At 35.9% G+C, this 72089-nt stretch overlaps 1 protein-coding gene across 1 annotated transcript; it reads right to left on the bottom strand.

The window, feature by feature from the left end:
• Positions 1–35538: 35538 nt before the first annotated feature.
• On the bottom strand, positions 35539–55859 carry LOC131035718 (uncharacterized). Its single transcript, XM_057967455.2, has 3 exons — positions 55489–55859; positions 35764–35967; positions 35539–35565 (listed from the first exon to the last, which is right to left on the bottom strand). The coding sequence occupies exons 1-3, from the start codon at positions 55621–55623 to the stop codon at positions 35539–35541; spliced, it is 366 nt and encodes a 121-aa protein (XP_057823438.2). The 5' UTR covers positions 55624–55859.
• Between the last annotated feature and the right edge of the window lie 16230 nt (positions 55860–72089).

Genomic DNA, 72089 nt, shown 5'->3' with positions numbered 1-72089 from the left:
CTAGTATGATAACCCAAACAAAAACATATGTATACTTCTATTTGTTGGAAGTTCATAAATAGTTTTACACTTAATGAAAGTAATTAGATGGTCATCACAAGAAAATGCAAAAAAAGTCATCATAAACAAGAATCCACGTGAATGGTGTTGTTATATCCACCAAGTTAGGTAATCACCATTGAAAAAATGTCATGACAGTGGAGCAACTAAACAAAACATTTGTGTACATCTAGTATGATAACCCGAACAAAAAACATATGTATACTTCTATTTGTTGGAAGTTCATAAATAATTTTACACTTAATGAAAGTAATTAGATGGTCATTATAGAAATCTAACAATTTAGAACCATACCTTGATTACCAGTGTAATTACAATCCCAAATCATGGGCAGTAGTTTGTGCATCACAAAAACAAGTAAAGCAAGTTGTATTACACTTACTAATGCTCTAAGGGAGAAAAACTTCAAGATCACCACCATTTCACATGTACATAGCCAACACCATGTATAGGATGGGCTTTCTTGAGTATCGAGGTGGTTTTTCAACTCAAGTATCATGGGCGTAACAAATAAAAAAATATCAAATGCTAAGAAACTAAAAAATTATATATCTTTGAGATTTTTGAGACATCAACAATGTCATTTTCATGAAGAGTCCATAGAGCAGTAGATTCAGGATGCCCTTGTATGATTTGGGCAACAAACTTGGCCTCGACCATGGATAAAATACTACAAAGTCGTGTCAAAGTAAAGTTTCCCGCTATATTCATTATGTTATATTCTACAAAATTAAAAATACCATGAAAGTGAAGTAGCTAAACAAAACACCTATGTACATCTAGTAGGATAGCTCTATCTAAACACATCTATATATTCTTCAATTTGTATAAAGTTTACAAATAACTTCACACACAATGAAAGTAATTTGTTAAAAGTTTACAAATAAATTCACACACAATGAAAATAATTAGAAGGTAATTGTAGAAATCTAACAATTTACAACCATACCTTGATTAACAAGCAATTACAATCCCAAATCATGTGCAATAGTTTGTGCAAACCTATAGAACAATAGTTTGGCAATCATGTTTCAACAAGTGAAGCAACTGCTAATTATAACCTTCATTAATCTCTAATATTTCTTCAATTTAAATTTCCCTTCAAATCTCCTAACTTTTCGTCATCTAACAAGAGTCTCCCCTCTTCAATTCCCACACATGAATGAGCATGCACGAGTAGTAGATTATTTTTTTAATTATGAAAATGAATGATAACTAATTTAATTAATCATGAGAATATGAAAGATAAATTGTGGAATGTAATTAGTTAATTCTACAATGGATGATTGATTTTGGGTTATCTACTCTAAACAACCATTGGGAAATGGTGGTTAGGAAACTATTTTGTGGAGCTAGATAGATGAACAAAGGTTTGTTAAGCATAACCAAAATTAGGTAGTAATTTTTCAAATAGATTAGTCTCTATTGAAATCTTGGATTATAGAATTCACAAATGTTCATAAACAAGCTTTAATTCCATTTACAAATATGATTGAGTTTCCCCTTATGTGTACAACTACCTAAGTTGGCTACTCATTGTGGGTATCTAAACTAAGTTTACATTACTCACTTATTGGTCATTATGGGTAGCTAACCTAGGTTTGTATTACCCACTTTTAGGAATAAGGGGGTCATTCTGATGTAGAGGGTCTAAGAGGTCTCACAACAATCAGGAATTAGATTTCAAATCCCACCTCAATTTGAACATTGATTGCTCAACCAAGACTCTACCCTTGACAACGCTTCACCAAGGCCTAATGAGACAACATAGAAAAAAGCACAAGTAGGATTTGGGGCAGGAGTACCAACATTTCCTCTGACCTATTTGGACTTGAAAAAACCAATCTCACTCTTGGGATCAAGCCCTACTAGGTCATCCAACACCAATTGCATCCTATGGGCCTAGACTCTAGTAGCCCTGTTCTGAGACAAATTTCATCATAACTTTTGATTCACTGACACAAGGGATGAAATGGGACCATTTTGAGATACCCTTTTGGAATTTTTAAAACATACGTGAAAACCAAGGTGGGAGTGTTCAAAATCAAACTGTTATAGTCCTACAAGAGCCCAATTAGACCTCCAACTACACTATAGCCACCTCTTAGACTCTCCATTTCCCTGCAAAACCAATTTGGAAGGTAAGAGAATGACAAAATTAAATTGATTTCACAATTTTTGTGGTCTCCTTGTCTATTTTGGTACCAAAACCATCAATGTGTCTTCCAACCTTGTCAAACTGGCCTAATACATGGAGACATTAGGCCCTCAATTGCTCAAAACCCCTCTTGAAATCCTATTCTATAAAAATGGTTCGAAAACCATCTAGATCACCCATATACCCATCATTCCACCAAGTCTTGAGCCAAGCCGTTAGTGGAATGAGTGGATATGCATTATTCTTGTTAAAACCCTTCAAACCTAGGGTTTCAGACTAGTTTGGACAAAACCACCTGTAGAATGCACAAAACCCAATGAAATCAATCCAAAATGGTTCCAAATGAAAGGTAACTCAAAATAATTTCCAAAAATTTCATCCTTGTGTTCTAAGTCATCCAAAATAGTGAGTTATGAATCAAAGTGCAGTGTTTTTCATAAAATTACTGAGAAAATGTTCATGTATGGCCTTCAAACTTTGAAATCTCCATACAACCTCGTCAACCAAACCCTTCCCAAAATATTAAGGGTATATAAATACTCCAAACTCAACAGATATAACCACCATTTGAATTGGTTAGCCGTACAACTACCATTTGTGTGTTAAGTGGCTTGACAACGTTGAAAAGTGTCAAGCAACTTTTACAAAAATTGCACATTTTTCATATTTGACACCAATGACCCCTAGGAAACTTGAAAACATGTCAAATAGGACACATGAACATAAAAAACACAAGAGGATCTCCCATATCCCACTTTTGGAGGTGTTGACCTAGTTTGACCAAGATAGTCCTATTTGACTACATACAATCCATTGGCACCAAGGCCTTACAAAGGGACTCCAAATGACTCCAAAAGTTTGAAGATGGTCCTTGAGACCTTATTACATCCAATTTGAACAACAAAACATGAAATCAAAACAAACACACTAAATAGGCCCCATGGACCCAACTGTTCCCCTGCACCACATTCAAATCAACATTTTTTAGCTAATTTTTCGCTTTCTCTTACTTAGACCAAGCAAATCATTAAAAAAATGAATACAATATAATAAGCCAAAATTTTAGATCTCATGTATAAACTTTAAATATATTTTTGAAAGTGTCTCCTTTTCAAAATGTTTTTTAATAATTTTCTTCTTATAATTATAATATTGTTAATGTGTATTTTTCCTCATATCATATAACTTGAGATGAAATAAAATCAATATATATAGGCCACACATGAATATTGATAGCCAAAAACATATACATAGAAAGCCCCTAGTAGGGTAGAAAAACATAGACCCCATCATATACTAGAACCATTACTATAGATACTTGTCTCCCAAAACCATTCTGCCAATACTATAGATACTTGTCTCCCAACACCATTTTAAGGGCATGCAGAACCACTCTCACCCTTTACTTGAGAATTTCCACCAGCTTTCTCTCTGATATATCCCCATAAAATGTCATTTGCCTCTTTTTTGCGAACAAACATATATTGGAGTCTCCTAAGAAATACCAGAAACATCGAGATGTCCTTGAGATATCTAGGGGATGCCTAGGCATCCCTCAAATGTCCTAGGGATGTCTCAACATATCTCAACCCGAGATGACCAAAAAAATATTGTTTTAAAATAAATCTTCTTTTTCCTTGATTTCATACCCAAGGTCGAACCCTAAAGACACATGGACCCCATCCAAGCCCTCTTTGCTTACTAAAACATTCTCATTTACTCGTTTTTTATTCACTTTCGATTTTTAAATTTTTTTAACAACTAGGTGAACAAGAGAGAAAAGAGTGAGTGAAGGTCAAATGAGTGAGATTGAGGTTTTCACAAATGCAAGAAGGGTGAGAAGGAGAAAATAGAAGGGGAGGGGGATTCCACATCAATTTGGAAGGATTTTTCAAGCACAAGGTGGGCTTTTAATTTTTTTTAAAATTTTTTTAGGTTTCTTGTGTTCTTTTGTAAGATTCATTTTCAAAATCTATTTGGTGTTTGGCTACATATGCATATTCATACATTCGTTTCAATGTAGCATTGTTCATTTTCCATTTTCTCATCAAGTTTCAAGATCAAAATCTAAATTTTATTTTTAAATTTGTTAAACTAGGTTGGAACTAGGCACTTATAGAACTATTATTTTTTATTTTAGTGTCACGACGAGCTCTCATGACATGAGTGAGGATGAGGTAGAGATTTATTCACATAGTGAAATTAAATCAAAATATGAACCTAATATTTAGGGGGGTTGCCATGAGGTGGATCCTGGAGCCCAAACTAGTTCCATGGCAAGTGCAACAACTAGTATAGAGTGTCACTCTGCATTACCAACAAAGTATGCTAAGGGTTATTTTGATCATAAGTCTCCTCTTAAATAGTTGCAACAAAATTTGTAATTCCCACCAAAATACCCTAGAGGAATAAACCATAATCTACTAACGAATGGAGATAAAAAAAAAATTAGACAACCACTACTTCTAGGTTATCCTTAGCATTTATTAATTCAACATTAAAAACCAATGTACATCAATGCATCTATAACTAATTTCAAGAATACATAAATCAACATGATAATAACCATAGAACATATTACGCAAGCAGAGCTACCATTTAACCATTAACATATCTCTAGATAAACTGATCCAAAATATCCATTCCCTAGGGCATCTCAACATCACTACATGATATAATACTAACACATCACATATCCATCTAGAACATCATATATTAGCATTCCACTAAATGTATCCTTCCCATATAGCTATGATAAATCATTGACACATATGCATAACTCTACCACATTACATACTCTTTACGTTCATTTAAAAGACCAACCAAATATTCCTAATACCCATCCTTATTCATTAATCATTTCACACATCATAAATCTAAACGCGTTTATACTTCTCCTACGTAAGGAACTAGATTATTTCCTCAAGCATAACCATTACACAACTCATCAAGAATACTATTCATATTCATATGCAAGATTATAACAAGAAGCACTTATCTACTTCCAAAAAGGATTCCATGCTACTAAAAAAATTCAAGAGTCATATGATACTACAACAATAAACACAATCTAATATTACAATCCCCTAATTCAATATAGAATCTCATTCCAACATAACGAGCATCTCTACAACATAGATATTATTATAAGGGCATAGTTTCATATCATCACGTCTAAATACATAAGAGCACATGGAACAAGCACATAGTCTCTATTGATACATCCCATCCTAATGCTTAATAATACAAGTTCCATAAGTACATATTCATATTCCATATTTACAAGTCATCGTAATACAGTATTATCTCTAATACATAGAAATCCACACCATAGGACAACCGCATATTGAAGAGTCATATATTCCATACAACCCACAACTACTCATTTATTTTCCATATCTCAAGATAGCTAACATTGAAGATTAACATCTTTCAAATCAAGGCTTACATAATTGTTAACATATTCACTACCATCCAAAAGATATATGCACAAGACATTGCATTTATATCTCTCAATCATTTCATTCCTCTCTAATCAAGAATAACATATACAATAGAATATCCAATTATAGCAATCTCACTCAATACATCTCATTCTGAAATCAATCTACTAGAAGTCCTATTATACATATTTTCAATATACTAAAAGCATAGTCTTCTTTACAATTGCATCCTTCATTCCACATGATATCATTTTTAATTACATAGAATATACTCCAAGACATCCATCCACATGAGCAGATAATATAAATCCATGTCCAAGCACATAAGCATCCAATGAAGAACAACCCAATGGAAGAAGGTATCAAACCATCTGACCATGTGGAACCAAATAGGAACCACCCCTCCTATTAGGAGATGACATAAGATTCCAACTCACACTCAAGACCTAAGTTGACACCTAACAACCAAGGATACAACATGACATCGCAAGACTCCAACATAAGAATATGACATCCAATGACATCACATGGCTAAATCAAACAACCAAACTCCCAGAGGCATAATCAACAAATCAAGGCATTTGGATAATGGACACATGTAGGGAAAGAGTGTTATCACATGCTACCCTCACAAAGAAGGGGCCAAGCCTCACCCTGATAGACATGTGGAACCATCTCAACCTTGGAGCCATTCAAGGGAGATTGGTTTACCGCTCCAATAGTCTTCCCAAGCTCATCTTGAGCATACGCTTCTAGGGCTATGAGGTGGGGCACCAAAACCAATTATTATCTTATTTAGTGAATTCCTAGATACCCAAAACCCACTAATAAATTATTAAGATTATCACTTGTAATTACAAGAAAACTCTTCATGTGGTTCCATAGGTCTAGACCCCCTCCTAGATATTTAATGCTCAGGACCTTGGTCCTACACATGCAAGAGCCCACTCTCCGAAACATGGAGAAAAACCATAGGGTAAAACATAACAAGAGACGTCATAAAAACAGCATGAAGCTCATAATGGAATGCATCCAAACCTCATTACAAAACTGATTTAACTGAATCACAAAGATAGCTATCAACATGCAATTCAAGAGCCACTTATCAAGGATCAAGCCATAAGCTCAAAATGCCAAAATGAAACAATAAAGAGAGCTTGAAGAATTCCAAATACACATAAATAAGGGAAATCCATGAATCCAATAACATATAATGATCCTCCACAATGAGGCACAACATATCCTCTCACTGGAGCTGCATTTTACCTTTCTCAACAGCAAGGATACACTCAACTTGTTGGAGCAACATAAGAAAACCTCAACGGACAAGCATAAAACCACTTGCCTGAGCCAAAATGGATTCATACACATCACAAATGGATAGCACAATTCCCCAAAACCATGAAAAATTATAATATGAGCCTTTGGAATGAAGATCAAGCCAAAAAGACCAACTAAGGACCTCAAAACTAACCCAGAAACATGCTGACACTACTTTGGCGCTTTTGTCAGTACTCTAGTGCTTTTGTAGCCTATTTTAGTGCTTTTGTATTATAGATGCAACATTTAGAAAATGGGATGCAAAGGTGTTCAAACTTGCCTAGATTTGGGCATGGGCTCAACCAGGGTCCAAAATCAACCCATAAGTCATCAAAAGTCATAATAAAAACATAATAAGATTTTCATAAAATCAATAAGTCCATTCATCCAAGAAATCTAATTTTTATAAGCAAACATATGCATAGCAAGAGTCGCAGACACAACCATACTTATGCAAGTCGCACCAAAAAGACTCCAAACCTTAAGAGATCCTAATATAGGATAAGCAAGGGAAAATGAAACCTCAACAAACCAAAATCAACATATAAAACACCCACGGGAGGTTATAGCAATGCAAGTCATAAATTATGCATACCCATTCCTAGCACTGCACAAAATCAGATTCCTGATTCAAAATGCCATCTTTATCAAAATGATTTATTTCCATCAAACCAGTAATATAATTGATTCATTCCAAAAAAATTCCCCAAGACAATCTTTCCTGTAAATCAAAATCTAAGAATAAGGCAATCAAATCCAACCTGGAAAATGAAGAAATGACAACGGAAATTTGATGAAGAAACTCCCAATCCATCAAGCTCCCAAATGCAATCCAAAATCAAAACCAAAATCCAAATACTTCAGGCAAACTGAAAATTTCTCTCGAAAGCCAACCCCCCGTGAATGTAAAGGAAACCAAAAATTAAATCCAAAACTTTATTAAAAGTCGACCAATTAGACTAATCCCAAAAACCATATATTATACCTGTAGCGTCGTAAATTGTACGCACTTGCTAGGGTGGTACAATTTCACACCTAGTTTAGCACCCGCCTTGGCGCATCTTGCATTTTGCATTACATTTCCCCTTTAGCACTTAATTAATTAAATTAATTAGGTCTAAGGTTCTATTTCATCATCTCCCACATCATAAAGTTGGGCCCTTTCATTAAAGTGTGCCCCTTTCATTTTATTCTTCCAATACATCATTTAATCAAAAACCCTAATTAGGTCCTATTTTGAACTTGGGGGCTTGATTTCGGGGGTCAAAACATCTTGAAATCAGCTGTAACTTTGGGATTCTCTCTAAAATCATCATATCTGACGGTCCTGAAAATTTGGTGAAAAGTTGTCGGGACCATGGCACCCGGAGAGGACCATGGCGCCCGGAGTGCACATGGTCCCGGACATTTTTCCCGAAATTTTAGGAGCACGATCCAATCATAAAATAAAGCTTAACCCCAAGAAATTGGTGGGAGATTCAATCTCTAGGTCGGCCAAAAGTTGAAATTAAGACCTAGCGTTTCATATATAAAAGCTCTCTTTCTTCATTTGAAAGGATCCGATTTTTGGTTTTCAGGACCTCATATGCAGTGAAAGAGCAGATCTTTGAAGACTTCAACAACATTCAGCATCCTTCTATCAAGAATTTATCAATTTCATTCATCTATTTAGGGCTTGGAAGACATTGAAGAACAATAGGAGATTACCAACTGAAGATTGGCTTGTACTCCTCCCTTGAGGGTTGGGTATGATTTCATGTTGTTTTCATGTCTTTGCATAAGCTTCAATATATCCTTTATTCATGCTTTAGATCATTTTGCATCTTGATTTAGAGCATTTACATTATCATTTACAAGCAATTAGGGTTTACTTTCTAGGTTGCTCTAGTTTGCTTTCTTGCATTTAAGGACATTGCACACACACTAGGTCTGCACACACAATACATTTTACAATACAACTTGGCTATTCGTGGAGGTGGAAATCACCGAAGCGGGGGTTTGACTAAGGCAAAACCCTATATAGCCGCCCAAACACCTTTTCAGATATAAGTGCAGGTTTCGGGATTCGGACGACGCCGCAAGTTACAGATCCGGAAGAAGCAGAAGGAGACCGAACTTCATACCAAGTTTCGGAGCAAAAGACCAGGACAGGGGCGTGGGGCGCCCTGGTCCTGCCAGGACAGGGGCGCTGGGCGCCCTGGTCCTGCCAGGACAGGGGCGCTGGGCGCCTTGGTCCCTGGGACAGGGGCACTGGGCGCCCTGGTCCTCCTGACAGACAGCATTTTCAGCATTTTTGACAGCTTTTTCCAGAGTGCAAAACAACAGTTTCTGGAGCAGTTTCAGGGGCAGAATCAGGACAGTGGCACCCGTGCCCCCGTCCCGAACATTTTCAGTCAGATTTTAACTCCGGGTACGCATTTGCATTCTTGTCTTATCCTTGTATTTACAGCTTTTCATTGTTTAAGTTCAATTCTGCAATCTTGTCATTAGTTCATACTTGCATTTTGGGGTTAGGAATTGAACTTGCATCATTTCATCTTTCAATTGCCACAAAGGAATAGAAATCCTAATAGGTAGCCCGTGGCTCTCTCTTCCACAAGAAGAAGTAGCCAATTGTGTGATACCTCTAGGCTCTTTCATATTCCACAAGTGTGTGGTTGAAAGTGAGATTAGGGCATGTTTGCTTAGTGTCACTTTTTCCCCCACACATTTTGGTGAACCCGACGTGAATCTATCATTGCTTCCTCTTGCATTGCATTTGTTAGATCTAGATCTAGATTTAGTGTGTTTTCATTTCATTTTCATTAAAAAAAAAAGTGTGTTTCTTTGCATTGTGTGTTTAAAATTTTATGCAATTTCAAAATGTCAGATTTTTATTTAGATGTTCATATTTGTGATGATTATGAGTTAGATGAAGCTTTAGATGAATTTTTGAAACCTAAATATACCAAACCTTCATTTTACCAAAAACTCATAAACATTGTTACTATGCCATTTCGTTGTGATGAGAAAGATAAGTCGAATGATTCCTCTCAAGGGTACATTCCTATCAGCTCTTCCACTAAATCTAGTAACATGGTTGTTTTCAATGATCCCCTCTATGAAGAGATATCTCCTTTTGAATCAAAAGATAAACCTTTTAATAGATATGATCATGCTTTGTTGAATGATGCCCTTGATGCCTTTGTGTCCCCTAAAAAACACTCCCTTCATGAGGATCCTTTTGTGCAAGAAGATGACATTATCCCTACATTTCCTAGTGATGGCCTTTCCTTTTCCAACAAAATTCCCACTAGAGATGATGAATTAATGGTAAATGCTTACCCTTCTCCTAAGGTTGGTCTTACCCATAAGCATCCCTTAGAGAAAGAAGATGAAATAATAAGCAATTTCCTTAATTCTCTCTCCCCTATTGAACATATTTTGAGGAAAGAGGATGAGTTTAACACATCTATTGATGCTCTCCCTCCTAAGGATGCAAAATTAATAAACAATGTTATCTCCTCTCCCGAAATTGACAATACTTCAAACATTCCTTTCAACAACCTCACTATTTGGGATGAACCATTAGAAGAAGGTATAGATTATTCTTTACCCCTAGCCAAAGGGGATGAAATCAAGATTGAAAACTCCCTTGATAGTTTCTCACCTTCCTTGAATCTCAATTATTCTCCCTCTAAAAATAAAGCATCTCCCTCTCCTCAACATGGTTCTACTCATAAGGAAACCCTAGTTCAAAGCAAAATGGTTAACATCTCTTTCAAAGATCTCCCTCTCAAAAGTGAGACTTTAGAGAGTAATGTTGATCCTTCTCCTAGAGAGTTCATTCCCCATGTAGATCCTTTGATGATAGAGGATGATATGACCTTTCCTAGTATTACTCTTCCTACTAGAACATCAATGCCTACCCCTTGTCTCTCTCCTAAAATTGATTTAATCTGTGATAAGATTTTAGTGCAAGAGAAGACTATCAATAATTCTTCCAACACTTTTGTTCATTCCTCTAAACCATCCTCAATCAATTTGATACATGTGAATGAAACACCTAACAAACCACTCTTCACTGTCCAAGGTGCTTGTCCTTCTCAAAATTCTCAACCTTTAAATAAGCCTATCTTAGTGGTTCAAGGTGGTTATGCTAATGATTCTTTTTGCACTCCTAAGAAACCGGTTATTACTGTGCAAGGAGGTTATTCCTCTAAGAGCCCTTATGAGTATGCTAAGCAACTGACTAGAGAGAGTTATCATGCGGTTGCCCATACCTATAACACAAGAAACAATAGACAACCTAATCCTCCTCCAGTTATCCCAACTTCACTTCCTCCTTCCCAACCTATTCTTCCTCAAGCTCCTCGGATTTCACAAGTTCTTGGTAAGGAATATGATCTCATAGAACAACTTAAAGCTACCCCTGCTAAGATATCCCTTTGGGATTTGATCCAAACTTCTTCCACTCATCATGGAATGTTACAAGATGCCTTGAAAGATTTGAATGTTCCTCCACCTAATACATCTAGTAATATAGTGTCTTTGGTTAACTCTGTGATGAATCCTAAAGCTCAAATTGTGTTTACTCAAGATGAGTTGCCTGCTAGTGAAATTCAACATCAATATGATCCCTTGATGATTGTGGTTATCATAAATGACACTGCTATAAGACGAACACTGGTAGATAATGGCTCTGGACTTAATGTGTGTAGCATTAATCTATTGCATAAGATGAATGTGGATACATCCCTTATTGAGCCTGACTCTCGTCCCATTCGAGGCTTTGATAATGTGGCTAAGTCTTCATTAGGTATTATCACCTTACCCATCACAGTGGGACCTGTTACTTTGCCTACTCCTATCCATGTTATGTCAGGAAATCTAACATACAACTTGTTATTAGGGAGACCTTGGATTCACGGTATGCAAGCTGTCCCCTCTACATTGCATAGACAAGTTAAATTCATTTATAACAATAAGACATATACCTTGATAGGTGATACTAATTTTCAAGCTTGTTTACAAACATCTACTTCCAAAGGGAGTTCTTCTAAATCTTCCTCTTCTAGTGATGACTCTTTACCTATGGACAAATCATCATCCTCTGATAATCAAAATTCTTTGGATGAAGATTCTTCTCAACTTGAATCTACACATGAAAAGGCTTTTGATCCTGAGAAGGTTCTCGCAGAAGACGATTGGGGATCTCTTGACTTTAATCCCACCTTTGTAGGTGAGTATAGGGTTCCTCCTAGAGAGCTTAAAGTTAAAAAGAAGGAAGAAACTAAAAATCAATCAATCTTACCTGAACCTATGAGCAATAATTTTGTGGCCGCTTCTCAAACTTCTTCTCCTCACACCTCTAATTATGAAGAGTTTGATTGTTTGTCTTATGAAAAACCACCTTCTCTTCCTGAAATGGCTGATCGTTATGGTCGTGGTTTTCGCATTTTTGCTAAGCATGGGTATCATGGAAATGGTTGTGGCACTCATGAACAAGGGATAAAAGTTCCTCTAGAGACTAATTTTCACAATTATGCCTTTGGACTCGGCTATAATCCCTGCAAACGTACCAAAGCATCTAAAAGACCATCTCTCAATGTGAATGCTATATTTAGTAGTGATGATGATCTCACTTCAACTAAATCATCTTCTACTTCTATCAACTCTCATTCCCCTCATAAGGAAATCTTGGCAATGAACAAATCTCTTTATGAATCCCCTCAAATTTCTAAATCCACTTATGAATCTTTATCTCCTATTCATCATAAAGTCCTTTCCTCTAGGGATACGGCTCTAATAAATTACACTCATCCCTCTTCTAAGATTTCATGTGAGTTTATCATTTTATACATGTTCTTGATCTCACTTATAGTTGAGCATTTAACATGCCATATTCAAATACCTCATTTAGTCTATCATGTCTTTAAATAACATTAATGGCTATTATGTTGCTCATCATTATGTGACATTGGTAGCTCATTTACTGGGGGCTCATTGTCATTCATGATGGTACAATTTCAAGTGCAATCATATTTTTGAAGCAACATAATAGCCTAATTTTCTTGTTCCTATGGGGACAAGAATGATTTCATACATCTCTTTTTTGGCTTATGTCCAAATCTCTCCCTAGAAGATTGTGTAAGTCCTTCTCATTGTCCTTATCCTTGGGAGGCAATGATCTTTCCTTATTTTTATCTAAGGATCCACTTTTTCCTATTTTGTGGATGGTGTGGACTTTATTACTTGATGTTATGCCTTGTACGCATTTGTTGTTGTTTGTTCAAGGATTCTCTCTTACAAGAGGTGTAATTCCTTGACTACAACCTCTTTTGCACTTGGTAAAATAAATCCATAATGAATTCACTCTCCCAATTGGGTTAAAAAAAGCGTCATCCTTCATTAAGAATCACTTTCACCTCGCAAAAGAAGGAAGTATTGCATTCTTATTCTCTTCTTTGTCTTATTCTAGAAGATGTTATATTTGTCTAAAGACAATTTCTCTCAAGGATAGGTGTCTTTTGTACAAATATCTCTTCTCCTCTAAGGATCTCCTTTACACATACTACAAGATATCCCTTTTCAACTATCTTATCCTTGCTTAAGGAGTGCAGAACTCTCTTGCTTGGATCTATGACATTGTTGCATTTTGGGGTATCTTCTTGTGTGATGAAGGTAGGTATCCTTGTTCTACTTTTCTTATGACATAAACATTACACTTTTTGAGCAATGGGTCATTCTCGGAACCAGAGCACAGACTCTTAGAGCGAGATGTCTCCATTTTTCTTTTATGCAAGGTGATTATTCTCGAAACCAGAGCACAGACTCTTAGAGCGAGATGTCATGCTTTTGTACTATACATATACAGGTTGTAGCATACTCGGGCATAGACTCCTATGAGGTGCTTCTAACCTCCCTTACACACACATGCACGAGGTTGAGTGGAACTAGCAGCATAAGGCTAGACTTTCTCACTCTCCTCCCTTACATGGATCACCTAGACAGACTCTAGGGGCTAGTTTTCCATGTCCTTTTTCACATGGATCACCTAGACAAGATCTAGGGGCGAGAAGTCCGTGTTTTTTCTCTCTCACTATTCTTCTCATGGATCACCAATGTATGTATTCATGCTTTTTTCCTTTCTTTTCTTCTCTTTGCATTTTGTTTCCATTTACATCCTTCATCTTGTGTTAGAGAACTCTCAAATCCTCACACTCTTTGTTGTGTTGGAATTGAGATTTAGTCCTCTTTCTTACCAAATGATTCTCCATTAGTTTTTGATCTCATATCAAATCTTCTTGTGAGCATTTGTCATCAATATTCTTTAATAATTCGAAGTGGTAAACATGATACCCTGTTTCAACTCACTAAAATTAGCAAGCCGAAACAGGGGGGGGCATATAGCTACCCTTGAATTTTCATCACCTTCCTTAGTAAGAATTAGGTGATTTTGTGATCTAACGTGTGTTTTGTAGGGTGCGGTTCCTAACTATGTACTGCAGATACCGCTGGGGGCTTCGTTCGACAGACTTATGGATATATCCTTTTTCAAATAATGTTTACTTTTCTGTACTTTAGCTTGCATATGCACGTAGTGTTCATATGACCGCTAAAGTGGGGGCTAAATGTAGCGTCGTAAATTGTACGCACTTGCTAGGGTGGTACAATTTCACACCTAGTTTAGCACCCGCCTTGGCGCATCTTGCATTTTGCATTACATTTCCCCTTTAGCACTTAATTAATTAAATTAATTAGGTCTAAGGTTCTATTTCATCATCTCCCACATCATAAATTTGGGCCCTTTCATTAAAGTGTGCCCCTTTCATTTTATTCTTCCAATACATCATTTAATCAAAAACCCTAATTAGGTCCTATTTTGAACTTGGGGGCTTGATTTCGGGGGTCAAAACATCTTGAAATCAGCTGTAACTTCGGGATTCTCTCTAAAATCATCATATCTGACGGTCCTGAAAATTTGGTGAAAAGTTGTCGGGACCATGGTGCCCGGAGTGCACATGGTCCCGGACATTTTTCCCAAAATTTTAGGAGCATGATCCAATCATAAAATAAAGCTTAACCCCAAGAAATTGGTGGGAGATTCAATCTCTAGGTCGGCCAAAAGTTGAAATTAAGACCTAGGGTTTCATATATAAAAGCTCTCTTTCTTCATTTGAAAGGATCCGATTTTTGGTTTTCAGGACCTCATATGCAGTGAAAGAGCAGATCTTTGAAGACTTCAACAACATTCAACATCCTTCTATCAAGCATTTATCAATTTCATTCATCTATTTAGGGCTTGGAAGACATTGAAGAACAATAGGAGATTACCGACTGAAGATTGGCTTGTACTCCTCCCTTGAGGGTTGGGTATGATTTCATGTTGTTTTCATGTCTTTGCATAAGCTTCAATATATCCTTTATTCATGCTTTAGATCATTTTGCATCTTGATTTAGAGCATTTACATTATCATTTACAAGCAATTAGGGTTTACTTTCTAGGTTGCTCTAGTTTGCTTTCTTGCATTTAAGGACCTTGCACACACACTAGGTCTGCACACACAATACATTTTACAATACAACTTGGCTATTCGTGGAGGTGGAAATCACCGAAGCGGGGGTTTGACTAAGGAAAAACCCTATATAGCCGCCCAAACACCTTTTCAAATATAAGTGCAGGTTTCGGGATTCGGATGACGCCGCAAGTTACAGATCCGGAAGAAGCAGACGGAGACCGAACTTCATACCAAGTTTCGGAGCAAAAGACCAGGACAGGGGCGTGGGGCGCCCTGGTCCTGCCAGGACAGAGGCACTGGGTGCCCTGGTCCCTGGGACAGGGGCGCTGGGCGCCCTGGTCCTCCTGACAGACAGCATTTTCAGCATTTTTGACAGCTTTTTCCAGAGTGCAAAACAACAGTTTCTGGAGCAATTTCAGGGGCAGAATCAGGACAGTGGTGCCCGCGCCCCCGTCCCGAACATTTTCAGTCAGATTTTAACTCCGGGTACGTATTTGCATTCTTGTCTTATCCTTGTATTTACAACTTTTCATTGTTTAAGTTCAATTTTGCAATCTTGTCATTAGTTCATACTTGCATTTTGGGGTTAGGAATTGAACTTGCATCATTTCATCTTTCAATTGCAACAAAGGAATAGAAATCCTAATAGGTAGCCCGTGGCTCTCTCTTCCACAAGAAGAAGTAGCCAATTGTGTGATACCTCTAGGCTCTTTCGTATTCCACAAGTGTGTGGTTGAAAGTGAGATTAGGGCATGTTTGCTTAGTGTCACTTTTTCCCCCACACAATACCAATCGTCACAAAGTTTGAGGGAAAATAATAAATGAATATAATATTTATCTACCTCCTATTGGGATCCAAGAACACTGAGAGGGGAGGGTGAATCAGTGTTATGCCGGTAAAGTATGATTTTATCCTTTTATACCATACACATATAAACTGGTAAACAAATAAACATATAACAAGAAGCAAATAAACCGTCCACATAAATGAACACCATAACACATTGAATTTATATGTGGAAAACCTCAAAGAGGAAAAACCATGGTGGGATTTGTGACCCATGATATCAGTTCACTAGCCATATGAAAAGATATTATATATAATGGGGGGATGCACATGCAAGAAGACACATTGCCTAGAGCATACTGCTAATCACTAAAGAGCCTCACTAACTACAAGCTTTATGTTAAAGAAAATATTGAAGAATGAACTCAAGAATGCATTTGCTATGCCAAATAGAGTTTCGGTTCTAGCTTTGTTCTATACCGGTTCATAAACCCTGAACACTACTACTGGTATCTCTTCTCCTCCCAGAATGCTTCCCAAGCTATCTACAGATCATTGCATGATATAACAAAATGATCTTCATAAATATAATTTGCATTATACATTTCTGCTATATTCTCCTATGTCTCATCCTATCTCATAGTCATATATCCATATATACAAAATGACCTAGCAGACTGGCCTATATACCCATTAGAAACAATATGCCTTATGTCGGATTACAATACATTTATAAAAGATATTCAATGTCGGCCTCGACAATAATTACAAAATGATTTACTAAATAAGTCTTCCTTGATGTCGGCTTCCTGAAGTGTCGGTGTCGGTGTCGGTGTCAGTGTCGGTGTCGGTGTCGGTGTCGATGTCGGTGTTAGTGTATGCTCCAAAGTCGGTATCTGTCGGTATGTGCCTCCTAGTGCCGGTATATGACTTCCATCTAATCTTGTGGCCGTCACTGACAACAAAATGAATCCAATGAGTGTCAATTGCCAACAATCTCCCCCTTCGGCATTGATGGCAACACTCATGTGAAAAATGGATTCCTTTTCGGTATGCTCCCGTTGAGCAATACACTCCTTCTGACATCCTGATATCCTTCCCATGTGTTCATATATGGTATTCTCTGATATTTTTCACATATATACATACTCCCCCTTTGACATTAATGCCAAAGACCGGTGAAAGAATTGAAAGAATTTAGAACAAATGAATGAATATAGTTAATTTTACTAGAGCTTGACTATCCTCAAAATTTTGGGGTACGTCTTATCCAACAACTGAAGATATGTATCCCAACCAGTTTTAAAAGTTTTAGAAATGGATACTAGTCCACTTAGTAAGTGTGTTATTATTTCCTTCTCTTTTACTTATGTCGGTTTGGGTTTAGCAATCATGTCTATGCACTCCCTCTTATGAACACCCAATGAATCTAATCTAGGACTTACCAATCCTCTAAGACTTGTTGCCCTGCGAATGATCTTATCTTTCTCTTTCTCCAAACCAAAAATTTGGTTCTCCAAGGACAAAATTTGTCCATCAACAAATGTGGTCAATGTAGTTAATCCATCAAAAGAATTGGCAATGTTAGCTATCTTATCATATAACTCCTTCAACTTGCCATCTACATTAGCTATAAGAATTTCTATGTTACAACACACTTTATAGATATTTGTACATTGTTTTAAACAAGCCTCAATAGGAATAAGTTTGGCCTCAATTTTCTTTTTCCTAGTTTCTATAATCTGATCAAAAGCTACTCTTTTAGCTGTTGTGAATTTTTCCAAAGCCTGTCGGTCTGCAGTCCGCCTCAAAGATTGAAAATTGTTAGAAATATGTTTTGTTAGAATCTTGAGCTTGCCAGAAGGGCTTGATCCATCTTGAATCTGGCATTCAGGTATTAATCTGTGCAATACTATGACCGATTGTTCAATTATTCCTTTATCTATAGTACCCTCCTTCAGTAATTTCTGAGTGGCCATCATCATCAATTCAATTGGACTTAACTCAGAGACTAATTTCTTCTCAACCTAAGAAGTGTCAATTGCCAAAACCTTTGTCAAAGATTCAATACTGACTACCAGTATAGACTCAGTTGCTTTTACCTTATCCTCCTTAACCTCTTTTGCACCAGTGGTTTCCTCTTTTGCATAGGCTTCCTTGTTGGTGGTGGAGGTGCAGTAGGTTTGGTTGCCTTTTTGACAAGTCTCCTCCTAGGCTCTGCCTTCTTCTACTCTACTAGTGGTTGTACCACTTTCTTCCTTTGTACCCTTCTAAAAGCCAGAGGTTCATTATCCTCAGGGTTAGAATCAGAAGTGATAGGGGAAATGAAAGCTTCAGTCTTCTTCACTTCTGTAGTTATGGCCTATGTCGGTTTTGCTACCTATTTGGATCCAGAACCTAGTTGGGTGTCTATCTTATGAGTTATATCTGGCACATATGCCGGCATCTTTTCTATTTTCTTCTCTCTTCTCTTCCTATTAAAACTGGTTTTCACTTCAAGAGCCTTCTCTCCTGCCATACCAAAATGCTTTGTTTTGTCATCTAATGGGGCTTCTAGCAGCATCTTTGCATAGAGTTCAAAAATGTTATCATCCACCTCATATCCAAGATCTTTAATCCATATTGTCCTAGGTTCAACTGCCTCCATAAGAGTTTCATTAGTTTTTACCATAAAATAGATATCAGTGAAGTACTCCACAATTTTCTTTGATATTATCTCCCTTTGCCTCATGTTTTCTTGGAATTTTTTGAAATACCCCTAAAGTTTCTCATCTTTGTCGGTTCCAAGACTATTGATTGCTTCCTTGATCTGCATACCTACCGGTATGTCATAAGCCCAATTCTTCTTTCCTAGACTAGGTAGTCCATTCAGGAAGTAAAACATTAAACAAACAATCAAATTTCCATACCTAAAAGTCCCTTTCTTAACTCCCTTGATCTTACCAAGGTTCAACATCAATTCACTCCTCATACATTCACATAAGTCATACTTTACATTATTTCTCATCATCTGATATGCAGCATGAATGCATGAACTAGCAACAAAATTCAATCGGTTGGATTGAGTTACCTTATAACCTATTATCATGCTTGCAAATTTTACATCAATGTCAGTGATTGTGCTTATCCTCATTGATATGCTATCAGGAGTTGCACCAGTGATTTTTTCGACCTCATTGATGGAAACTTTCTTACCGGGTTCTTGTCCAACTTTGGGTAATTCGGTGACTGCTTGAATAGCCTCCTTCATGATCATGTAAGGCCTATCTTACCAAATAAACTCATTGTGAACCCTGCTCAGAATGTATCTAATAACCTCATTTTTGAATTCTTGTATGTACAGAATACCGGTTAACCCTAGATCCTCAATTGCTTTGTATTATGATTTGATGGTTCTAGAGTCTCCCAGTAGCACGGATTGATACATGCTTTTGATGTCCTCTATGCCTAGATCCTCTAGGGTGCAGTGAATGTATGCCCTCACATCTTCAACATACATCATGATGTCATGAACCCTAGAAAATGCTCCCGCAGAGTCTTCCTTCTTAGCAATTTTGGAAACCTCCTTGAGTACTGGTCTTAACCTATCCTTGACTTCGACAATGGTGGGATTTGCAATGAAAGTAGGAGCTAAAGATAAAGATGCCATTTTGAAGAATACTTGAAAGTGAATGTCGGTGGAAGATTGAGTGCTTCAAATAACTGCTCGAAATCCTTTCACAATGCTTTTTCTCGCTCTTAACTCACCTTTTCTTTGCTCTGAATGCTTGAATGCTCGATGAGTGAAAATGATTTCACTTACCCCCTTTCAATAGCAAATAAAGCCCTAATTTTTTAATAATAAATGCTTCACCAACAACCCTACGGATGTCGGTTTCATAGTCTTGTATTGGGTGAACCTTCATCAATGATGAACACAATTCTTCAGATCTCTTCTAGATCTCTTAAGATCTCCTCTGAGGTAATATGCAAGATTTAGTAATGACTTTTCCAACCCCTGGGACTTATACCTCAGTTACCGGTTGAATTTCTTGCCGATGGAGGAATACTATGTTCTACCAGTGGAGTTACCGATGGAGTTACCGATGTAGATCAATCTCCACTTGGTTCTTTAGATTTCCTAACCCATGTCTTGGTGTGATCTTGTTGTATTTCATCTACTTTCTATTTTCCTTTCTCATTATCTTTATCATTGCTATCTGGTTGAGTCTTTCTCCTACAATACTTAGCAATATGACCTATTTTGTTGCATGCATAACATGTAACATTGTTCTTCTGAATTACTTTGACAAATCTCGTATCATTTACTGATCTACAATGATTAGCAAAATGTCCAAACTTTCCACATGCATGACATTTAACATTCATTCTGCAATCTTCTAATCTATGACCATATTACTTGCAATTTGTGCATTGACCGGGAACATAATTATAGTTTTGATTTGCCTTATTTATACATTGTTTAGCCATATGCCCAAATTTATAGCAAACAAAACATCTACCATAGAATTTATAAGAATTAGATTGCCTTATTGGTTTCCTCTGTTCTCATGAATTCTACATACCGATTGTCTGATCTTCATTTGAGGTAGCAGAGCTTTCACCTTGTACAAATCCAATTCCTCTAGAATCATCAATCTGTCGATGTCTTTTCAATAAGTCATCCAATTGTGCAACACCGATCCTAAACTTTTCTTTATACTCACTTGCAGTAATCAGATCATCTCTCAGAAGTGTTATTTGTCTTTCAAGTTCTTGTTCATTGTTCCGGGAGTGTGCCAAATCAGTTCTCAATGAATTATTCTCATGAGTCAATCTACCACATTCATCAAATTTGTTCCTCAGAGATATAACAAGATTATCTTCCTTCTTCTTTCTATCCTCAATATCTTTTGATAACCTCATAGTCAGCTCTTGCATTTCATTCTTCATGAGCATGTTTGCTTGACTTAGTTTATGACATTGTTCCTTAAGTGTATTCTTCTCCTCATCATCCACTTTTCGCAAAAGTTCTTTTCTCTTCGCTTAAGAAGATGATAACCTTTCTTGCAGGATAAGAATGAATTCATTTGCAGAATTCAATTCTTCTTGCAATTTTAAGTTCTTCATCCTTTTAGCATCATAATCCTCAAGAGCCATCTCAAGTTGCTTCTCCATAGCCATGTTCAAAGATTCTAGTTTCAGAATCTTCCTCAAGTTGTTAAACTTCTTCTGAGGTACCAGGCTTTGATACCAATTGTTGGGATCCAAGAACACTAAAAGGGGGGCGTAAATAAGTGTTCTGCTGGTAAAGTAAAATTTTATCCTTTTATACCATACATATATAAACCAATAAACAAATAAACATATAACAAGAAGCAAATAAACCATCCACATAAATGAACACCACAACACACTAAATTTATACGTGGAAAACCTCAAAGAGGAAAAACCACAGTGGGATTTGTGACCCACAATATCAGTTCATTGGCCATATGAAAATATATTACATATAATGGAGGCCTGCACATGCAGGAAGGCACATTGCCTAGAGCATACTGCTCATCACTAAAGAGCCTCAATGACTACAAGCTTTCTGCTAAAGAAAATACTGAAGAATGAAATCAAGAATGCATCTGTTATGCCAAATAGAGTTCTGGTTCTAGCTCTGCTCTATGTCAGTTCATAAACCCTGAACACTAGTACTGGTGTCTCTTCTCCTCCCAGAATGCTTCCCAAGCTATCTATAGATCATTGCATGATATAACAAAATGATCTTCATACATATAGTTTGTATTATACAGTTTTTCTATATTCTCCTATGTCGCATCCTATCTCATATTTATATATCTATATATATCAAAATGACCTAGTAGACTGACCTATATACCCATTACAAACAATATGCCTTATGTCGGCTTACAATACATTTATAAAAGATATTCAATGTCGGCCTCGACAATAATTATAAAATGATTTACTAAATAAATCTTCCTTGATGTTGACTTCGTGAAGTGTTGATGCTGGTGCCGGTGCCAGTGTCGGTGTCGGTGTAACTCTGAATGCTCCAAAGCCGGTATCTGCTGGTATGTGCCTCCTAGTGCGGGTATATGACTTCCATCTAATCTTGTTGCCATCAATAACAACAAAATGAATCCAATGAGTGTCAATTGCCAACACCTCCCACCATTTGATCAATTAAATAAAAGGGTAGGTAGTTTTAATTAAAATCAATTTAACCAAGGGGTAAAAAGACAATTAATTAAATAATAGTTTGAACACCGCAAGATAAAATATTATTCACGAATAGTAATGTTATTTATCCACCCAATAAATAATAAACCACAACATAAATTAAATAAATAACCGTGGATAATAATATTTATCCATTAATAAAATACCAATGCCTTGATTAAATAATATTAATTAATTAAATAACAACAATTAAATAAATAACCATAAATAAATAATAATAGTAGAAAATCCAAAAAGGCATTATTAAAATAAATAAAATAAAATAAATATAAAATCCAATAATCAACACTCAATTAAATTCTAATAAAATATAAATAAATAAAAGGCATTTGACAATAAATAATAATTAAGCTCTTATTAAATAATAAATCAAATATTAAGTAAATTAAATCAATTAAACATTAATCAATGAAAAAATAAGTATTAAATGATTAAGAAATCACACATCTCTAATTGAACAAACATAGACTCGCACCACCTTGTGCCAATAAAGGGGACGATAAACAACTCAAGACTCTAACACCAACTTGAGTCATGGTGCAACTAACAAGGTATACAACTTAAACATAAAGTGTGTGAGGGAAACTATGTCATTTCTAACAACTTGCCATTTGGATAGAAATGCGCTCAAACCTGTGAAGCCAAGTGGAGTCGATGTCTAGTACTTGTAAACCTCCATACACCACTAAACACAACATATACAATACATATACATCATAATAGTTAGGCAGATGATAGAGAATCGCAACAACATATCATGCTCGCTATGAGTGATATGGCATTGTCTCTACTCACGAAGACAGTCACACAATATAACATCAAAGCATCACATAAGATCATAATCATGAAATAGGGTTAGTACCATCATAACATCATAAGTCATACAAACACATATGGATCAATGAATCATATAAATCCATCCATCATGGTGATTCTACATGCTAACATCCATAGGAATCATCAATTATCACCTGTCATATAGTATGTCTAGCATCATCAGTCATATAAATCTCCAAACATGATGAGTCAACTTAAATCCACATAGAGTAACTAGCATCATCGATATCGTCTAAGATAGCAATAGAGTTTTAAATAACCATCTTAGCATCGTCCATATGTCTAAATAAGTCTATCAATATGTAAATCAAAATGTGAGTATGGGATAAGCACTACATCCTCCCCCCTTGGGCTCGACTTACTCCTAGAAGTCGCCAAGGGTTAAGTTGAAAACATACACACATATCAACACAAAAATTCTTAATCCAAACATTTCCTATCTCAAAGTAAGATAATAACTACAAAATTTTCCTTCTATGCTTCAATTATCCAAGTAAATACATTACACAAGAGATAAAACAAGTCACAAAACTCTTACTGGTTACAATAAGCATGATAAATCATTGAAATATCTTCAAGAGAACTTTATTTAACCATATTTTGGAAGACTAAAACTATAATTCTTGTATTTGTGTTAGCATCTATAAGTAAAAATCATAACAACTCACACCATTCAAGCACGTAAACACTTCTTAAACATCTAGTTGAACGCAATTAAGATGACAAATATATGTTTTACATTATTTTGTATACATAGGCACATCCTTAAGAAGCCACATATCATACACTTTTTTGAGGAAATTTTGAATTAACTTCCTTCAAGACCAAATAGAATCAAGAGAATCTCGCATTTACCAGAAATCTATGTTCTATAAATCTTAAAAGAAAGCGAGATTTGTAATATTCAACTTCTCAATCCCTACCACACTTCTGGTACGCTACTCTAATGCAAGCACTTATGAATCTATCATCCAATAAATTATTCAAAGGCATTCTAAATCATTCACTTTGCATGATATATATACATACATAAACACTCAATAAAGATATAAAATCAATAGTTTCCTTTGCTTTCATCCACTTACAAATTCCTCAATTTGAATGCACTTCTATCTAGCTTTCATAAAATATAACAAGTTATCAGTATATTTCATCCGATTAACACGTTTTCATTTGCTCAACTGATATTAGCATTACCTAATTGTTCGTTAAAGCTAGTGTGCTTCTCTGTGATATCGTCCCTTGCACACACTATCAAAGGTTCTAAGTGAACATGATAGAGACAACATTGACACGAAACGATGGCCCACAACTCTCGACATACAAAATGACCACTATGAACAACAAAGATTAAGTCAAAAGGAATGATCCTTAGATACAATTATTAAATCACGAAAAAGAAAAAAAAATTGTCAGCAAAGTCAATCAAAAAATTAAGTATGACAAGTGCCACCACAAGAACAAAACAAACTAAAGAAGAAATTATTGGCCAATCCTAAAGCAAAGAGATCCAAAATCAAATTAACTCCAATAATACTTCACAAATTCACAAAATAGCTCATGACCAAATAACCAACTTATCCAAACCTACATCATGAGGTGACCAATATCAGTCACACCAAAGGGAATAACTGCTACACAACACCCAAGGGTGCAATGCCCTGAATGTGTTAGAGAGTGCGCGCTGGACATTTAAAATCATAAATTTGTTTATATATCCATGTTCCTTTATCATTTTTAACACAATATAATCCTTTATGATAATCTAGACAAATATCCTTCATGAAAGATAACGTATGCAAAGAAGAAATAAAGTGTCTCATACACACACAAGAGATACACACATACCTGATTAATGTTCAAGATATCCTATCTATAAATGATCACATTTACCGAGTTATAGCAGAAACAAATGTTTATAACTCCAATTAATCACCCGATGATATACTTTAACATGCATACACCATATGATTTATAACTCCAATTAATCACTCGATGATATACTTTAACATGCATACACCATTTCCATGCTCAATAAATAGTAAGAAAATGATTAGAATGTTCCATATGATGTCGTTAAACATTTGCTCAATCATATATTTATTCAAACTTGATTACTCATAACAATTAAATCTCCTTACTTAAATTAAAATTTAATATCAGATTTATACTTCAACCACCTAAGGTCATTTCCCTACATGCCATTAACCAGTCAATTGTCTACATTAAGCATAAAACTTGATATCCTGGCCTTATTTGCCACCACTTAATTTTTATTTAATGTCACACACAAAATCAACTACATAGATATATTACCTTATTCAATTTCATCTCCTACCATCACTTAATTATAATCATTCACAAACTAAGCATTCTTAGTGATCAAGAAACATAGTCATCTAGAAACGCAATACACCTCATACATTACACCATCAATTCATCCAACTAGAATTCATGAAACAACACTTTCTTTGAATAGGATGAGGAGATATCATCTTGTCTTAATCCATCCATTTGATCAAGTAAGATATTTCATCAAACACACAGCTTCTACTCAACACAAAGACTCTTGCCAAACCAAATAAAGACATAATGCACCAAGTTTTTACTTCATTCTACACACTTATTATAACATTGTCTTTTAACCTGTTAGTTTATAATAACTTCCTACAATGTTATTTTTGCAGAAGGGATTCAATCTAATCAACTCTTCCTTAAAATAAATCATGGATACAATGCACAAGTCTCACTCTCAAACAATTTCATTTTATCCAGACTTTTCCTTTAATTATATGCAATACCACTTTTCAACAATGAGTATCCAAAGCTCCTACTCATTATCAATAAACTCCTAAGTGTTATGATTCTTATACCTCAATGAAGAGAAGAGGGAGGAAGAATATTGTCAATCAACCAATGTATGCACACAAGAATTATGCATGAAAAATTTGAAATTCCTAGGCATGTCACATTTATCGTACTATGTAGCTATTCACATCATTTTCTAAGATATGCAACTCAACTTTCCATGAGATCTCCTAACATTACAAATGCATCTAGAAACCTCACTTCCTTATTGAAATATATGATTTATTCAAACAATCTTTTCTTAAATGCAGAATCACACACATATATATAATCACCCAACAGCTCCATTGGTATCCATACTTTACCTATTAACTTCCTTACAATTACATAGGAGAATAAACAAAAGAGAAAAGCATCATTAATTTCCTTATATAGGTGCATCCCATACAGGTTCTTCAATTTCACATCATGGTCTACACTAAATCATGCATAATACAAACACTCTATCTTACTATTCATAAGAAAATCTATGTAACAATCTCAAATACAATGTGAATGCATAAAAACTAACTCTTTCCTTTTCCATATAGAACTCATAATTTCCTATTACATAATGAATATCTAATACATCAAGGAATGTTCAATGACAACTTCTCTTAAACCACTACATCATGTTCCATTGCTATTCCATCTACAAATACATGAAGATATATGTCACAAGGATACATAATCTCTTTTACATATACAAATCATCAAGATATAATGTTTCTATTCCATATACATAGGAAATTGATGTAACAAGCTAATCCTATGAACATAACATTAGATAAGAGAACACACACAATTTTATTTCATTCTATAGCATGATCATTTATATAGGGAAAACAACCTCTAATATTTAGGTAAGCGCTAGAAATTACAAGCAAGCAAGACTACATAGAGTCACATAGACATCACACTCATTTAAGAGGCATGCATAAGAAGTGAACTATTTCACAACTCTACGATTTATAGAAGGGATTAGGGAGAGACACAAAGCATAAACATATAATATCTCCAAAGTCCCGATGACATTTTTCCATCACTAATCTCAAATATCAACTCAACTCAAGAGAACATTATAGTACCCTACGCAAGACCAAGAGCAATAACCTTAACCAGAGATCCCAGTGTTTGCAACACAGGCTATGATACTAGATATAATGCCCACCAAAATACCCTAGAGAAATAAACCATAATCTACTAACAAATGGAGATACTTTTCTTTTAGACAACCATTACTTCTAGTTTATCCCTAACATTTATTAATGCAACATTAAAACCAATGTACATCAATGCATCATTAACTAAATTCAAGAATACATAAATCAACATGATAATAACCTTAGAACATATTATGCAAGCTGAGTTACCATTTAACAATTAACATATCTCTATATAAACTCATCCAAAATATCCATTCCCTAGGTCATCTCAACATCACTACCTAACATAATACTGACACATCACATATCTATCTAGAACATCATATACTACCATTCCACTGAACGTATGCATCTCATAAAGCTATGATAAATCATTAAAACATATGCATAACTCTACCACATTACATACTCTTTAGGTTCATTTAAAATACCAACCAAATGTTCCTAATACCCATCCTTATTCATTAATCTTTTAACACATCATGAATCTAAACACGTTTAAACTTCTCCTACATAAGGAACTAGATTATTTCCTCAAACACAACCATCACACAACTCATCAAGAATACTATCCATATTCATATGAAAGATTATAACAACAAGCACTTATCTACTTCCAAAAGGATTCCATGCTACTAAACAAATTCAAGAGTCATATGATACCTCAAGAATAAACACAATCTAATATTTCAATCCCCCAATTCAACATAGAATCTCATTCCAACATAACAAGCATCTCTACGACATAAGTATTATCTCTAATACATATTATAAGTATTATTCATATTCCACATTTACAAGTCATCGTAATACATTATTATCTCTAATACATGGAAATCAGCACCATAGGACAACCACATATTGAAGAGCCATATATTCCATACAACCCACAACTATTCAATTATTTTCCATATCTCAAGATAACTAACATTGAAGATTAATATCTTTCAAATCAAGGCATACACGATTGTTAACATATTCACTACCATACACATGATATATACACAAGACATTACATTTGTATTTCTCAATCATTCCATTCCTCTCTAATCAAGAATAACATATCCAATTATAGAAATCTCTCTCAATACATCTCATTCTAAAATCAATCTACTACAAGTCCTATTATACATATTCTCAATATATTGAATACATAGTCTTCTTTACAATTGCATCCTTCATTCCACATGAAACCATTTCTAATTACATAGAATATGCTCCAGGAAATCCATCCACATGAGGAGATAATATAAATACATGTCCAAGAATATAAGCATCCAATGAAGAACAACCCAATGGAAGAAGGCATCAAACCACTCGACCATGTGGAACCAAATAGGAACCACCCCTCATGCTAGGAGATGACATAAGGTTCCGACTCACACTCAAGACCTAAGCCAAAACCTAACAACCAAGGATACAACATGACATCGCAAGAATCCAACATAAGAATACGACATCCAATGACATCACATGGCTAAATCAAACAACCAAAGTCCCAGAGGCATAATCAACAAATCAAGGCATATGGATAATGGACACTTGTAGGGAAAGAGTGTTATCACATGCTACCCTCACAAAGAAGGGGCCAAGCCTAACCTTGATAGGCATGTGGAACCATCTCAACCTTGGATTCATTCAAGGGAGATTGGTTTATTTCTCCAACGGTATTCCCAAGCTCATCCTGAGCATACACTTCTAGGGCTATGAGGTGGGGAACCAAAAGCAATTATTATCTTGTTTAGTGAATTCCTAGATACCAAAAACCCACTAATAAATTATTAAGATTATCATTTGTAATTAGAAGGAAACACTTCATGTGGTTTCATAGGTCTAGACCCCCTCCTAGAGATCTAATGCTCATGACCTTGGTCCTACACACACAAGAGACCACTCTCCCAAACATGGACCAAAACCATAGGGTAAACATAACAAGAGACATCATAATAAAAATATGAAGCTCAACATGGAATGCATCCAAAACTCATTACAAAACTGATATAACTGAATCACAAAGATAGCCATCAACATGAAATTCAAGAGCCACTTATCAAGGATCAAGCCATAAGCTCAAAATGCCAAAATGCAACAATAAAGAGAACCTCAAGAATGTCAAATACACATAAATAAGGGTAATCCATGAATCCAATAACATATAATGATCCTCCACAGCGAGGCACAACATATCCTCTCGCTAGACTTGCAATTAACCTTCCTCAGCAACAAGGATACACTCAACTTGCTAGAGCAACTTAAGGAAACCTCAACGGACAAGCACAAAACCACTTATCGGAGCCCAAATGGATTCATATGCATCACAAATGGATAGCACAATACCCAAAAACCATGAAACATAATAATACAAGCCTCTAGAATGAAGATCAAGCCAAAAAGACCATCCGGGGACCTCAAAACTGATCCAGAAACATGATATCACTACTTTGGCACTTTTGTCAATACACTAGCACTTTTGCAGTCTATTTTAGCGCTTCTATATCAGGGATGCAACACTTAGAAAACGGGATGCAGAGGTGTTCAAACTTGTCTAGATTTGGGTAAGGGCTCTACCAAGGTCCAAAATTAACCCAGAAGTCATCAAAAGTCATAATGAAAACAGAATAGGGTTTGCATAAAACCAATAAGTCCATTCATCCAAGAAATATAACTTTTATAAGCAAATATATGCATAGGAAGAGTTGTAGACATAACCATACTTATGCAAGCCACACCAAAAGGACTACAAACCTTAAGAGATCCTAAAATAAGATAAGCAAGGGAAAATAATGCCTCAACAAACAAAAATCAACACATAAAACACCCACGGGAGGTTATAGTAATGCAAATTATGCATACCCATTCCCAGCACTGCACAAAATTAGATTCCTGATTCAAAATGCCATCTTTATCAAAATGATTTCTTTCAATCAAACAAATAATAATAACTGATTCATTCCCAAAAATTTCCCCAAGACAATCTTTCCTGTAAATCAAAATCTGAGAATAAGGCAATCGGATCCAAATTGGAAAACGAAGCAATGGCAATGAAAATTTGATGAACGAACTCCCAATCCAGCAAGCTCCCAAACGCAATCCAAAATCAAAACCAAAATCCAAATCCTTTAGGCAAACTGAAAATTTCTCCCGAAAGCCAACCCCCCTGTGAATGCATAGGAAATAAAAAATATACCAAAAATTAAACCCAAAACTTTATTAAAAGTCGACCAATCAGATTGATCCCAAAAACCATATATTATACCAACCCTCACATAGTTTGAGGAAAAATAATAAATAAATATAATATTTATCTATCTCCCACCATTCAACCAATTAAATAAAAGGGTAGGTAGTTTTAATTAAAATCAAATTAACCAAGTACTAAAAAGACAATTAATTATATAATAATTTGCACACCCCAAGATAAAATATTATTCATGAATAGTAATATTATTTATCCACCCAATAAATAATAAACCACAACATAAATTAAATAAATAATCATGGATAATAATATTTATCCATTAATAAAATACCAATGCCTTGATTAAATAATATTAATTAATTAAATAACAATAATTAAATAAACAACCACAAATAAATAATAATAATAATAGAAAATCCAAAAAGGCATTATTAAAATAAAACAAATATAAAATCCAATAATCAACACTCAATTAAACTCAATTAAAATATAAATAAATAAAAGTCATTTGACAATAAATAATAATAATAAACAATAAATAATAATTAAGCTCTTATTAAACAATAAATCAAATGTTAAGTAAATTAAATCAATTAAACATTAATCAAATAAAAAAGTATTAAATGATTAAGCAATCACACATCTCTAACTGAACGAACATAGACTCACACCGCCTTGTGCCAACAAAGGGGACAATCAACAACTCAAGACTCTAACACCAACTTGCATTGTGGTGCAACTAACAGGGTATACAACTTAAACCTAGAGTGTGTGAGGGAAACTATGTGATCTATGACAACTTGCAATTGGGATAGAAACATGCTCAAACCTATGAAGCTAGGTGGAGTCGATGTCTAGTACCTATAAGCCTACATCCACCACTAAATACAACATATACAATACATATGCATCACAATAATTAGGTAGGTGATAGAGAATCACAACAACATATCATCCTCACTATGAGTGATATGACATCATCTCTACTCACGAAGACAATCACACAATATAACATCAAAGCATCGCATAAGTCTACCATAATCATGAAATAGGGTTAGTACCATCATAATATCATAAGTCATATAGTTCACATGAATAACAAACACATATGGATCCATAAAATCATATAAATCCATCCTTCACGGTGATTCTACATGCTAACATCCACAAGAATAGAGTAACTAGCATCATTAATACCATCTAAGATAGCAATAGAGTTATAAATAACCATCTAAGCATCATCCATATGTCTAAATAATTCTATCAATATGTAAATCCAAATGCAAATCTAGGAGAGGCACTACAAAATTACCAAGCAAGTCAGGGACAAGTGGTGGCACAAGCAAGTGGAAATACAATTTTTGTGGTCTAGAATGGTATGGTAGCATTATTAGAGTGAATGTGAACCTAATTTTTAATCAATGGAGGGGTGTGGAAATATGTTCTTTTTTGGCACAAGTGACAAGCCTCAAATGTAGAGCTGAGATCAACAAGCTTTGGGGTGCTCTTGATGACACTGCAACTGCAACGCCTACTACTTTGTCTCATAAGACACATGTCCAATAAAGCCAGCCACAAAATTCTAGTCATACTTTGTAGATGAGAGTAGGAGTGGTGTTAGGACCTACTTCCACTTCCAACACCATTGGTCGTGCAGGAGAGGGTAAGGGGAAACACAAGCTACAAAGTAACCCCATAACTAATTTGTTCAATGTATAGTTGAAGGATGAGATAGATGATTCTATTGGCAAGTTCTTTGCCAATAGCATCTCATTTCATGTAGCTTAATCTCCTTATCATAGGGATATGATGTCGATGGTGGCAAGCGGAGGACCATCGTATGTGTTGCTAGGTGAAACCATATTAAGGACCGAGATCTTGGATAAGAACTATTCCAAGATCAATGTGTTGATGTGGAAGATGAATGGATGTTGGGTGAAGACTAGATGCAACATATTCATGGATGGGTTGGATGAATATTAGCAATCATCCAGTCATCAATATCATGGTTATATTTATAAAGGGCTCATACTTTCTCATGACAATTGATTGTAGAGTGCATCACAAAGATGTTTATTTTAAGTTTGAGGTCCTCAAGGAGGCCGCTGAGGAGGTTGGGCCACAAAATATGGTCCAAGTAGTGAAAGATGCAACATATTTGTGCAAAGTTATGGGGAAACTTGTTGAGGTAGCCTACAAACATATTTGGTGGACTCCAAGTTGTGTGCATGCTATGCACATTGTATTCAAGGACCTAGGGAAGATTGATTAGATTAAAGTAGTGGTCAACAATGCTAGAGATGTGCAAATGTTTAAACCATCACAATTCACATTCACTCTTCAGGAGATTTTTCTTTAAGGAGTTCTTGAAACCTATTGAGACCAGATATGCATCCTATTTCATTTCTTGGAGAGAATAATTGAATTGAAAGAGTCACTACAACTCGTGGTTATGACAACAAATTGGAATAAGTGTGTCGAATCCAAGACAAAGCAGGGGATGAGGGTGAATGATATAGTGAAGAGTGATGTGTTTCGAAGTGATGCAAAATACACGATCTCCATCGTTTCTCTAGTTTTCTAGGTCATTAGATATAGGAATGCGGATGCATCTAACCTTGGAGAGGTGTATGAGTGCATTGATTCTATACTTGACCAGATGAGGGTTGTGTGAATCAAAGACCCCACTTTAGCATTCCACAATGATCACATGCAATCAATCATTCATCAAAGATGAGAGAGGCTCAATGCTCCCTTATGCATTGAATCCTAAGTGGTGCAAGGCTACACCTAGTAGAGTGATGATCATATAGGATGTAGAGGTGAAGGTTAGGTTCTTTTCTAGATGCTAACATGATTTGCATTGAATGGACCAAATTTACCACTCTTAAGGGTTATTCAAAGGCAGCTAAGATGGATATGGCAGCTATGGAACAAGAGGACCCAATTTTGTGGTGGACAATACCATGGACTGGAATCTTTGACAACTACTCTAGCCATTCGCTTGGTATCTTAGGTTTCCAATTCCTTAGTTACTGAAATGAATTGGTCTAGTTATAGCTTCATCCACTCTCTTAAGAGGAATAGGCTTACCTCAAGGAGAACAAAGAAGCTTGTGGTTGCACATAGTGCTTTGTGTCTCATTGATCGCAAGGCACTTGTATACAAAGAGAGTCCAATTGCATGATGGGATGTAGAACAAAGGAGCCAACACAAATTGATAAGAATGCTACAATTTCATATGCAAGGCTAGTTGGTGCTAATTTGATGGAGCTTGACTATGAGGAATTCAGTGATTCCAATGATGAGGAGTTTAGGGATGATTAGAGGCCTACCTTCACTACATTTTGTCATTTTTTACTAAATTTGATATCACAGTACTCATTGTAATCATCTTTATGATATTTTCAATGTAATATAAATCTCCAATTTGACATTTTTGTCTGTCTATTTAAAATTTTAATTTTAGTGTTTAGTAATTTACAATTTTTCTATTTGATTAATTTGTCAAAACTTCATTTGACATGTAATTCTTATACAATTTTTTATAGCTTATTTTTCAAATACTCTATGTATATCAATGTCTTCGCCTCCCTAACCCTAAACTTAGGCCCTCCATGCCCAAAACCCATACCTACATCCCTTGTCGGGAAATTCAAAATGGAATATTGGTATTTAATGATGAAGGAAAACCAAATATAACACCATAAAGTATGTAAAAGTAAAGTCATTTGAAAAATGACACTAAAAAAGAAGCCTATATGAGCCCAAATGGAACCTCACAAGTTTCCAAAATGAGAGTGAGCCAACAACTTTGAGAAACTATAATTTCTAGAAAACAAGATTCAAATCATAAACTATCTACACCACTATGAAGTACTAACAATATTACCCCAAATAAAAAATGCTAAAAAATGGTGCTAGAATGATTCCGAGCAAAGCTTAAAGAGTTTTTGTGCCAAAAGTAAACTATCAATAGCATAGCCTCCAAAAGACAAGTTGGTATGTCACCAAATTCAAAAATCTGCTAGATTTAACAAGTTCTACAAAGTTCAGCATATTTTGCTTAAAGTATCACCGAAGTTATAAGTTGATTAGATAATTTTAGAGGATGTAAATATTTAGGAAATTACCTAGAATGTCCTTTCCTTATCTCACTAATAAACCAAGAAGTGATTTGAAACATTGGTACTACATACATAAAATTGATTCCAAAAGGCTCATTCTTAGCTTCACAAATTGTGAAAAAACACAATAACCAATACTATAATATAATTTTCTGGTAATCAGTTTATTTCTGTAGTTGAAATTTTCACTTTATAATTTGCATTCATTAGATACTAAAAAAAACCTAATATTATAACATCCACAAAAACAAAAAATCATCAAAAAAAAAAATCATAGTACATTCACATTGTTAAAAAATCAGACATTACTAATATCAAAATTAAATTATTCATCATTAAAAATGTCATAATATCTATAAGATTGAATAGACCATCATAAAAAAATGTCAATGTAAAATCACTGCCATATGCACCACCAACTACCATGAAAGTGAAGTAGCTAAACACGACATCAACAAAAAATCATCTCAGGTAATATATATCATAGAATATTATAATTTATAATATTGATATATATTAGTTTAGAATGTTTATTATAAAAATACAAATTTATTTAGAATATTTTGAAATGGAAGGATGTAGTTGTTTCTAATTTTATAATATTTTAATATGATTTTTTAGAATACTTCTATTTTTTCATATGAATTTAGAAACTTATTATAATTGAAATGATAGAATATAATTGATAATATATTTTATCAATTATTTTTACACTATATTCTATTTTTTTATATATGAATTTAGAAACTTAATCAATTTAATTTTTTAAATATATTTAATAAGATTGTTATAGAAACTTATCAGTTACTAATAATTGAGAATCTTTCCCTATTTTGATGGAGCAGCTATTGTTTAGGAATTAGAAATAAGCGAACAAAAGGAGAGGCTGGAAATAAGCAGTGGCTGCTTATTAACAAAAATGTCACATGGCTCCACAATTTTATTTTCCTTTCTTTTTTTAAAGATTTTATTTCTTTTTTTTTTCCAAATTTTAAGTGGACAAATTAGTATTAATGCTATTAATACAAATTTAAGATGTTTTGCTTAAAAATAAGCAGCAAAGATAAATATTCATGGAGTCAACTGCCCGCATGGGAACATACAAAAACATCTTTTTGGTTGAACTTTTTGAGACATCCGCAATGGCATTTTTATAATCAGTCCACAGAGCAGCGGATTCAGGATGCCGTTCTATGATCTGGGCAACAAACTTGGCCTCCTTGATCTGCAACACGGTAAAAAGTCTCGTCGGATTGATCTCACCCGCTCCATTCATTGCTATCATACTCTGCAAAACCAAAAACCTGGGCCTCATTACCTTGTCCAAACTCATTGTAAACTTCCGTGGATGCTTTTTCACAAAATCTACAGAGAGTCCCATGTGATTGAGCATAAACTCCATCTTTTTCTTAATGTTTTCCTCCGACTTTGTGAGTACTGAAGAGTGAGCCCTAACTAATTCCAAGGCTTCTTCAGGCGAGAACCCGCAAAGCTGAAGATTGTCTATCTTGGCCTTTAACACTTCGATGCGGCTTGTGGACACAATGCTCACGACGCATTTGCATATTTTGCTTCCTTGTGAATGCCGATCTTGCTAATGAGATCAAGTTGCTCGGGCTTCAGAGAGCTGCGCGTCAAAACGCAAGTATTTAACGACAAAAACTTGGTGAGCTCTATTCCACGAAAACCAAAATCCTCCTAAAAGGCGATTGAGGATTTTGGATTCCAGGCGAAAACCAATATATATTAATCCTGATCAGAATACAGTCTTGAGAAGCTCGACATTGGAGCGGAGATTTTCCAGCTTACAGGTTAAGATCCTCGGGAACGTGGCTACAATTTTGGCCATAATTTCTCTCTCCATGCCCAAATTGTTTAGCACTTGAATCTTGGGCTCCAGCTTATAGGTCAAGATGCTCGGGCACCTGGTTACAATTTTGGCTATTTTTTCCCTGTCCACGCCCAAATCCTTAAGCAATTGAATCTTCGGCTCCAGCACCCTTTCGACACTTACCGTCATTAGCGAGGGACGAGATCTGATTATATTTGCAATTTGATCTTCGGTGCAGCCGTGCCTGTTGAGCATGTACGCGAGCTGTTCAACCTTGTCCAGGGTTTTGAGCCGCCCCAATGAGGGCACATGTTTGAACATTTTTGCGGCGTCGGTTGAAGACATGTTAAATCTGGTGGTAACAAAGTGCAGGAAGAGATTTTCTGAAGGGGTATTGATGTTGCTAACATTACTCTCTGCAAGAACTGAGAAATAAAACCGAAAATGGGTTGGGGTTTTGAGAAACGGGTTGCGCCGCAGAGGTAAGCAGAAGAATAGTTTGGTGATCTTGTTTCAACAAGCGAAGCAGGTGCATCGGACAAAGCGGGAAATAGGGTTTTCAGAAACAGTTTGCACCACAGAAGAGTAGTTTGGTGATGATGTTTGAACTAGTGAAGTAGGTGCACCAGAGAGAGGCTGAACTAGGGTTCCCACGCCATAAATGAACCTGTAAACGATAAAAATACCTCTCCCGTTTTTTTTCTTTTCTTTCTTTTCATTCTCTTCTCTGCTTTTTTTCGTTAAGAGAAAATTATTAGTACACAATATTAATTTTAAAAACATATTAAAAAGATAATACATCTTTCAATCACACCTTTTTCTATCATCTTGAGAACCCTCCAACGTAATAAGTAGCACAATTATCTTTGGAGGAATAAGTAAAGTACGCATAAAGATATCATATTTGTTCATTATTCCACTTTAAAAATTACTATATTATTATACTGTAATTAATATTAAATTATTGTTATATTATGATATTGTAATTAATGTTAAACTAATTTGTTATGATTATATTATTATGCTTAAATATATTCTTGTTATTATATTTTTATTAAACTTTTGACAAAAGAAAAAAATCTATTAAGACCACATTATTGTTATATTATCACATCATTATGTTTTTAGTTTATTTCTTCTTGATTTCCGAGGGAAAACAATATCTAATACTTCTTTGGAAGAGTTGTTTCTATGTCGCAAGGAGACAAGTTCTTCTAAGACAACCTCTAAAAATGTTTACAAAATTCTTTTCAAGATAGGAGGTAAGGGACTTGGAATGGGGTATGCAAATTGTTTACTCTTTCTAATGCACTAAACTTGTATGTACCACTATGTATTGCTCCTTTAATGTTCCAGAACAAGAGGATTACAAATTATCCTTATATAATAGAATGAGTGTATTGAATGCCTTAAAATACTAGCACATAGCACCAAAACATGTGCTTAATTAACGTAGGACATGAAAAGCAAAGCGACCAATTAGTCAAAATTTGAATTTGAATTTTTTAAAAGAAAGAGTCAAGACTATAAGTCTAAAAAGTGCCCTTGGGTGGGCAAAGAGTCAAATTTAGGTGGCTAACAACTATCTATGGGCAAGTGTAAGGATATATGTAATACATGTTTGGATAAGATGAATATATAGAGGTTGTCTATAAAGATAATATAGGTGCTATATACATAGGAAAGTACTCATATATGGAGGGTTAAGAGGTAGTGGAATGCACCCAACTTCAAACATGTGATTGTTTATATGTAAATGTATCAAGACATTTCCTTAAAGTGGGCACAAAGCTAAAATGGGAAATGGCACCGGTTTGCAAATTTTACCACTACAATATTACTTAAACAAAATATTATCCTTTTAAAATAACACATGAAATCAAATCATCTCTTATTGCTACACAAATAAAAAATAAGTTACACTATCTCAAATAAGAAGACAAATACAAGAGACGTATTTAACCTGTAAAAGGAAACAATCAATCACATCGTCACAATATCATAATAGTTCACGATAATAATAAAAAAACTAAGTGACAAGAGCTATCAAACTCAAAGGTGCATGAAGATCCTTACTATATAGATAACCATAACCTCTATTGGGTGGGGCCCTTTCCATCATCGGCAAGCTCTTACATAGCTAGAGTATTTTTTGCATTCTCTTATGGCTAATTAGCAATATATTTCAATAGCTTCATGAGAAACCTGTTCGAAGAAGAAATGATAGCAAAAATTGCTGATTACCTAATCAAGATTCACAACTGAAGATCTATGATGCAAAAAGAAAGGGATATTTTAGTGGCTTGTTTGTTTTGAGTTTTTGTGATTATTTATGTAGCTAGTTGTTTGTGGGTCTCATAGGTTGCCTAGCCTTATGGATGTAATTAAAAGCATTCATTCATTTGTAACTTTATTATTATCACTTTGAAAATTCTATCACTAAGGAAAATAGCTAAACTCAATGAGGAACATTTGTCTTATTCTTCAGGTAGATTTGTATTAAGGTGAGTGACTTCTCAAAAAGAATGGTGTGTCATCCATGTGCAGGTTGCAGGATGATATTCACTCCATAGACACTCAAATCAATATTTTGAACCAAATTGTTACTTTCTCTTATTTATGAAAAGCAAATCGTTAAAAATTGAAGACAATGTAGATTAATGTTTTAAAATTTTGTGTATAGATTCTAAACACATTTTTAAAAATATATATCTCATTTTTAAAAATTGGTTGATAAATTATCTTATAATATTACTATTTGAATGCATATCTTCTCCTATATTGCATAATTTATGATTAATAAAATAAATTTATAAGTTATCAAACATAAATAAAACATTGATATTTAGGGCTTGCATATTTTATGTATTAATAATTTTCAATTCAAATTAAATTATAATTGTGAACAATATTTCCAAGACACAAATCAAACCCAGAACACTTGATATTCTGGTTGGGCTCTGCAACTGTGAATGGTGATCGTGTGCGTGTGTGGAGGGGTCATTCAGGTTGTGGGGGAGGTAGTATGACCCCCTCCATGACAGTAAGGCCTACCCTTGCCTTGATTTTTTTCTGCAATTAATCTTGGTCTCTTCATGGTTTGCTATGCATTCAGGCTTGTGTGTGAAGGGTTAATGTGTGCATATGGTGGGCTCTTCAGTCGGAAAGAATCTTAATGGCGAGGGCTCGCGATCATTTCTTAAAGCGGTCGCTGCTAATACTGATAAATCCTTTAAGGTGACACTTGTTGAGTCTCTGTTCTTGATACCCTACAAAGCGAAGTTTGAGATATTGGATTCCTCTGCATCTGAAGGTAATGGCGATGTTCTTGATACCCTACAAAGCGAAGTTTGAGATATTGGATTCCTCTGCATCTGAAGGTAATGGCGATGGAGGAAGAGGAGGTGAATGCCCTAACCCTCCCCTACCTAATTTATCTATTGTTCCTAATGATGCTATGGCTAAGGCATTAGATAGTGAAAAATCTAGGTTAAGAGATGTTGCTATTTTCTTGGTTGTCTTGGATGTTACTATGTGCCTGGCTCAAATTTTTTTAGACAAATGGTTTAAAATATTTGGGTTAAAAAACTAGGGTTCCATTTTTACGTTTTTTAGAATGATTCAAAAAGGGTTATTTACCATTTTTTTCAAAGATGCCAAATCTCAGGTGACAATGATTCAAAAAAAGATTTGGTCTATTAGAAAATCTACATTTAGGGCTCTTAATTGGTCTCATGATGCAGTCAATGACAAAATTCTTGCACTCGCCTATCCTAGATGGATTGCCATTAAAGGTTTGCCTTCGATTTTATGAAATTTTATTCCATAGTTGCTTGAACCATAGGGAAGGTCATTAGGGTTGATAATTCTCAGTTCCTTGTCCCCCATCTTGATGCTATGGTTCTAGTCTCAGTTAATATATGTTGAAATATTCCTAGATTCATTGAAATCAATGTTGTTGATTCTCTTATGAGGTGCCTGATTGAAACCCTAGGCGGTATCATACTTGTTTTTTATGCAGACAGGAAGGGCATATTCGAAATAACTGCCCTATCTTAACCACCTGCAAACCCTCTAAAGCCTCCAACAAATTGTATAATTCGCAATTAGTTAAAGGCAATGGGGATGCCAAGTTGCCTCCCTCTTCGAATGTTAAACCCTCTCAAGACCCTTTAATGGAGAAAATTAAATCTCTCGGCAAGGCTCTTAATGGTGTGGTTTCGGCCCCTATAGTTGAATCTTTGGTGTTTATTACATCTTCCAGTTTTGGGACCTGTACTATTAATAACCCACCTTTGTCGGCTATCACCACAACCCTTGCCCAAATGGGTGATTCACATATAGGTGATTGTGAGCAATTTGTGCTCCCTAAGTCACACAAGAGTAGGAGAAAGAATGCCCAACAATTAGCTCTGGATAAGATTAGAGTTGTCATGGCTTCCAATAAGTATCTGGGCAGTACTCTTCATGAGACCTTTGTTAAATTCTCTAGGTCTTTTCCCATGAAGTATGATTCGTGCACCTCCCTGCTTGAGACTAGGGATTCTAATGTCGACATGAATTCTTTTGCCATGTCTATCATTAAGGGTTTTGAGGAAAAAGAGAGAGCTAGTAGGAGTGTGAGTGGGTTAGATGGTAGGATCTCCCCCTCAAAGAGCTCGGACCCTGTGAACCTCTCTAACAGATTTGATGTCCTCTCAAAGTCTCATACTAAGAGATCTAATCTTGTAAATGCTATCGAGGATCCGCCTCTCTATGTGGTAGATTGGAACTCCCTGACTCCTCGAGTTGTTTCTATCCCTGCACTTGAACTTAAAGCTCTCCATAGTTTACCTGACAATGATTGTGCATTATTTGACATCATTGTTGTTGATCCCTCTATTAGAGACTCAACCCCCAATAGGGCTAACAACCTTGCCATGATCTCGTATGATGGTAATACAATGAATATCAAGGAGGATATCCCTAATAGTCATGAGCTATAAATGGATATGGATGCAAGATCATTTTCCAATGACTCGGTAATTGATGGGGAGCAAAATATTGACAAGGATACTGCAGTGGAGTCTAATCCTAATAATGTTGAAATTCTTATGCCTACCAGTAGTGGTAAGTTCACCAAGGCTAGAAGGAAGAGAGGTAGACCTCCTAGCAAACAATCTCCTCTTTTTAAGAAGCTATCTATCCTAAGAAGGAATTGCCCAAGTGCTTTAGTAGCTTTATGGTTGCCAAGAAACCAAATAGCTAAATGTTGTTCATGATGATGAAATGCATCTCTTGGAAAATTCGGGGTCTTGAATCACTAAACAAAAAATATGTGGTTAAAAATTTCTTTAATTGGCATAAGGATGTAGATATAATGATGTTGCAGGAGGTTAAAGCAGTTAAATTCACCTTGAAGGTTAATCTGAAGTTCATTTGGAAGGATGCCTTACAATTCTCCATCAATCATGACAGAGGGAAAGGTAGTGTTGTTCTATTGATTAGTGGCAAGTGGAAAAACTTTATTGTGATTGTGGATAGCGGGACTTCTCCATGCAATAGAGCTATCTAGGATACTATCAATTTGAATAACACCAAGATTGCGATTTGCTCAATATATGCCTCCAATGACTACAAGGAAAGAATAGAAATATGGAGGTGGTTTAGCTCACTCCTTGATATCCACTGGATACTTGGAGGGCACCTCAATATGGTGAAACAATATAAAGATAAAGTTGGGGGCATTGGAATGGATTAAGGGTGGGGAGAAATTACACTGGGAGAGGATGAAAAACAAGTCGAGACTCTTTGACCCCCTAGAAGGTTTGTAAAATATTATAAGGGTGTATGGTACACTTGGTGTAACTTTCAACAAAGCCCCAAGATTATATATCATAGGCTTGATAGATTCTATGCTAACAAATATGTCTTTTCCTTCATACAAGATGATATGGGAATCTTTGTCAAGGTATGTCATTTTACATTATTAGACCAACACTTGGTGGTAGCTCTTATTAGCTTGAGGAACGATGCCAGGATTAAATCTATTAGAGATAAGAAATTTATGTTAAACACTAAGCTTCTTGAAGATCAAGATGTGGTAGCTACCATGTATATGATTAGACAGTTTAATATATTGAACTCTCATACTAACTCTGTCAGTGATAAATGAAATCAATGTGTGGATAGTTGGAAGATGTTGCTGCAAACTGTGGGGGGAGAAGAAAGCCAAAGATGGTAGAAAGCTTGAAAGAGAATTAGTTGATAACCTTCATGAGTTGGAGGCCTAGGTGCAAAAGAGCCCATCTAACATAAGTTAATCTTAATCTATGGCACACAATAAGGACCTATTAAGGAAGTTATAGTAGAATAAGGCTTAGGGAGCTAATGTTAGATCTAGGTTAAATTGGTTGCAACTAGGGGATAAAGGCTCTAAATTTTCCTTTAACATGCTGAAATAGAAGGAATATAAGGAAATCATTGATATAGTTTGGGATGATGGTAAGGACCTTGTTGACAATGATGATATCAAATCTACCTTTTTGCACTATTATCAGAAGCTCTTTTCCTCTAAAGACAAGTCAAGCTCTTGTATATTAGCCAGGAATAAATGTAAGAGATTGATACCAAATATTTTTTTTGTTGAAGAGTCAAATTTCCTCAAGAAACCAATTTCCTTTGAGGTTAAAAAAGCTATTAATGTTTTGAATAATGATAAGGCTCCAGGCCCTGACGATGTTCCTATTGAGTTTTATAAAGCCAATAAGGATTAGATAAACTGTAAATATCTCTTATAATTTTATGACGAAGTTGTTACTAGAGGTTCTCTTGGCCTTGAGATTAACAGAGGTGTTATTAAACTTCTCCTCGAAAAGGGTGATAAATCCTTGATTAGGAGCTGGAGACTAATTACCCTGTTAAATGTCTCCTACAAGATTATTGCCAAGATTATGTCCCTCAAACTTGTGGAAATTATGCCTAACCTTATTAATTCTACTTAGACTAGCTTCATTAAAGGCAGATATATCCTTGAGAACCTTATTACAAGTTAGGAAGCCATGAGTTGGGCAAGTTCTACAAATCAGCATGTGGCCATGTTTCTTCTTGACTTTGAGAAAACATATGATCGTGTGGAATGGGCTTTCTCATTATAATGATTGAAGCGTTCGGGTTCCCCAAGGAATTCTGTCAAATTGTCAAGGTTTTACTTAAGGATGCTTCAGCCCAAGTGGAGATCAATGGGTCTCAGACTCATGTTTTCAATCTGGACAGATCTATAAGGCAAGGTTGCCCCCTAGTGTCTACTCTATTTGGTATTGCCTTTGAAGCAATTTATTATATATCGAGGGACTCTTCTCTCTCATAAAAAATCAAGGGTATTTCCCTCCCAAATATGGCTGATTTGATTAATTTATAGTTTGCAAATGATACGACCTTATTTCTTGAATTAAGTGAGGACAACATGGAGTCTCCTATGTGTGAGCTCAATTCATTCTGTGTAGTCTTTGGTGCCAAAATCTCTCCTTCTAAATCTACTCTGTTGGGTTGGTTTGATGACCCTCCAAGTTGGTTGAGTAAGTTTGACTACCAATGGGGAGAGCCCTCCGAACAAGTCCAATATATAGGCATTCCCTTCATTTTTTGTCCTTGTTTGAAGGAGATGTGGCTCTGGATTAAGGGAAAATTAGACTCTAAGATTAGGAAATGGGACAAGCAGTATCTATCTCTAGTTGGTCGAGTTCAGGTTTTCCAAAATATATTCTCTTCTTATAGTATTTACTATGTCACGTCAGTATGGATGTTCTGTAACTATCAAGTCAATGAGATACAAAAATCATTAGGGACTTTTTATGGTCAGATGGGAAAGGGAATAGAAAAAAACACTCTGTTAAGTGGAGTTGGTGTTGCTTGGATAAGAAGAAAAGAGGAGTAGGGTTGAAGGATCTTTAACTCCAAGGAATTGCTCTGGTTGTTAAATGGACCTTCCACTCCTTGGAAGGAGATGAGCCTTGGATGGTGCTTATCATAAATAATATCAATTTAGTCGTACCGAAGTAAGCCAAGGCTTGGAAATCACTCTCATTCAATGACCTAATCGTTGGGAACTTCCCTGTTTCTACAGTTGGTTATAATGTGTTCAAGGCAATTTGGAAAGCCTGGGAGCATATTAGGTTTTGGATCTCTAATAGTGGGATCAACGACAATAATGGCAATGTGTGTGGGGAGAGGTCTATTTGGTGGAATTTATTTCACAAAGGTAGACCCCTCGCTCTTATTCAAGGGTGCTCTGCTAAGAATTGGTATTTTAAAAGAATATGTTGTTTCAAGCATATTATTACTAATGATCAGCTAATTTCATGGGCTGAATTATCTCATAAATTTTGGCTTCTCATTTGTAATTGGAGGACCTATCCTATTTTGAGGGAAGTTGGTACCTACCTCCAACTCCCTAAATCATGCATTAAGGACTCTTAACATATTTCTCTCCTACACCTGGATGGATGGCACTCCACTTATGAGGATCAAGGCTAGGATGGTTTATAATGCTCTTTGTTGCAATGATGATATTAATACTCATGTTAACTCTATTTGGCATACCGATTTCTCTAGCAATGATTGGCAAAAGATTTTTTGCAAGTTGTGGGGCAGTGATATTGCTCCTAAATTGAAATGTTTTATATGGTTATTTATCTTGAATAGGATTCCTTTCAAAATTTACATGAGATTGACATTTGCAATATTTGCAGTGGAGTTGAAACTAATAATCATATTTTCTTTGATTGCATTATTGCAAAAGAAATTTGGTTTTTATTTGGATTTTGTTTCAAGAATAACATTAATCGTTCGGATGTTGTTACTAGTTTTATTCATGGCTTAAAGAAAGATTGCAATTTATTTTGGTTTATGTTATCATGTGAAATTCTATGGTACATTTGGAAACTTAGAAATGAAGATAAATATCAAGGCAAGGTTAGGACACATGTACCGAGTCTCTGAAGAGACTCATTTATTACCATGTCAATGTGTAGGTCACCATAGTTATAAGGATGACCAATAAGAAATTTGAGAGATTCCTTGAGGATGGAACAACAAAAGTCTTCACATTAGAAATTTCTCAAGTATACACCTAGAGCAGATTCAACATGGAGAGAACCCCCTTTGTGAATGCCCTAACAACATTCATGCACGAGATTAATGAAGGGAGAAAGATGGAAAGGGTCTATCAGAAACAACTTGCAGCCATTGGAGCAGTGCCAATGTATAACAACAAATCAATTATTTGAATGGAAGGCCCCCTAGGGTGGACAACCTGGGTGGACCATTAGGCACTATTGTTGTTGGATAGTCCTTGTTTTTTGTGCTAAATGATAGCATGTAGTATGCATTAGGCTATTATAACTATACAGATGATCGAATTCTCAGCTTATGTTTTCTTGGTCCTTTAGTTGGACTAAGTATTAAATTGAACCAAGAGAAAATAATGCAATGATGTACAGGTTAGTTCAAATCAAAATAAGCATAAACACATAAGTAAATGCCAAATTAACCTTTATACCTTCACAATGTTGCCTCTTGTTCATCCGATTGAGCCTTTGGTGAAGTCAAGGATGCGCCTCTCAACTTGATTGGATTGGATCCAAGGTTGGGTGTGGAATGCTCTCCATTGCACAACAACAATTATTAGTGGATGAATGAAATGGATAAGTAGCTAGATATAGAGAAAAATGGATATAATATGGATGCTATGATGATGATTTTAAATACAACTAACAACATGAGATTGCACAAAAGGTGGATATGGAAGTGAGGGGAGGAGACCCTAATTTATAGATGTGAAGAGACCAAAATGAAAGAACATGATTGATTTGGAATGAAGGGTGGAGATTGAAGGAAAGTGATGGGAAGGATTGAGAAGACATGAAGTGGAGATCAAGAGATTTTCCATAAAGACATTTCTCGTCTCCACACTCCTCAAGGTGTATAGGGAAGAGATCCCAATGCACATGGGAAGAATAAAAGGAATTAAAAATTGCTTCGGAAGGGACAAGGGGAATTAAAAATTCTCAAATAAAGGATTGCATGGGAGAAAGGGAAGAGAAAAGGAATTTAAATTCCTTGCGAAGTGAGGGAGCATGGGGAAGTGCAAGGATTTGAAATCCTTTGACATGATCCAAGTTGGTGCATTTGAGGTTGGGGTTGAGAGGGGACAAACCATTTATGGAAAATGGTTGACTTATTCCTAATCATGAGGATTAGGAATGTGCAAATGATTAAGGAAGGGGATTAAGTGTGTTAATGAGAGATTAGGAAGCAAGTGAATAAGTTAGGAGGATTTGACAAGAAGAGAGAGAATGAGTGTAGGATTTAAAAATTGGAGAATAATGATAATCAGGGTTTTAGAAGAATTAATTAGGCTAAGTAACGATTGAGAAGAATAATTTGTAGGAATCACATGACTTAAGTTAATTAATTAGGATTAATTAACTAACAGAGGTTTAGAAGAATAAATGATTTAAAAGACTTTAGAAGAAAGGATAAATAATTAATTTATTGACAAATTAACTATTAGACTATAGTGACAAAATTAATGTAACTTAATTAATTAATTATGAGAGGAGTAAGGATAACATAATTAAATTAACTAACTATATAGAAAGGTAAAATTAATTAAATATTTAATTTAATTAATTTTAGGCATCTACATTTCACCCCTCTTTTACGTAGTGGCAAAATTGGCGGTGGGTAAAAGACAAAAAAAGATGCTCCAACGTGAAGACATGGGTGGTACATGCCCCCTCGAGAATTTAACTAATTTTTTATAATAAAAAAATTGGGAAAATTCTCAAAAATAACTGGAAAGAGAAGAGAAGAAGAGAAAATGTCAGAAAGGAAAAAGAATTTGGAAGAAAAGGAGAAATGAAGGGGAAAGGCAAGAAGAAAGGCCAGAGGGATGCCCTACATAAGCCACATGGAGCCCAAGGAGGGTCATTGTCATGTACACACTTTGGAGAATTGAGAGAGAGTAGAGCACCTAGGAGCCATAAATCACATTCTTCGCCACGAGCATTGCACAAAGAGGGTATGGCGATACCAACAACCGACTGAGTACGGCCCATCGGTATGTACCCCAACCTCTCTTTATCATTTAGTAGATTAGTATTAATTAGGGCATTAATTAGGGGGGACGACTTGTCAAGTCGCAAACGCTAATCGTTGTTTTAGTGTCTGTGCAGGGGATTAATGCCTGTGCGAGCATTCCCCGCCCACACAGACAATCAATGTTTGCATGAACACTGGTCAGGCGATTAGAGTCTATGCATGCAGGGAAGGGGGGAATGGGGTAAACTACATAATGGCATCTTCGTTCTGCGATTCAACCCATGGGTCGCAGTTTCGACGTCTGCACCTAACGCAACATGTCGTCCTTGCACAAAAACAAAAATAGAATAAAAAGACAGAAAGGGGGATGAACGAGGGGAAACACGGGGGCAATGAGATGCTCTGAGTGTAGAAAGAGGCTAGAATAGACTTAGGAGAATGTCTAATAAAGTGATTTTGCTAAATGCAAGAGAATCTCAATATTTTGTCTTCTTGGGATCATTGGCCACCAACAATGGCATTGTATAGGCAACTGGATGGATATGAGTGAGTTGTACTGAACTTGCTAGGGCTTGAATTCGTAGGGCGATGGTCTCAAATTCAGGCTCATACATCCATGATGACAACATTGGTCGAGAGGTGGAACAGTGAGACTTGTTCCTTTAATTTACCTATAGGTGAGGCCAACATTACCCTCCTTGATGTATGGAAGATCTTGAAGGTTTCGATTAGAGGCGTGATTCTTGAGTACCAACTGGATCACGAGTAGGATTATTTTAGGTAGGTATGTTAGTGTGACGATCTCCCCATGGACGGGATGAGGATGAGACTATGGGAGGCGATGGAGCGATGCTAAGGTATTCCTCGGCTGGTTTTATTCATCTACAAGTTGATCAGTGGTTGATTGATGCTTGATCTGAGTAGGTATGGGTTTTCGATAAGCTGGAGCAGATGTCTATACTATATGATGGAGGATGTAGTCGAGTATGCATGGGGGTAGTGATGCTCGAGCAACTTTATCATGATATGTATATGTGTGTGTATCGAGGTTATAAGAACCTCAGGACCAGCATTGCGTTGTTGCACATCTAGGCTTGGGAGCACATCACCATCACACAACCACTAGGGGTGCAGGATCGAAGGCTACACTATTCATATGTTGACAGATATAGAGGATTGTCGCATTATACTCAGGTCGATGCCACCTGGTTTTGGAGGAGGATCATTTCAGATGGCGGATTTCAAATGGCGACCATATACATATTGTGAGCAATGGAGGCACAATTATATGCTTGCCTGGGTGCAAAGTGAGTGCTAGCTCTTTTGTAGGACGGTTCATGTTATTGATTAGTATCTCCCACATAGAGTGATGGGGCAGTTTGGGTACCAATAGGATATAGTGGGTCAAGAGCGGACCCACCCTCAGATCACTAGAGAGCATGGCACCTGGGGAGACATGATTGGTCTATTTGTTGTTAAGATCAGTTCAACAAGGGCAACCAAGGTAATATGGACAGAGTGGCCTAAGGTCGATGATGCAGGGTGCACATGAGCATACAGGGCTTGGTGAGAGGCGCATAGGCCAATTCGCCTTACTAGTCCAAGAGTATTGGAGGATGATGAGCTCACACCTTTAGTTGATGAGATAGTTGGGGGAGAGGGGGATGGTCCAGGAGAGGGAGAGGTTGTCAGAGGGGCTAGGGCACATGCACATGTATGGGAGGGAGGTCAGAGAGGGAGGGGAGGCCAGAGGAGGAGAGGAGGTTAGATGGGACAGGTACCAACAGTAGTGGTACCATTACAAGTATAGGTGTCGGTAGGAGAGATAGGGCATCCTCAGTATGAGGAGGTAGCAGGAGGAGCAGAGCCAATGGAAATATTAGCTAGGGAGGGTGGGCAGGGAAGAGTACAGGTTGGGCAAGTACTGCAGGCCGATTTTGATAAGGCCATTTTGGAGTGGGACACGAAGAGGCCCAAGACATAGAGCCTAGAGGACCAGCTGGCCATGGAGAGGCAAAAGGTGGACCAGAAGAGGGCTAGAGATGATAGTCTACAGGCAGAGGTAGACCGGATGAGGGAGAAGGGGAATGCACTACGGTGGGATTTAGAGACAATGATCTCGGAGTGAGACAATGTGTGGCCAAAGGCCGATACAACCTAAGAGATATTAGAGGTTGTCAGGAGTGGGAGAGCCATTAGTTAGTTAGGGAGGAGATGCAGATGATGAACGAGGAGCTTGATACTCTTCTAGGAAGACTAAGCAAGGCTGAGGTGGATTCAGTTAGAGTCTAGGGAGAGAGGGATGTGGCGAGGCAATTGTTGATACCAAGAGGCTTGGGCCCAGTTTTCATAGAGATTACAGGTGCTCGACAACATATAGATAGATTAGCACGAGAGGTGTAGTACTACAAAGACTTGTATCATTAGGCAGTACCAGGAGAACATAGAGCTCCCTCCTATACAAAGACCTCTAGGTCACATAAATCTCAGAGCCAGTAGTCAGGTGGATCTGTAGGGATGAGAGCACCACGACCACCACCAGTAGGGCTATCAGGAGACAAGGAGAGCATATGCTAGTGCTCTCATATGCATGCATGACATTTTGACCCTTTGGGGCATATCATTGTATTATAGTTGGATACATTATGATTTTATATATATATATATGAGATGAGATGTAGTTTTGGCAGCAATGTGCATGTGCATATTTATTATGGACTATTCATAGACCTTATTATGGATATATGATGAATTATTTATTTGATGACACCAACCCAATTTGGCACAAATACATTGCTAACATTCTTGAGCAAAATGACACCCTATTAAAATATGATCCACTGATTCTTCCTCCCTTTTACATAGGACACACAGAGAAGGACCTTCAAAGTTGAGTTTCCTAAAAAAAAATTGCTGGTAATATTTTATTTTGCAGCATGGCCCATGCAAAGGTGCCTGCTCTAGGGACACATTGTTTATCTCAATACAAAGTTATAGGAATCTCAAATTTGGGCAAGTCATTGCCTCTAGAGAACCATTGGTAACCATCTTTGACATTGTATTCTCCGTTCTTAGAGGTTGCCCAAATCAATATATCCTCTCCTCTCTTGAAATTTACTTGCCTTAAAGATAAAATATTAGTCAAGGCCACTACTTCTTGAGTTGACAGGGGGAGGTAACTCAACTCCTTCCATTCTCATCCAGAGGCCAACTCCTGCCGCTGAAGAATAATATAATCTTTAACATTGCTTCCCCAATTCTCCTTGAGGAAATCTTTGGTAGTCCTGATGGAAATTAAACTATCTATGCTTGGGTATCTACACCATGAATCTTCCTAGAAAAGAGCCTTCTCCCCATTGTGTATGTCCCATGAAAGAAACTTGCAAATCATGGGTCTACAGTCCAACATAAAGTTCCATACCTTGGATCCCTTAGGAGGGTTATAAATCCTAGCAATATTAGTTTCTTCATTGTCATTGAGATACTTTTCTTGAAGTATCTAAGCCCACTTCAGCTGCGGAGATAGTATCATTTTCCAAATCAACTTGGCCCCTAGAGCCTTATTCTGCCACAGATAATTTCTCAGCCCAACACCCCCACAATCTTTTGGGTTGCAAATCTTGTCCCAAGAAATCATAGCCATTTTATGCTTATCAGAGAGGCCTTGCTAAAAAACTCTCCTCATCTTCTGAATGAAATATTTGTTAGCCCCTGTAGTTAGAGGGAGGAAGGACAAGAGATAGATTGGTAAAGAGGATAACACTGATCTCAACAACACTATCCTCCCAACCCAAGACAACCATATCCCCTTCCAAGAACCTAAATGTTTTTCCATCTTATCTTTGAGAGGACCCCATAGATTGGTGTTGCTTAGTCCTTTATCCAATGGAAGATCGAGGTAAGAGCATGGAAGGGAGCCCTTCTTAAATCCTAGCACATTAAGGATCTCAAACTCCTTCCTTGGATGGGTATTTATAAAGAATACTTCTGACTTATTATGTTTAACTTCTTGCCCAAAGGCGGTTGCATATTGAGACAAATTTTTAGAGAAATGCCTTGCTTCCTTCTTCGTAGAGCTACCAAACAACATAGTATCATCAACAAATTGTTGATGAGTAGCCCTGATATTTCTAGATATCTTTATACAAGTAATCATTCCTATTTCAGCTAAGTGGTTAATAGCCCTACCAAGAACTTATGTCATGATAATGAATAAGAATGGGAAGAGATGATCTCCTTGCCACAACCCTCTGGATATTTCAAAGAAACCTTCCGGGGACCCATTCACTAATACAAAGAATTTTGGGGTAGATATGCATTCAAATATCCAATTAATAAATTGGTGGCAAAAGCCAAAAGCTTCCAAAGTTTTGCAAAGGAATCTCCAATCCACCTTGTCATAAGCTTTTCTTATGTCCAACTTAATTAGCATGGTGAGGTTTTATCACTTTGCATCAAATGAATAGCTTCTTGAGCTATAATGACACCATTTATGATGAATCTGCTAAGGACAAAGCTAGTATGTTCCTCTAAGATGATACAAGGTGGAATCTTCTTAATTCTATTAGCTAACACCTTAGACATGATCTTATATAATGTATTCCATAGAGAGATTAATTTGAAGTCCTCCAACTTTGTTACTTGATCTTTTTTAGGAATGATAGACAGAAACATATTATTCACTTCCTTTAGCAATCAACCAGAATTCCTAGTTGCTTCAAGGGCATCCACCACCTCCCTTCCCATAAAATGCCAGCACTTTTGTAGAAAGCTATCAAAAACCCATCAAGCTTGGGAGCTTTGTTTGGATGTAATTGACGAAGTGGTGATTCTACCTCCTCATAAGAAAATTTCTTGTTCGACATGTTGTTTTGATCCTGACTGATGAGTTAGGGAATATGGGCCAGAAGTTTTGATTGGTCCAATATTTTGGCCCCAACTTCCATGTTCAAAATATTTTCATAAAATGATGCAACTCTTATCCTATTTTCCTTTGGATCTTTAATGACTACACCATTTTTAATTTCCATTTTGTTAATATGATTCAAATCCCTTTTCTACTTAGTGATGTTGTGAATATATTTAGTGTTCTTATCCCCAACCTCCAACCATAAATTTCTCGACTTCTGCCTTCAAAATAATTCCTCTTTTGCTAAGATGTTCTCAATCTTTTAACATGGATTTTTCCTTCACGTAAGACTCATCATCCATGCCAACTTTTAGCACTTCTTCATTCAATGCTTCTAAAGCTTCTTCAATCTTAGAATTCGATTCAAAGATATTATTGAAATGAACCTTGCTCCACTCCAAGAGTCTCTTCTTGATGCCTTTTAGTTTTGCCATAAAACAAAAAAGCTTGGACCCTAAGAATTTGTCTTCCCCCCACCATGCCTCTACCATTTCTTAAAAGTTCTCATCTTTAAACCACATATTCTCAAATTTGAAAGCAAACCTAGGAGGTCTAGAATCCATTATCAGATTTAGTTGAATAAGAAAATGATTTGAGCCTAAGCAAGGTAAAATGACCTCTTGAAGGATAGTAGGGAATGAGGATAAGTCATCGTTAAAAAAACACCCTGTTGAACTCTTTTGCAATATTACTAAAACCTAATCTTTTGTTGTTCCATGTATAATTCCCATTTTTTAGTTCAATTTCCATTAGATGATTCCTACAGACCCAATCCTCAAAATCCTTTAGGGTTTGCCCCGGTCTGCCAATTCCACCCCTTTTATCCCAACAATATAGAATTGTATTGCAATCTCCTCCCATAATGATGTGTTTCTCTTGAATAGAGCCAAAAAAGACACCCAATTCATTCCATAGAGCTCTCTTACTTATACATGATATTGTGCCATAAACGTTGATAACCACAAATTGTGAATCACTCTCAAGACTCGTAACTTTACCACCTAATAATAATCTACCACTAGCCAAAGATTCATAGAAAACCTTGGCTAAGTTCCAGCATATCGCAAGACCCCCCAAATCCCCATCTACTTGGATAGCTACCACCTTCCAATGTTTAAAGCTTCTGAATACTGACTCCACTTCTACCTGTGACTGCTTTGTTTCCTAGATCAACACTATCTCAGCTCTAGTCAAATTGATCCTTTGCTTGACTAGATGCTTTTTGTTGGGATATTCAAACCCCTAATATTCCACACAAGGAGCATCATGGCTCCTAGGGAAGTGGGGACCCCTTCCCTAAGTCCAAGAGTATAGTAATTTTGATTTAACCTGCAACTTTTCCATCTTTAGATCTAAGTTCAGCTAATGATTTCCTACTTGTCTCTTTCTTATTGAAATCCTTGCCACAATTTGCCTTTAATTTGATGGACGGAATTTAATGGATACCAAGCTCACCCAATTTAAATATATGATTTTCCTCTTCATCCCCTTCAGTAGGCTCATTGTGCTGCATTTCTAGAGCATCCAATTCCATGGTTTTCTGAATCAACTCCCTCTTTTCCCCCAAGGAATCCTCATCAAGTTGCGAGTTAGGCGAAGTGATCCCTAGAAATTCATTTACTACTCATATTTCCTCATTGGAAATGTTTTCCTCAAAGATCTCTTCCCCTGCAGACCCTTCAAAAAATCTATTCTATCCATATTTTGAACATGACAAGGAGAAATCTTGATACCATCCTAGGTGATAGATACCATCATATGCCCTAATTCTGAATTTTACCTATGTTACCCTGAGTTTTCAGGACCAGGATGGGGACGATAGGGGACGGGGTTATGCGTTTCCGGGACGGTGGTTTTTTTTGCCAATTTTGGGGACGGCTAGGGGACAGCTATATAAAAATAGGAAAAATTAAAATTTATAGGAAAATTTAAATATTCATATGAAAACATGGATAAAGCATGCACATATACATTATAGAACCTTAACATATAAGAACTAGCAGAGTTCTTATGCCAAATTTGTGTTAAATTGAGAGTCAAAGTCAAATTGCTTATATAATTCATTGTCAAAATTCACTGTCAATATGCAGAATTTATGGGTACGTCCCCTAGGAGTCCCTTGTCCCCGAGATGTCTCCGAGACGGGGACACCTGAAAAAATACTGGAGACGCATCCCCCGATAACATAGAATTTTACCCTCTTTGACCATTAACTTCCAAATCGGTGTACTATTGAGCTGCTCATGAATTTATTGCAAAGGGCTTCCATTTCTTCCACAATCTTTGATATGGCTTCATGGTTTCCATAGCTTCCTTGAACTGCTTTTGGGTTGAGACTAATATTCCCCTCCCTATTTGTTTTGTCCTGAAGGAAGCTTAGATTGCCATCATCTCCTATTTCCCCATCCTCAAGATCATCATAGTTGAACTTTTTGTGTGGTTCGAAAGACTCTCCTCCTTGGATCTCAGTTTGATTTCTTGCTCTATTAGTTTCCATTTTTTATCCCTTGGGTATATCAACTGCTTTACTGACACCTTTCGAACAACTTGGTATGTAGCCTTTGCTTATAATGTATCTCCCACCATTGGCATCTACTTCTATCTTTTGGAACAGTTTCTCTTTGTTTGTAAGGATTTTCAAATTATCTAGGAATCTAAATTCAATGTCCAAATCTACTAGGATCTTAACTGACTCATATTTTCCAAAGAAGAATTCCTCTTTGAAGCCAATGAAAGTTCCTAGGGTTTCTCCAAAATTTTCTAAGATATCTTCACTCTAACATCCAGGAAGCAGATTGGCCAATTTAATCCAGTGTGGTGATTTCTTAGATTTATGAATATACGAACCAAAATTCAGCACCCAGTCGGTTTTATAAAAGCAAAAAACTATCATAAAAGAAAGGCTCTCCAAATAAAATTCTCTTCTTAATGATCTGATCTATACATTGTAGGAAAAAGTAATTTTCAAACAAAGCTTTAATGCTTACCTGGCCTTCAAAGTAGCCTGCAAACCAATCCATGATCCTTTGCTTAGGCACCTCCTTTGCCATCCACTTGACAAATAAACCACAATCTGTGAAGTGATCCCAACACGGATTCATATAAAATGAGGGAATTGGCATAACTCTACTTCTATTGGGGGGAGGGAGGAATATGGGATTGTTGCTTGAGGTCTTGCCTTCTGGACCCGGATCCGATTTGCCTAAGCATAGCTGCCCCTTCCTTTATTCCTGCAAAATTGATTTTTAATTGGAACCCTAACTGCACTGCTTCCTAAATCATTTTGGAATTGTGGCATGGTCGTTGATTATTTCCCTGACCAGCCATTCCTCCGCCTCCACTGAAAGGGTTGCTATGATGCGGACCCAACTTGGGGTTATCTGCCGAATGGAAGGGAATTCGCCCCTATGGCAAATCCATGATTCTGGCCACTTGGTTGGTTATGATGAGTTTTGAAAGCTCGATCATGCTTGCCTTTCTTTAGTAACGACATTGCGACAACTCCTCAGTTTCCAATTTTTTGGCTTATTGAAATTAAAAATAAAATTTAATGCATTTTTAGGATTCAAGATTTTTTTGTATTCATAGAGGACTATAACGTCATTTAAATTTTATGGATCTAAAATTGATTTTTAAATTTCTAAACAGAATGCCCCAATGTCAAACACTAATCAGATCATAAAACCCTAATGCCAAACACTATGAAAATCCTATGCAACACCAAAATAAACCCAAAATTATGTAGTTTCAATTGAATCTTAAGCCCTATGTTTTAGGTACCTCTTGTAAAAGGCACAACATGAAGCTTAAAATCCTCTTAAACCCTAATGATAAACTACAAAATATAAACCAAGTACAAACCATAGGCATCACCGTCATAAATCCTGTTATATAACATGTTTATGTCGTCTCTTTATTTGGTGAGCTAAAGATGAGTTTGGTGGAGCTACTGAGTTGTGTTACCTTAGAAAAGGGGAAGGCAAGAAGATCATAGTTGACAGACTACAATTAGAAGGAATGCAACCCATCACAAGAGGAAGCCCAAATTGCTATAGCAATGGAAGCAATCCACATTGCAGAGGAAGCTGCAACAAAGACAGATATTTGAGAGATCCATATGTGACAAAAATTTAATATTTTTAGATAACACAAGTTGTTAGAAACAACTGGAACAACTGGAATTTTAGAGTCCTATCAATGATGAAAAAAGATTGGAAGATCAGCACTTCCCTAAGGAGAAAATAAGAATGATTGAAGTAGAGTAGAGATATGCTCAATTAAGGCATAAGGACAATGTCCAAAAGGATTTGACTTGTGAACCACATCACACTAAGCTAAGAAATGAAGTGCGCCTCACAAAATATGAAATAGAAAGCATGTCTAAATGGCATAATGTAGAAAAGGAGAAAAGGAGAAAAACAACAGAAGAGGAGTATCTTTGCTCTAACTAGAGGATGGAAGTGAAAGAAGAAAAAAATGATGTTTTGCAGAAATATCTAATTCTAATTTGGTGGAAGGAAACACCATGTCTTGAATCTTTAAGTTAGAAGAATATTTTATAATAATAATTTCTTAAAGTTCTCCCTTCTTTAGACTTCTTTGAACCTAGAGGTTCACATTCTTTCAAAAATGAGAAGGATTGGGTAACTAATGATTCTCAATACGAAAATTTATGAATCAGCTTCAAAGTTTCTCTTTATTTTTAGTTGATCTCTATTTTTTGTTTATATCTGTCACTGCCTTTTTCCTGAGGCTACAGTCCTTTTTATTGGTTACCTGTATGTTTGTGGAGAGGGTGGTAGTCTGGTTATTTGTAAGGATTTTTGGTGAGAGCTACAAGAGATAACTGAAGAAGATTATAACACAACTTTTCTTTTATTTGTGAGTGTTTGTTTTTGCTAATGATAATGGATGATACCAACTGATCTCTGATGCTTCATTTAATTTTTTATACAGAATTGCATGGCGGAGGCCTTATCTACAGCATAAACTCCATCTTTTTCTTATATGTTTTCCTCCGACATGTTGAGGATTGATGGGTAAACCCTAACTTATTCTCAGGCTTCTTCAGGCGAAAGGCCGTAACGTTGAAGATTGTCTACCTTAGCCTCTTAAGACTCCATTGCGGCTCTTGGCCACCATGCTCACAACGCATTTGTACATTTTTCTTTCCTTCTGAATTCCAATCCTACAAATGAGATCAAGTTGCTGTCAAAGAACTGTGCGTCAAAACCCAACGATTAAACCAAAAAATATAAAAATTTAAGCTCTATTCTACGAAAACCAAAATCCTCCCAAAAAAAACTACCAAGGATTTTAGGTCTTTGGAAGCTATTTCTAATAATATGGGGGTTAGAAGCTCCAGGTTGGAGCAAAGGATCTCCAACTTAGAGGTCAAGATCCTACATAGATTTGTAATCTATCAAGTGTGAGGGTGTGGTGCCGCAATAAGCACCGAGCTAGATAATTATCCATATAAAAATGTCATCAAAGTGGAGTAGCAAAACATACTATGTTACATATGATAACCCGAACATAAAACATGTGTACTTCTATTTGTTCAAAGTTCACAAATAACTTCATATTCAACTAAAGCATCATAGAAATCTAACAATTTAGAAGCCTACCTTCATCAAACCAATGCAATAACAATCCCAAATCATGGGTACTAGTTTGTACATCAGAGCAACAAAAGTTGCATTCCACTTGCCCTCTGAAATAGGTGCTTTCAGGGAGAACAAGTTCAGGATCGCCACCATTTCAAGTGCTGATAGCCAATGCGTATTGAAAAGGAATTCTTGAGTACTAAATGGTTCTTCGACTCAAAAATATTACATATTGCATGTCATCAAAGTGGAGTAGCAAAACATACTCTGTTACATATGATAACCCGAACATAAAACATGTGTACTTCTATTTGTTCAAAGTTCACAAATAACTTCATATTCAACTAAAGCATCATAGAAATCTAACAATTTAGAAGCCTACCTTCATCAAACCAATGCAATAACAATCCCAAATCATGGGTACTAGTTTGTACATCAGAGCAACAAAAGTTGCATTCCACTTGCCCTCTGAAATAGGTGCTTTCAGGGAGAACAAGTTCAGGATCGCCACCATTTCAAATGCTGATAGCCAATGCGTATTGAAAAGGAATTCTTGAGTACTAAATGGTTCTTCGACTCAAAAATTCAAGCTTAACGTATAAAAAATATTAAATGTTTAGAAACAGAAAACCTCTTAGCTTTGAGATTTTTTTGAGTTGTATAAAAATACCAGAGAGTAGTAGATAAACAGTCCACAGAATAGTAGAGTCAGAATGTCCTGGTATTAACAAATTTAGCCTCATTCACCCTAAAATATGATTAAGCCGTATTGAACTAACCCTCTCTTCTTCATTTATTGATATCATATTTTGTAAACCTAAAAACCTGGGCCTCATTACCTTCTCCAAACTCATTGAAATCATGAACTATCTACACCATTGTGAAGTACCTACTCACAAAAATTATCTCAACTTTAAAAAGAGTTAAAAATGAAGTTAGAGTGAACAAGAATAAAGTCTAAAAAATCATAAAAATCAAATTACCAATAGCATAGCGTCTTTTAAAAGACGAGTTAGTAGTGTCATTAAATTTAGAATTTTATTAAATTCAGCAAATTCTAACAAGTTTAACAGATTTTATTAAAGCTATTATTGAAGTTAGAGGTCAACAAGATAATTTTAGAAGAGGTTAAGATATAAAAAAATTATCAAATTTAGTGGCCTCCTGACTTTCTCAATTATCCATAATGAAGATGAAGAAAGAACCAATGAGGCCATCAAGTTAAAGAAAGTCCTTTCATCATCCTACTGATAAATCATAAAGTGTGACTCAAAATCCTTAATAGAATTGATTCTAAAAGAACTCATACTCATCTTTACGAATAGTGAAAAACATAATAATCAAATATCAACCAAAACTATAATATCCACAAAAATAAGAAATAGCCAAAATTAAAAAATACCATAATACATTCACACTGTTAAACAATTAAATAAAAAACTCATTGCAATAGTATTGCCTAAAAGCAAGTACTAATAAGCATCCACATGAATGATGCTGCCACATGCAGCAAGTGAGATAAACATCCATATTAAAAATGCCATTAAAGCGAAGTAGCTAAACAAAACAGCAAGATAATCATCCATATTAAAAATGCCATTAAAGTGAAATAGCTAAACAAAATATCTGTAATACAACAAAAAGAAATCTATATACATGTTTATAGAAAGCTCAAATAACTTCACAAAAAATGAAAGTAATCATATGGTCATTATAGAAAGCTCACAATTTATAAGCATACCTTGATTGAAAAGCAATTACAATCCCAAATCATGGGCAGAAGTTCGTGCTCTCAAAAAAAAAACAGGGTCACGATCGCCACCATTTCACATGGGATGGGCTTTCCTGAATATTGAGGTCGTTTTTTTAACTCAAGTCTCATGGGCTTAACAAATCAAAAAACATCAAATGCTAAGCAACTGAAAACATCTTTATTTTTGAGCTTTTTGGGGCATTAGCAATGGCATTTTTATAAACTGTCCACAGCGCAGCGGATTCAGGATGCCCTTCTATGATCTGACCGACAAACTTGGCCTTGGTCATCGTCAATATACTACAAAGTCGCGTCGGATTAACCTCCTCTGTTCCATTCATTGCTGTCATACTTTGCAAAACCAAAAATCTGGGCCTCATTACCTTGTTAACACTCATTGTCAACATCCGTGGATGCTTTACCACAAAATCTACAGAGAGTCCCATGTGATTGAGCATAAAGTCCATCTTTTTCTTTGTATTCTCCTCCGACATGTTGAGGACTGCTGAAGGGTGAACCCTAACTAATTCCCAGGCTTCTTCAGGCGAGAGGCCGCAAAGCTGAAGATTCTCTATCCTACCTTCCAACACTTAGATACGGCCCGTGGCTACTATGCTCACAATGTCTCTGTACATTTTGTTTTCCTTGTGAATGCCACTCTTGCGAATGAGATCAAGTTGCGCGGGCGTCAGAGAACTGCGCTTCAAAACCCGAAGGTTTATCAACAAAAACTGGGCGAGGTCCATTCCACGAAAACCAAAATCCTCCCAAAAGACAATAGAGGATTTCAGGTCCATAAGCAAGCTCACTGTAAGAATATATGCGTTATTCGTAATTGCTCTGATCAGCAAATCCTGTGTCGGGAATACAGTCTTGAGAATCTCAAGTCTGGAGCGGAGGGTTTCCAGCTTAGTGGAAAAGATCGCTGGGTACCTGGTTACAATTTTGGTTATATTTTCCCTCTCCGTGCCGAAATCTTTGAGCACTTGAATCTTGGGCTCCAGCACTCTTTCCACACTTGTCGTCATTAGCTTGGGATGAGTTACGATTATCTTTGCAATTTGATTCTCGGTGCAGCCGTGTCTGCTGAGCATGTGCACAAACTGCTCAACCTTATCCAGGGTTTTGAGCCACCCCAACGAGGGCACCAGTTTTAAAAATTTACGGCGTCGGCTGAAGACATGTTAAATCTGGTGGTAACGAAGTGCAGGAAGAGATTTTGTGAAGGGGGATTGCTATTGTACACATTACTCTCTGCAAGAATTGAGAAATTAAAACGAAAATGGGTTGGGGTTTTGAGAAACAGATTGCGCGGCAGAGGTAAGCAGAAGCATAGTTTGGCGATCATGTTTGAACGAGTGAAGCAGGTGCATCAGTCAAAGGGTGAACTAGGGTTTCCACGACCGTCTAAAACCTGATATAGAAAAATATATATCAGGAGGAAGATATCTTGCTCTCTGACCAAAGAATGTGTGTTAAAGCTAAAATTCTACAGGAAAATTAGAGTATGGGAAAAGATAACTTTTTCAGTAGTAATTGTTTGGGATACTATATTAGATTTGTGTTGTATGAGAGATCGTGTATGTGGCTTTGTATTTATTATTTATGTCTAAATTCAAGTTTATTTGCTATATATTTGTATTTTTGTTGATAAAGTTTTTGTTTGATCTGTTTTTTTTTATATTTGAGAATAAACATTTTCAGGAATTATTTGAAAGAGTAGTTATGTCATAGGAAGATGAGTTCAACTTTTAGAAATGTCTACAAAAATTTCAAGATAGTATGTAGTATGTAGATTCTTCTTTTTAACTGCACCAAACTTAGATGTGTCACTATGCATCAATCTTATTGCATTGAATACCTATAAATGTAAAAAAAAGTGTGCTTTTGAAGTCCATGTTTCAACAAGATAAGTTGGTGCATCAAACAAAGGTCAACCTAGGGTTTCTATGCCACACAAGTGAATTATATTATGTAAGTTAATTATGTGAATGTAATAGGGGTTGCCCCTGCAACGTGACGATTAAGTCACGAGCCTCCCTTTGGGGAGGTCACGAGTTCGACTCCTGCTACCCCTCTGCTCTAGCATGTTGGGTGGGTTGGAGTGCCAACTAGCGGCGAGTGCACGATGTCGAAATTGCAGAGTTGTCATGGCTTGCCAACGTCGGAGAACCTTGTAGATTATGCAGGGGTGGAGTGCCCTACAGGAGACTGTGTGTGCCCATAAGGAATCCATGTGGCATTAAGGTCAACGACTAGTGCTTCGGCCACCTCAATTCTCTAGCGGCAGCAGTAAAGTCCAGGCGAGACAACAGACAGAGGTTGTGTGGATGATGCCCTTGCGCAGGTGTGTCCATGTGCCTAGTGCAACAGAGTGCCAACTACGATGGCACGCCAGTGGATGGATGAGGAGTGTGTGCTATTGATGGAGTGATAAGGAGTCTTAGTTGGTAGTCCAAGATATTGGAGAGATAAAGTGTTGCCTAGGTGTGGACAACAGAGTTAAACGACACAAGGAGATATAAGGGTGTAAATTGTCAATCATAACTGAGAATGAGACCCCTAAAAAATGTGGTCTCGTTGGTATACTCCAGTCAAAAGCAACTATACCGCTTTGGTTATGACTAAGCAAAAAAAATTTATGTAAATGTAAATAGAGCATATAAAGTTTTGGGAGAAAATAATTTTTAAATAGTAATTATATAAATGTCATCAATAAGTGTAGATTAATTAAATATAATTAGAATTTTTTTATAATATGTAAAATTAATTTTACAAAGTAATGCGAAGGATAATATATATGTTTAGTTTTACCATTAAAGAATGTTTTAATAATGAAAATTCTATGATTAAATTAGAGAATGGAAAAATCTTTACTAGTAATTTTGTTTTTTGAATAGATACAAGAGCAATATTATTCTAAACAAATGCCATATGTCAAAAGCGATAGGAGATAGTGTCCCAGTTCAAAATAACATTGCAATGTAGAGAGAAATTAATATCAAACATTCCAAATTGAATAATAAATGTTATCCACGGGACATACTAGTTGTTGCAACTGGCAAATGATAACACAATCACAAAAAAGTATGCTTCACCTGAGACAAAATGAACATTACAATCACTGTCATTGTATAACCATGTCACAAACCATGCATTGGATTTATGTTGTATTAGGGGTCATGTTTATGTGTCTATGTCAAACATGTAGTCTTGGATTCGTTTTCTAAGACCAAACTCAATCTTACATGATATTAAGTTCTATTTTATCATTTGCTCAAATACTCTTTATTTACTTCTTAATTTTTAAGGGCAAATGGTATTTAAGAATACTTTGGAAGAGTTGTTGTTATATTGCAAATAGACAAGTTCTTTTATGTTAACTTATAGAAAATGAAAAAAATTCAAGATAGAATACAAGGGCCCTTGAATGGAGTATATAGACTATTTACTCTTTTTAATGCACTAAACTTATACATGTCACTATGTATTGCTACTTTAACGCTCTAAAACAAGATGATTCTATATCATGCTTGAATAATAGATTGAGTGCATTGGATGCCTTCAAATACTAGCGCGTAACAAAAAAATATGTTCTTAGTCAACTCAAGACAATAAAAGGAAAGGGACCAATTGACCGAATTTTGATTTTAAAATTTTGAAAGGAAAGAGTCGAGTCAACAACCCTAGAAATGCACTTGGATGGGTAAAGAGGCAAAGTTGGGTGGCTAACAACTATTTCGAGACAAGTATAAGGATAAATGCACTAAATGTGTGGATAAGGTGAATGCATATAGGTATGTGCATAAAGATAAGATGTGTACTATGTGCATTGGAATGTGTGTACTTACAGAGGTATAAAATCTGAGGGAACAAGTTCAACTTCACACATTATTGTCGATATATACATGTATCAAGATATTTTCTCAAAGTGGGTGCAAAAAGAAATGGTACAAGTATGTGAATTTCACCATTACAATGCTACTTTCAAAAATTAACATAATTTTATCTTTGAAAAACAATTCATAGAATGGAATCACTTATGAAGGTCAAACAAATAAAAAATGTCACAATCTCAAATAACAAAACAAGTAGACAAGATAACATTAACCCCAAAAAAGAAACAATCAATCACATTGGCACTATATCATAACAAGTGTCATATAGTGACAAATACTTGTCTTTGTGGTATTGTAATAATAGTATTTGTTGGCTAGTTGATAGATGAGTTATTACATACTAATTCAAGGATAGATGGGAAAATAGTAAGTGTATCACAATTATATTAAGTTAATGAATATTATAGTTATTAGGGTTTATTTTGCCTTGAAGTTCATTTCAGAACAAGCATAACTAATAATTTTCCCCATTGAATTCATTTATTGCTTACTACTGAATTTAGCTTCATCAAAATAAAAGTCCAAGAATAAATTATTTTTTTAGGTTTCAGTCAGCTAGTGTGCCATGTTTTTTGCATGTGATTCCTAATAGAGATGCACTTTGCTTACTACCTAGGCTCACCCAATCCTCAAACAACAAAAATAATTTTTTCTAAGTGGGTTCATATTTTATGAAAATCCTTTCTTTTTGTGCTAGTAGTTTAGTCTCATGACATTTTAATTTGATAGTTGGTAGGATGAATAGATTAAACTAGAAAAATGGGTATGTAGATCAACTAATGGATAGCACTTTTTGAAAAAGCTTGGCTTCTTTGCTAGTACATCGATATTATGTTTTTTCAGTCTACTAGCAGGTAGCAATAACATATTAAACTTGACCAATAGGTAGGTGGATCAATATGCTTTTGTTACAATGAACCTTGATCAAGTAAGGTAATGACAACTATTTAGGCAATAAATAAAATTAAAGGCAACATCCCATAGCCTAATAAGTTGAGTAAACGAAGGTTATTCAAAGCTAATTATTAAGTTTTACAATTGCTATCCACATATCTATATCTCATTAATGCACTTTAGTGTATATAACCTACAATTTAAATTTCAATACTTTATAGCCCATTAGATATTTTTGTACTAACTTTCATGGCTCAAATAGTTTGGCAAAGAAATCCTAGTATTGAAATACTTATAGACGAATGCATGCATGCTTTCTCATGCAATTAAAGGGAATTTACTACCCATTTTGATTTGTCCTAGTAAGGTTGGGGGAATAATGCTTAAAAAGAGGATTTAAATGTGTTTTGTTCATTAGAATTAAATGGAAAAAATGATTTAGATAGAAAAACAATTAGAATTGAAAAATATATTTTAATTAATGTATGTTTTCTATATATGGCATACTCTCAAGGGAGATGCATAGTTATGTATCCTCTCTTATCTATCTCATATCTTCTCATATATCAACTTTTGTCTACATGATATTATAGGTAGACATTTATAAATTGCATGGTTGGGAAGGAAAAAGAGTCATTATGGAAGATGGTTTAATTCCCATGTGTGTTTTATTTATTGATATTTTATTCATAGTTGCATGCTAGTTTGACCAAAGGCTTGTCATGGAATGATTCTAGAAGTTGTGCAAATGCTTGTGATAATATTATTTATAGTTGCATTATGTTCTAGACTATGCAATGTTTGTGTTGTATTGTATGTAGGTGTAGATATAGTGAACTTAAATAGAGTTATTAGTGAAACTATGTGGCATGCTATTTGGTGTCATTTGAAAGGTGCGTGATGCAAAGGTTTGTACAAGAGTTGTAGGAATTTTTTTCAAGTTGCATGACATGGTTCACATCATTGCATGAGAAATGAATATGGTAACAAAACTACGCATGGTGGTATGAGATGGTCTTGCCAATGCATGAGTGGTATATGACACAAAGAGTTGTGTGTGGTTTTAAGACATGGCTCTTAGTATTTTCAAAGGCTTATGCAAGCGTGTTATTTTCTATGTGAGAGATTGAAATAGCATGTGGGTCATTTGACTCTTTTGAAGAATAGTTATCTCAATTTCACTAAGAGACACTTATGCAATTTCATTGGGAATTTGTATAACTTCAAGAATTCAATATTTTTTTTTAATCCCATTTACATGGTGATGCTTGTAAGATTGGTTGTGTAAATACCCTCATGATGATGAATGTTTGGATGCCCAAAGATTGTTTCACAAGAATTAATTGGTGCTATGGCCAGAATAAGATCCTCTCGAAAAGGATGAATATAAAACTTGAAGCAACATTGGCAAGTTACTATAATTGATCTAATAAGCTATCTACTAAATTTATATCTAGTGTACCCTAAAACACGAGTTTATAAATATTATTTGAATCTAGGGGGACTCAACCAATAAAAACTTTACACTTGACAATCAAGTTCATGTTCCAGGACTTCAAAAAATTGGTTGAACAAAAATGCTATTTATTCTCAAAGAACCTTTGTGTTTGTATCTTCAATTATGACATGGATTCAATCATCTACTTCTTTCATTTGGAATTTCTTGAATTAAAAAAAATAGAGGTTTCGAGGGACCTTGTGGTTTGAAATTGAACTTCAAATACTTTGATCTAATTTGATGGTAAATTAAAGATGAATGACTCTACTACTAATGATTTAGATGATTATAAGGAAGGGAACAACACTCTAGATGAGGATTTGGATTTTAGAAATCTGTGCACAAGAAAATGGAGAAGATAATTTAGATAGAGAAAATTACTAGAACGAAAACAAAATATTTTATTAATATATGCCTTTTGTATATGGTATACTCTTAAGGGAGATGCATGACTATGGAGATATATAACTATGCATCCTCTCCTATCTATCAAACATCAACCTTTGTCTATGAAATGTTATAGATACTCACTTATAGATTACATGTCCAAGAAGGCAAAAGAGTTGTTATGGAAGTTGAAATAGTTGATGTATACACTAAAAATTGGTCTGGAGAATCAAATTAATTAAATATGAAAATATTTAATTAATATGATCTTTATTCCTCTACTATATAAATAAATTCAATAATTTATTTATATGGTTCATTTATTCTAATTCTTCCCACTTTAATCGTCTTCTTCTATTTTTCCTAATTAAATATGCAAATTAATTAGTTTGTGTATTTAATTATTCCCTCCCCATTAAATTTGAATTTTAAATTCAAATTTAAGCACATGTGTCCTAACTCCTAACCACTCTCTAACCTAACCTTCTTCTAACCAACCCCTAGCCTAACCACAAGTTAACTAATCCTATCCTCTCCAACCTCTTATCCTAATATTTTTTGGAGTGTCCACCCTCTCTTGGAGACACATGGCACTTATGCCACATCTCTCTCATCTCTGTGCCACTTGTCCCTTTGTTGGCATATGTATGGTTGGAGATTCTTTGCCACTTGTCTCCTTAGGAATGACAAGTGTCCACTTCCTCAACCTCCTTCCAATTTCTTCAATCTCAACCGCCGATTTATCCAAAATAAATTTGTAGCATTGATTCTTGCCACCTCACCTCTGGTCATGAAAATCCTATAAATGCCCTCTCTTGTGGCTATGAGAGGGACCCTTGAGCATTGTTATCAACACTATGTCGGTATTACATTAGCATTCTTAGTAATCATAGCATTAGCATCATAATCATAGTGTAGTATCATTGTAATTACATGGCTTTCATAGTAGTTTAAATCATTATAATGTAGAATTTGAATTTAGAATAGATCTTGCATACTTTGCATATCAATTCCCATCTCTTGGGTTGTCACTTTGCTCAAATCATGCATCTAAGAGCCACCAAATGAACCAACAAAGTCCTCAAGACTAGGGAGCGATGAGACGACATTGGGGAGTATTTTAAATTGTTTCTTTTCATTTTCCTCAATTTAATGTTTCATTGTGTATGTGTGTTTGAATGTTTATTAATGGATTAATCACAATAATTTTACACACATAAATTTTGGCTCCCACCAGTGTGTTTTTGGACTGGTGGCAAAATCTGAAACTTAGTCGGTAATAATCTACTTTGAGCTTAAATGCGTTAGGCAAACAACAGTTAGGAAACATTAATCATAAACAAAGATCCAGAAATTGAACATTGAACATGAGTATCAAAATTCAACTTAACATCAAATCAAACAACAAATCAATGGATGATATAATCTGACTCATATCTAAAACACTTTAGTCTGAATGTTCGATTGTTGTCTTTTGATTTTTGTTATCATGCTTCTTGAGTAAATCAGGGATGTCATGTACTAGAGAAACAAGGATGGAGCATGATCCTTTCTTTGTTTGCTGCTTGTTAGTTAATCATCAACATAATCTTCCATAAAGGTATGCATCATGTCATGAAAAATTGTCATCATAACTCTTTGGTAGGTAGCTCCTGCATTCTTGAGTCCAAAAGGCATTACATTCCAACAAAAAGTACCCCATGGGCAAGTGAAGGATGTTTTCTCTTGATCTCATGGTGCTATTTTAATTTGATTGTATCCCGAGAAACCATCCATAAGAGAAAACATTTCATGTCTAGTAGTCAAATCCACAATGTTGTCTATATTTGGTAAATGAAAATCATCTTTAGGACACGCCTTATTAAGATCTCTGAAATTTGTGCATACCCTGATACTTTTGTCTGGCTGAGAAACAGGAAATATATTGGATACCCATTCTGGATATGCTACCGGTATGATAAATCCTACGTCTAGCAATTTTTTCAATTCTGCTTTGACCAATATAGCTATGTGAGGATGCATCTTTCTTAGCTTTTTCTTTACTGGTTTTTCTTTTGGATCAACATTGAGACGGTGCATGATAAGATCTGGATCCAAGCCTGGCATATCTATGTATGGCCGTGCGAAATTGATTTGTCTTTCTTTGAAGAATGCCATATAGTCACGTTTCTCTTGTTCGGATAATGATGTTGCTAAATGAACAATCTTTGGTTGATCTGGTGTTCCAATGTTAACTAATTCAATTGGTTCAATCAATATTGAAGATTTTTCCTGGAAATACTCAGGTAAGGTGTCTAATCTTCCATCCTCTGGTGCCTCAAAGAGGTTTTCACCATTAGATATGTCCTTCCTTTTTACTTTTTCTTGATCTAATGTTGCCATTAACTAGTTTTCAACATTAGACCTGATATGTGTTTCTTTCTTTTCACTTTTGCGACTGAGAAACTTGGCACCCCCTTGAGTAGAAGATGTGTTACCAAATTCACTGGTGGAAGTTATTGTAGGTTCGACTGCATTTAGGTATAAGGCAATGGCATGATCATTATGGAAAGTTTCTATCTCAATAGGACCTTCATTGTCCCAATCAATAAGCTCAGGGTACACTAATGGCAAGGGGTCATCAGATTGTTGCGTGTCAAGAGCATTAAGGATCATGATAGAGATATCTAAGTCTTCAATAACTATTTCCAAGTCCAAGATGTTATTCTCCCCAGAATGACCTTGAGCAAGTAGTTCCCGATCGTCCTCACTAGAGTCATCATCGATATATTATAGTTCCCATTTGAGTGTTTAATACTCTGACGTTTGGACTACATACGAGTGGACTATATCGACTTCTACATCTTTCATATAGCATGACCATTCAAAGGAATCGTTAGATTGGTAGGAGTCCTATTCCCACTCATTGGAATTTGTTTCACTAGAAGCTTGTAATCTGAAAATTTGTTCATAGAGGTTATTAGTAGTTTCTTCTTGATTTTGAGCAAGCTCCTTGGCTTCTTTCTACTGCCTATGAGTCATTTCCTCTTGTTGTTTGTGGATAGCTTCCTCTTGTTGTTTGTGGATAGCTTCCTCTTGTTGTTTACGTGCAACTTCTTCTTCTCTTTGAATGGCCCATACTTCTTGTTGTCATTCATATTCTTGCTCTTGTTGAATATAAGATGATTCTTCTTCCTATGGATCTATGGTATTTTGACCATAGCCTAATCCCGATTTATACTTAGGAAGTTGTGAAGGAGGTTGTATTGGTTCTGAAATGCCTTCTTTTCTTTTTCCCATGGGACCGCTACCACTGTATCCCATCTTTCTCATGATATCATATCCTTTTTCCATATTGCTCTACTGAGATACTGACATTATTGACTTTGGGTTGGGATTCTGGCTCTTCTCTGTACAACCATTGCAAAACATCCTTGTCATCAGCCTCTTCATCTAAGGTACCAACTTTGACAAATGATCCATCAAGAATTTTACTTGGTTTTGAGATAAGTTGTTGCCTTGAACTTGATGGCTTTCCATATGATCTTGGAGAGATTGGTAGGTCTGGTAGTGAATATTCCCTTGGGCCTTTGTCTTTCAATTGCATCTTTTTCTCAAAGATAGATAAGATTGAAGAAAATGCTTTTTTCTTAGTTGGTGTATTAGAAGAGGATGCTTCTCTATTATGTGGAACAATGATCTCTTGAACTGGATTCAGGTTATTACAATATTGAAATGGGTTTGAATCTATTGGAATGGTGATCCCTTGTCCTTCATAAGGAAACCTGAGGCACTGATGGTAAGTTGAAGGGATAGCTTGCATGTCATGGATTCATGGTCTTCCTAGAAGTATGTTATAAGACAAATTAATGTCTAGTACTTGACATATTGTCTCCTTTTGCACAGGTCCAACTTTGATTGGCAACACTACAACCCCTTTGGAGGAACGTTCTTCTTCGTCATATGCTTTGATTGTTATCTTTTAGCAAGGATCAACTGCATCTTCAGAATAGCCTAATGCACAGACACTTAATGAACAAATATTTAGGCCAACTCCTCCATCTATTAGAACACATTTTACGTGGGTTTTATGAATTAATACTTCGATATGCAAAGGAGCATTATGTGGATGTTGCAGGGACATGTCATCATCTTTTGTAAAGGATAAGCAGTGAGTTTCTATAAGATGTCCCACCATGGTTTGAAATTGATTAATGCCCATCTTTAGGAACCGTGGTATCTACTAGAGCCTTTTATAGGATCTCTTTATTCATGGGTGATATTTTTAGAAGCTCCAATATTGAGATTTGCGCAGGGGTCTTCTGTAATTGATCCACTAAGTTGTATTGCATGGAAGTAGAGGGTGCACTGGTTGTGGGTCCTGGTAAAGTGACCTTATCTTTACTGCGTGTAATAGTGTGTGCAATTTTTAGTTGGGATCATTCTTTGACCACAATGATCATAAGTATGGGCATAATTCACTTTCTCCTTGCCTTTGTTATCTCTATTTGTCGATGTCTCACCATTCTCGTAGTTCAGTAGTGGAGTTTTAAATGTTGTGTGTGATTCATTTGTTGTGTGCCCATCTATCGTTATTACCTCGTTATCTATCAAATCTTGGATGACATGCTTTAATCATTGACAATCATTAGTATGATGTCCTTTACTTCGATGATACTTGCAAAAATGATTTTCATTCCACCAAGCAAGTTTCACCTTTGGTCCAAAATTCCTCACTTCTGGTAATGTAATTAATTTGTTTGCAAGAAGTATTTTTAATGTTGATTCAAGTGGTTCCCCAATAGGTGTGAATTTCCTATGAAAGTTGGGAAAGGGTAACCTTGGTTTATTATTGTGCAATTTTGCCAAGATCAAGGGCACAATGAAAAGTATAAAAGAGAGACAAAAGAATGACAAGAACAAACTGTATTCTCATCAATATGCAAATGATCAACTGGATTTACCAATATAATGAATATGGGCCTGCTTATATAGGCAAGGCCATATGGATGTACGAGCACACAATCATGCCATGTGGCTCAATGAGAAACAAGGGTAGGTAAGAAATACTAGGGGTAGGTAGGAGAAATAATATAATATTCCACAAGAGGTGGATGACCCACCGAATGTGGAGTGTAACAACAAAATGAGACCACAAAAGGTGGAATTTCTCCTACAAGCTATATCCCTATGTGCACACTTCCTTGAGTGTCTCAAATCCAACTACGAAGAGATGCATTATCCTAGGTTAACTTAAGTAAAGTGTAATAATATTCATGATAAATATTTATTTACACCCCTGAAGTGCAACTTAGGGGAATGAAGACTCAAGTCAACAATGCAAGATGGGTCCCCGACTACTTGACCATGATAGGTACCCATGTACAAAATGAAAATGCAAGCAAAACTATGCAATGCAATCTCTCACAAATGGAGAAAGGGAGAAAACCCAGTGGGAAAAAACTCCCCCCAAAAGAGAGATGAATGTACAAAAGACTCTCAAAGAAGAAGGATAAAACCTAAAAGAGGAAAAACTCCCCCCCATAAGAGAGGAAGGAGAAGTCAGTTGACC

Source organism: Cryptomeria japonica, chromosome 6 (genome assembly GCF_030272615.1).
Source record: "Cryptomeria japonica chromosome 6, Sugi_1.0, whole genome shotgun sequence".
Classification (NCBI taxonomy): Eukaryota; Viridiplantae; Streptophyta; class Pinopsida; order Cupressales; family Cupressaceae; genus Cryptomeria; species Cryptomeria japonica.
This window is presented reverse-complemented; position numbering and strand designations above follow the sequence as displayed.

What these genes read in the sequence shown, in the direction of transcription:
- LOC131035718 (XM_057967455.2), bottom strand. Translation starts at nt 55,623, where the DNA reads ATGCCAATTCCCTCATTTTATATGAATCCGTGTTGGGATCACTTCACA. An exon ending in CAGGCTACTTTGAAGGCCAG is followed by an intron (nt 35,968 to 55,488) that starts GTAAGCATTAAA and finishes TTGGTTTTGCAG; the next exon opens with AGTATGATAGCAATGAATGG. An exon ending in TGTATGTTCCCATGCGGGCA is followed by an intron (nt 35,566 to 35,763) that starts GTTGACTCCATG and finishes GCTTATTTCCAG; the next exon opens with CCTCTCCTTTTGTTCGCTTA.